Source organism: Rhopalosiphum maidis, chromosome 1 (genome assembly GCF_003676215.2).
Source record: "Rhopalosiphum maidis isolate BTI-1 chromosome 1, ASM367621v3, whole genome shotgun sequence".
Classification (NCBI taxonomy): Eukaryota; Metazoa; Arthropoda; class Insecta; order Hemiptera; family Aphididae; genus Rhopalosiphum; species Rhopalosiphum maidis.
Genome location: NC_040877.1, coordinates 45207041 through 45279129, shown reverse-complemented (window position 1 = coordinate 45279129; position 72089 = coordinate 45207041). Strand labels below are relative to the sequence as shown.

Genomic DNA, 72089 nt, shown 5'->3' with positions numbered 1-72089 from the left:
TTAAAAAATTTTCGGCGATCACTTGAATGTCAATTACAGATTGTCCATACTGAGGAGAATTTATTCAAACTTATATTAGAATGTTGTGGCAATTGTTCCTTATCAATTGTTAATTCTTGGGATAAAATAAAACAGTACATAAGTGAATTTGAAACTGATGAAATGTATGATTTTAAATTAAGAGAAACATTGTTACATAATTCTAAAAACTGTACTAACAAAGGTAATAAAATAATATTTTGTGTTATTATTTTATTAATTACTTTAATTATATTATAAGTTATATTTTAAGAAATATTATATTAAAATCTTTACAGATTTAAAAGCAATACCAAAAAAAACCATTAAATCAAAAGAATGCATGTTAAATACAGCAAAACATTGTTTCCTACGCGCATTGATATTAGAAACAGAAACTGAGAAAAAAATTACTCTGAATAAACGATTAGGCATTGTTTACTATCAATATACTACATTTTACATGAATGAAATAATAAGTAAGTTGTAGTATAATTTAAACTATGGATAATGTATAATTGATTTTTTTATTATATTGTTTAATATTATATTTTCATGTAGATGCCATAGAAACTAATACCCCTCTAACTCTTATAAAGTTAAAATGGCTTCAAAACCAATCAGAGCTTTATTTTAAATTGGGGAGTAATATATTTAAAAAACAAGATGATAAGATTAATTTTAATATGATACATCAAAACTTAGCAAGTTTCTACCAATACATAGTACTATGTTTAAAAAAATTTCAGATGCCCATCAAAGAATTAATTAAAGAAGATAATATAAATTCTAAGGTTGGTTTCCATAATTTAATGATTAAATTTTAACTGATAATATATGTATATTTATGTATTTATTTTTATATATATATATACAATTTAAGGTTATAAATATCTACACGAAACTTTTATTAGAGTTGGGTGACCGTGAGTCTGATTCAGAACTTTGGGATGAATTTAACTATGAATTATTTTCAATTCTGCACTGTATATCAAATCAAAACTATTCAATATTATCCAAAGTATGTAAGCAGTTTCTGGGTTTAAATAAAACATATTTCTAATCAACATTTTTTTTTTTTGACATTTAGAACAGTTCAAAAAGCCAACAAAAATGTATTAAATTATATGAGGAAGCTTTGAAATATTGTGATTTGAAAAATAATACAACCAGAAGAACTGAATATGAGTTTAAATCAGCATGTATTCACTTTAAGCTAGGATCATTGTTTGCTATTAATTTAGAGTATGTAGACAATATTTTTTTTAAAATATGTTAATAGTAATCGTGTCTTGTGACTTGTCATTACTTAAAATAAATTGTTATGTTTTTATTAGATGTTATGAATTAATTTTAATTACATTTATGTTTATTTAATAGCAAATATATTCACATGAAGTCTCCAAAGGTTGATTCTGTTTTACTTCAAATTGAGTCTTATTATAATACTTCATTTGAAACCTTTTTTAAATTAAACTTTCCATTGGATTGTCTTGAAGTTCTCTTAGAAATGATAAAACTAGATATACGCTTTATTGATGGTATGTATAATTGGTATATAATATGTTCAAGTATTATAATAATTAGTATCTATTTTCATTAATACTTATTTTTATTTTTATATTTATTATCTTATGACTTAGGTACATTGCATAATGTTAAATATGTCAAATCTATTATAAAAACATTGAAAAAATGTAATAATGTACTTGAAAAATTTTTTAAAAATAAGGATTCATTAAAAAATTTTTACATTGAAAATAAAATTGAGGACTTGGATATTCACAATAAATCAAATTATGAAAAGAGAATATTTAAAAATTTAATAGATCTAAACGAAAATGTTTGCAAGCTTTTGAAGTGTATGATTAAGTTAGCCATAACTAAAACGTACAAGTAAGTGAGCTTGTTATTGATTATGCAATTATTGTATGTGTACACTATACAATTGTTTTAACACATGTAAAGATACAGTGTTTAAAATCAAATTATTTTATAGCAAATCATAATTAATTTGTTCTTATAGATGGCTGGCTGATAATGAAGATGAACTGAAAAATATTTATCGTTTACTGTTAAGAAATAATATTTCTAAAAATAACTATTCACAACTTATGATAACTATAAATCAATTACTAGTTTTTTTGATAACGTGGGAATAGATTTATATGTAAATGCCATCGAGATAGCTTAATAATTTATTGGAGAGTATATTTAATAGATGTATCTGTATATCAAAAACAAATCACGCTTAAACATTTTTGATGGTAAAAAAAAATATTGGTGAACTTGTAAATATGTAAAAGAACCTAAGCTTTTCAATACACTTTAGATACTTCTAATGGTCTGATTGTAAAAATTAAAAATTATTCATGCTTATTAACAAGCCTACATGTTAGATTATAAAATAAATTTATTATCAATAATAATAAAAGTACAAACAAAATATAATATAATAATTTAACATCAGATAATGTAGTGAAAGGTGTTATAATTGCTAAAAACAATAATATTATTATCAAATATTTAAAATTAATATTGAATAAGTTTATTAATTACTTTTTTTTTTAGTTTATTTTTAAAAACAAAAGTAGTTAATATTTTATTAATATTATTATAAGAGTTTAAAAAAATACCAATCACCATTTGTAGTAGAACATTTATTTTCTTAAACATAAAAAAACTTAATTGTACACAGTTATTAAGTACATATTAATTTCTAACTATTACATTTATAATATCAAGATATTATAATTTTTTTATATTTTGCTGTGGGCATTTGGTTTTTTTTTTCAATTTAATAATTGTTAAAATTGGATACTTGAGATACTTAAATTACAAATTAAATTCTAGAATTTGAGAAAATAAATACATACAAACAACTTTATTTATTAAAAAAAAATAATAATAAAGCAGGATGCCTTAACTTAAGGTTACCTTTCTACACAACATTATTTTACATTTTTTCTTTTTTTGCTAGGAATATTTAAATTTAATAAATGATTTTTTTATATTTTTAATTTTTATAATCTTTTTAAAGTTTTATTTTAAAATGACATTTATATTTATATAGGTACTTATTTAAATAACTTATTTTAGCATTGCACATTCTAATATTTATGTGGCTATGATTGAAAGAGATAAATAAAACTATGCTCATGACTACGTGAATCAAGGTTTACATTTACAGTGTGACTATTTGAAAAAAAAATAGGAAAGCATTATCTGCTTAATAAAGACTAAAATATGTTATTTACACTATTAATTAGTCTAGTAATAACTAATTATTATTAAATAATAATACTTAAGCTTTTTAGATTAAAATTAAAAATTAAAATAGTTTTTTAAGCTTATCTATATATCTTGGTTTTATTTAAATTATTTACATTATAATTATATTCAGAATTAATGTTAAAATTGAACAAAAATTAATCAAATAATATTGTATTCCTGTGTAAATTATTATTGTGATTTATTTTCTTATCTCATAGTTATGAAAGTGATATCTAAAACCATAACATATTTTCATTGTCAGCATACAATATTGTTTATCTATCTCTTTGATAAGCACATTATTTTATCATTTTAATTTTAAATTGTTAGGCGTTTTATATTTAATATTAGGTACATATATTTACAATTGACAATCAGTTCTTTGCAGATAATCAATGCTTGGCTGAAATTATAATGACAAAATTAATGAAAAAATACAACTTTAATTTATGTATTAACCAAACATTATAAGTATTTTGCTAATATTGTTTTTTTTTATTTTGTATTCTAATAATAATAATAATTATTATTTTTTTTTCTATAATAATATTCTGAAAAATTATCGATGTATCAATATGTAATAACTTTAGTGACCAATAAATAAAAACACATAAAAACAATACAACACTTGTGTTATAACTTTTATTTCTGTTTTTGTAAAATATGTATATTTTTTTACCATAAGAATTATCCATCTTAGTATTTTAGGAACTTGATTAATAAAAGCAATATTGGAAATGTTACTAGACAATATTGCAAATACTCGTTTCTCTCTTATGTTTTTTGTTTGTACTCAATAAATGTATGATGATACGCAGGTACACAGATGATGCTTATTGTTACAATTTGCATTAGTGAAAACAGAATATTTAAAAATTAGAGATTTATAATTTTAAATTCTCATAGATAGTACTAAGAAAATATCAGAAGATTATCAAAAACATATATTGAGAACTCATAGGTTTTTATTTACCTTATACTGTTTGTGTATAAAGGGTGATTCTTTTATTATGAAACACTCATTATTTCAAAAAGTACATTTTTTACACTTTCAAGTTGTTAACAACGTTTTTATTAAAAAATTATATTTTTAAATAGTTTTTATCCTTATATTTTTTAAATTTTTACTTTTTTTATTTAATAAAAAAATGATTTCAAAAATAAGAATACTTTTTGAAACAATGAATATTTCTTGATAAAAGAATCACCCTGTATGTATTATTGACCATGATTCATGAGTATATTTAATTGATATAATTTTTTTGAATTGAAGTTTTCAAAAATAGAAAATGTCATCAGTGTGGCTCCTTTCCTTTCATGTTTTTAGGTAATTTTTCATGATTTTTGTTTGAAAATTACTTCAGTACATATCCATGAAAGACTATCTAATATAATTTAAATTTAATTACAGATATTGAGTTGCTCAATACAAGTATTGAGTATAGGTACCTACTATTATGTAATTTTGTATTACTACATTTTTCACCTGTCGAATGACCGTAACATTGTATACCTGAAACATAAGATATAACTACAGTTTAGAATTTTGTGACTATCAGACTTGCGATGCTAAGGAGATATGATAAATGTACGTAAATTAATTTTTGGGTAATTTACCGAGAAAAGTTAACGTAAATTTACTGAAATTCTGTTAATTTGGTAGATTTTGATAATTCTTGTATATCACCTTAGGGACACCTCCAGGAACTCTTAACTGCCTCTTTAATAAACTTATAATTATTGTAACGCTTATTTTTATTATTTACTGAATAGTAAGATGTTCATGGTACTATCCATTTAATGAATGACTTTATATAAATACCTTATTGTAGCGTATTATTGACTTTTATATTTATATTTTAAGTTATTTTATATATACATAAATATTAAAAATGTACCTATAACAATAACACCAAATTCAAAATAAATTCTAGTTTTTAGTTTTATTTGTATTTTTCTCTAGTTATACCTATATAAATAGTTACAATTATAATTTAATAATAAAAAAATGTATTAATAGCATATAATAGTTGTAGATATATATTATATATCATGGTAATACACTATCAGCAGTTGTAGGCATGTTGAACTTTTACGTTTTAAGTTCATATTATTAATTATTCCATTCTATTGATATGTTATGAATATTCACTTCGTTAAGGTGTCACATGCTAATTTTTTCGGTAAAAAAATATTTACCTGAAAAAAAATAATTGGTAAATTTACCGAGCTTACATCTCTAATATAAACCAAGTTTCATATCTTGGGTAAGGTTCAAACAAACAACCAACAATAGGAATAAATTAAAAATAGTTTCAAACCAAAATCCATTACACGATTTTGAAAAAAACAAAACAAATTTCACTAAATATCTATTTTATTTTATGGTACTTTGATGTTTGATATACATAATATCGGGGACCCTAGCCCTAATATTTTAAAGAGTCGAGGTCCCGGTGCAATCACCGCTTACACCGGCGGTTTATCCGACACTGCAGTTGCGTGATTCAGAGACAAAATAATTATTATGCTGATATACTTATTGCTCATCAATCATTCTACTCGTATTATATTATTATCTGTATACATACCAAAAATCTAAAACAACTATACATTTTTAACTAATTATACAAACCTCAATATTGTAATAAATAATATGTTAGTTCAGTTGTCTTCTATATTATAATTATTGTTGTTTTATATAACTGCTAATATTAATATTTTAATTAGTTTACGAGATTCTTCTAGGATTCATAAATGCGTATTATAAATAAAGTAAATTGTTTTTTATTCTGACTGTATAGGTACCTGTTTGGGCCCGATTACAAACGGAATACACGGATGAAATTATTGACTCACTCGTTGATTGGAGAATAGATCATATTTTATTTGTAGTAATGTGCAACAAATATATGTGTTCGTGCTGCATTGACGACGAAACACGACAAAAAGAACCAGGTGCTAGCGAAGCGATCACAACAACAGTATAGTATAATAATAATTACAAGGTATATAAAAAAGGGCGTTGGTCGTAGAGTAATAACAACAATAATAATAAATAATTAACAAGTGATATGAAAAAGTGAATGATAATAAAAATATGCGGCAAAAGACCGACCAATAATATATATACAAAAAGAATAAATAACAATAATATTATAATAGTTACATAATTATAAGGACAGAGTGGAGTATGGAGAGGAAAGAAGGTAATTAAGACAGTGTCATTGACGCGCAAATTAGCGTTCCGCGATGAGCAATTTGCTTGGCACGAACAGAAAATTACAGAATATTATATTATATGGCTTGAAAACAAAGTTTCATATTTATACAAAACGTCTAAAACATACAGCTTAGGTTTGCCCAATAATATGACTTACGTAAAATAGAAAACTGATAAGTTTAAACACCATTTGGATGCGTGTGTAAAACTGCTTAGTGCCAAGTACAAACTGTAATAGGTAGTGCAAAGTGGATAATCACTGGCGATACAAAAGGTGACGTGGGGGGTTAGATCCCCCATTGGCTTTTTGTTTTATTTTTATTTTTGCTTACATTATGCAGTATGCACTACAATATAATATTTTGTAATATTATGATCTATCGAGCTATTGAATTTTGACAATTTTGTCAATACTGAATACCATTATAATTTTATTTTATTTTATTTGTAGTAAAGTAGTGTTTATTTAGTCGAAATGGTCAATGACAAGTGACGACTATGATTATACTTTATTATAGCTTATTTTATTATTTATACAATAGAAACAATACTATATGTATAATATGTATGTAGACTCGACTAAAAGGGCTATGCTTCCACTGTGAGTCTGTGTTTAAAATTTCAAGAGATATATTATCGTTGTTATGAGAAATGACTAATGAGATCATTAGCACAACGGGTTTAGTTCACCGCATATACATAGCAGTCATAGTGCATAGTACGTACCTACCATTCATTTATCTGAAATCTAAAAAAGACATTTACGGGATTGTTGAAAATGTATTTGTATAGGAATGGCTGAATGGTCTAAAACTTATGCCAGTTTATAAAAATATTTAATTAGATACAGCAGAATTTTAGATTAACTAGCAAAAAAAAAAAAAGAAAACTAGATTTGTAGATTTGTTAATTTAATTATTATTTATTTTATTTATACATAATGATGTCAAATTTTCAAGGCTAGGCAAGTTAATGATTTTTTTTAACTCACATAAGTTAAGATACTGTGCATCAATAAGAAAAAGTTAAAAGTTAAAAGTTAATAAAATTTTTGATGAACTCAGTTAAGTTAAAAGTTAATACACATTTTTTTTTAACTTTTTATGTAGTTAAAAGAAGTTATTTTTTTTATTCGTTAGCATACTTTATTTCTTATCAACACACAACTAAATTATAGACTATAATGCTTATACTTCATACAACATACAGTATTTCTATATTTTCATCAGTGGCGTCATTTCAGTTTTCAATAGAAGGGGGCAAAGGTTTTCTAAAAGGTCAATCTAAAAGATAAGTATATAAAATCGAATTTAGAAATTAATATTATCTTAAGTTAGGTATTGTTATTTTTTATTTTGTATTGCTTGATAACAGGTTTTATTTGTTTATTGAACATTTCAGTAATTTTTTTTTTTGATTATTGGGCGACTTGCTGTAGCACCTAGGGACGGCCTGGCCCACCGGAGTACCGGGAAATTCCCGGTGGCCTGAATTATTGGGATTTGTCATTGACCTGACGGCTATATTACATTATTTTTTTGAATAATTAGTTAGTTTTAAATTTCTTTTTACTGAAAAAATATATTATTAATATTTGTAAACTACTATACTACAGTATAAAAATCCCGATTCAAACACCTGTAGCCCGTAAAGTAAATTATAATATTATAAGTTATTAGTGGTAGTTTTTAGACTACCTATTACTAATAGACAATAACTAGAATTGCTCATTTAATATGAGTATTTTGGATGCATAAAAGCATTATTATTATTATTATGTAGTTTCGTCGGAGAATTAATACGTTTTTAAAATAACTAGGTATTTTTAAAAATGTCGATTGCAGGCGAGTATGAAATAATAAATTGGGAGATTGATATAATGATGAGGATATTTGAAAGTTGACTGAGAAAATAAGTCAAGTTATGTTTTATAGTTGTAGAAACTGTACATTGTATTGATACAAATTATTGATAAAATACAATTTATCCAGTAACGCTTATCAAGTATTAACAGTTACTTATAAGTATTTATTGTGTCTTCCTGTTACCCAAGTTGCCTTTGAACCATCATTTTCTTCATTAAAGTATATAAAAAAACAGGTTAAGAAGTAAACTTTGTAATAAAAATGCTGAAGCGTTTAGTTAGTTAAAAAATAAATTTTGGTAAATATTGATAATGATCAAATATTTAATTTATTATTTATATTTAAAATATAAAATCAATTATAAAAACTTAATTTAATGTATATTATTTTTGGTTTGTCTATTAGCGTTTATAAAATATAATTTGTAATAAAAAAATTCAAGCATATAGTGGCTAATTGAACTTTTTGTTAAATTGTTTAAAGAGAATACATAATCATAGAGATAGGTGTAACTAGGCCTTCAGGCTTCAAATTGAATAGACATGAACAATCTCACCAAAATATTGATACTGATTGAATGTCATATTTTTTTTATATCCTCTTTCATATAACAATAACTAAAATATTAGATAAATAAATAATTATAAAATAAATTGGGTAGTGTTGGTGGGGAGGGGATAGAACATAAGCTTAGCCATCCCCTACCTCCACCACTAAAGTAACGCCTGTCAGGTAAACATTGATATGTGGCCTGGGTAATTAATTTTCCTGGCCTGAATTTATCTCCCAGGCCGTCCCTGGCCGCACCACCTATTTTTTTTTTTTTAAGAAATGTTTTGTTGATATCAAAATAAAAATGAAAACACGCGTCACGAAAAAAAATTAATATATATATAAGCGGTTACTGAAACTGAACTTAATTATCAATATAATAGTTTACTGTAAATTGTGATACACGACTGTCGCAAGTTAACTGAAGTTTGAGAACTGAGATCAAGGATAAATAAGAGTGTCAATCGATTGTTGTTTTTAGAATTTGTAGATTTTAAAAATAAAACTATACGGAATTATGATATTAATTATTATTATTGTTGTGCGTACAACAATATTGTGTTCCTAAATCATTTTTCTTCACAAAACACATATACACACCCACAGGCCCTGATTTATACAAGTGCAGATGGAGCACTTGCACTTGGCTTCCAATTTCTGGGGCCCCCGAGCTCTGTAAGTTGTAGAAAATTATTATTTTATAAATTAATTCTCCAAAAATGTATTTTCTAAAATGTAATACCAACTGTCAATGTTTAGACTTTAGTATATTCTTATCATTAAATTGTCAGTTGAATTTTAGTTATTTTTGTCATTCCATACCCCATCGCAGTGCTAATAAGTCACTACAAAATATTAAAATAATAACATTAGAAAATTGTTTGAGCATCAGAAATATTTGATACCTAATAACTAATTTAAATTCTTTTATGATAAAATGTAAATAGAAATTGGTAATTTTTATTTAATTTTAAATATATAGAATAAATTGTTAAATTAATAAGTTATTTTCCATTTATATAATTTTATGGAAGACTGAAATTAATTTATTTTAATTTAAATTAGAATCCTTAAGTATTTTTAATATTTTAATAAAGTATAACTTTGTTATGTTATTTAATTAGTATTGTCTTTTCATTGTCCTTAATTTACTAGACCAAGTAACTAAATTGAGTAACTAAATTGTGTTTATAGTACATGAAATAATGTACAAATATTTTATGAGTTTTAAGATAGGTATTTTGGTATTTAACACTTTTAACATATAAATATTTTTTTTTATTATTAACATTCCCCCCTCTCTATGTAGAATTTGTCTAGAAAATTTTTTTGACTTGAGGGCCACAAAAAAAATTGTGCACTTGGCCCTAATTTTTTTAAATCATGCCCTGTACACGCACACACAAAACATACATACACGTTCCGCATACGTCTAAATATAAATTTATTCCAACTATCAATTAATTAAAAATGTATCATTGGGACAAACATTTTTTAGCAGTTAAACTTTAAAATATTTTCTGAAAATACTATAAAAAATAATTGTTTTTTCACTAATAAAATATAATAATGGTTAAATGGCAAAAACTAGACACCGGCCCATTGGGCTGCTTTTAAAATCAGACAGGGGCAAATGCTCACCTTGCCCCCCTTCAAATGACGCCACTGATTTTCATATCTACTAATATATACTGGGTGTTCCTTTAAGCTTTAGAGTACAGAATAATTGGAAAAATAACATTTTTAACTAATAAATTCACTATAAAAATAATTTTTGACATGAAAACGACTGAAATAGTGAATTAAAAAAATAAATTAATTAACTTAACTTATTTCTTAAAATGAAAAATAAATTCATTAATTTCACGTTAATTAAAAAATAAATTTAGTAAGTTAATAATTAAGTTAATGAAAATCTAAACGTAACTAGTTAAGTTAATAAGTTGAAATTAACTTAACTTTTAACTTATTAACTCGTTAATGCCCAGCCTTGAGCATTTTATACACAGAAGTTTTGACTTTATGAATTATTGGAGTGGATAATCTTCCATATTGTGTTTAATGTGAATTTTGAATCAATTCAAATTATATTCATTGCTCCTCATTTGTTCTTATATTTTGCTACCCTCCTAAAAAATTTTAGGATTTTAGGGGATTTTTCAATTTTCCCCTTTCATTTAGCTTCTTTTTTTATGATCTCCCCTTTCAGAAATCATGTCTACGCCACTGTGGATAAACGTGGTATGCCAGGATAAGGCGTCTATGAATATCCGTTTGGGACAAATCACAGACAGATACAGTATAAATAAATAATGTCTATACCCATTTCATATTTTTATTAATACAAGGTATATTAGGACATTATACATGGGTAATACCTGTATTGTTTTCCCAATCAACGATAATACATCAATAAAGTTAGCTATATGTATATATATATTAAATAATAGCCAATAGATAATAATTAAACCGACTTCTATGAATAATAGATAGTAGGCAATTAAATTCAATATTTCAGTCTAAAAATATATATAATTAGGTACCTATGTGGAGGGTGATGCAGTGGGATTACGATAAATGCATAATCCGATATAAAACGAAGATTAACTATTGAGTAATGAGTTATTAATCACAATGACACCATTAACATAGGTAACATAAATGTGCTTAACGATAATACAATTAAATCTACCTAATAGTTATTAATTATTCATATTTTTGTAATATGCATAATATTTATATAATACCTATTTAAATCTAAAGATTCAACGGTCGTTGATCGACGGTCACTAATCAGTAAGAAATAAGTCCATTCATAATATAGGTACCACTCCTTCCTCCTCCACCGCCCACACCAACCGGAGGTCGCTAAAGGCGATATTTCATCCCTGGGATTTTGTTAATAGTATATAATAAGCATGCATAATATATAGCATCTCATAATTAATAAAACATTTTTGGAATTATAATGTGATAATATGATTTAGCATAATTTAACTATACCTAAATGGCAAAATCGCGAAAATTTTCAAGGAATTTTGAAGTTGAAAATTCATAACATTTTTGTGATTTATACCTAAGGTTAAAAAAACCAATACAAGGTTCTCCATAACTTTTTCTTCAAAAAACTATAAAAAAAATTTTAACGTCAATATATTATGTAGAAAAAATTGTATAAGTGTATGAAATTTAATTTTTTACAAAACCGCGTAAAACAATGATAAATTACAATTTAAATATAGATTATTGTTATTTATTAATAATATTATATATCTTAGACTGAAAAACCATTTTTTTCATATACAATGATATCTGTTATTGCATTCAAATTTAACACATCCATTATAGTGATCTATGACTTTTTTAATCGGATACGTTACATCGAAGTTCAAAATATTCTTCATGCACAGCTGAACGAGATTTTTTAGCACTAAAACGATTGGAAACTAATTTTAGGTTTTAGATTCAATTATCCAAAGTGATTTAAAATAAAAATATTACCAGGAACTTATTCTGCTGTATAGTAGGATTTGAATGAACCTCGTCATTGAATAAGTTTCTAAAAAATAATAATTTTTATTAGAATATTAACAAAAATCTGTTGTAGATAAAATTGATTTTTTATTTTGCTATACCTAATTTAAAAACGTAGTTAATACTTACAATTTCAACCAAATGTTTAACGTTAACTATGTACACTTAAATTTACAAACATACCTCTGAAATATAAATTTTTACGAAATCACGTAAAATAACGATTTATTCGTTATTTTAGGTATTTGTTATTATTCAAAAAGTTTAAGTTGTAGAAACCTGAAACATTTACAAAATTATTAAATTAGTACTTTTTAATCTTGTATCGTGATGATACATAATTTTAAAGTATAAAATAGCATGTATCATGATACATTTTTTAGAAGTATCTTGTATCTTTTTGTCAAAGGAAATCAAGATTTTATTTATAAAAATTATATTAAAATAACTATAGAAAAAATTGATTTCAGGTATATAAGTTACTAAAGTACATTTTTTAAAAGATTTGTAAAATCAAAAAATAATTTAAGTTTGGAGAAATTGAAAAAACGAAAAAAAAATTAAAAAATTAATTTATAATTCCTTGAGGACCGAACCAATGATCATCAATTTTATTAATTATTAGTTACGTCGCAACGCCTCATCCATTGAGCCATGTATCGTTTTCGGATAAAATACGGTTCTGATGAAATATTTTCTGCTAAAATACGGTTCAGATAAAATACTGTTCGGGTAAAATATTTTTCGACTAAAATATTGTTTGGATAAATTAGTTTTCATTTTGAATATACCCCTCAAACTCGTACAATACAAAACTCTTCTACAACCATTCTGGGTGTACGGGGTAATAATTTTGGGTTCTGCTAAAAAGTCAAATAAGAGAACTATCCAAGCCTTCCAGAATATCTGCTGTCGTAGTGTCGTACAATAACTGGAGCATCCTGGTCCTAGGGATATCTCCAACAATGCAATAAACTCTGACTTAAAAATCAGCTCTGTCAACGAAACCGCCACTATATACTAAAAAACGTTTCAATGCTAAACTGCAATAAAATTCCAACCAGCTCATCGGGGACCTTGCCATACCACCACTACCCGGAAATCCAACTAGACGACTCAAACGAAACTAGTGCCGTGACTGTATAAATTTTTAATTATATAAATATATGTAAAGCCACTAGGTGTCTCTAATGTGAAATTTCCTATCATATTACCTTTAGTTCTTAGTGTCTGATTTTTTAACATAATTATTACTTATTGTACACCTGTATAGATTGTAATACTTTAAAATATCTAGTTATATATTTTTCTTATCAAATATGGTTCTGAAAAAATACTTTTTTTTAAATATATTTTTCGAATTAAAATATTTTCGGACATTTTACGTGCTTCGCCTCAAGCACAATAGCCCTATCTCGCCTATGTAAACATATTAGCGACGAGTCTCTCATTAAGATGCGCTATCTGCGCACGCGTCAGTACACTCGTCGCATATTTATTTGCGTTACCACTCATGAATTCCCATGGAAAAGGGAATAAAATAAAATAAAAGAAAATAAATGTGAATTTTTTTTATACAGACTCGTCGTTTAGTATGTGATTTAAGTATCAGTCCATCCATAATATAGTTATAATATGATCTAAGCCCTAAGGTCATACGCATGTGAGTCATTGAATGTAATTGAAATTCAACATTAATGTAATAGTGTCCGTTCTGAATGTTCTGAAACTTTGTCAACAATCAAAATTCAATCAGTGGAATGATATGGAAGCACCATCAGGTACCTAACACAAATCTGATATAGTTCCTATAAATCACTACAATGACATAAATTAAAACATTTAAAACGCTATCCCACATCATTTTTAGTTAAAATACACGATTTATTACCGATTGTTACTATATGATACTAAGAGCAGTACTAGTAAATCATTATCTTTTACTCTATAGATATATGTGGATATTGTAGTCGTCAACTAATCGTTGAATAGTGATGTTGTAATCGTGGCGTAATAAAATAAGATGTTGCAAATATTTTCAGTGTTTATATATTGAAAATATTACAGTTTTTAATTGTAATTTATTCTAAGTGTTTTACTACCTACAAGAAAATAAAAGTTAATCTAAATGATTGATTCGTTATGTCGATTGACGTGAAGGTGCTCGTGCTGACTGGTAAATCACCTCTATCAGAGTCATCTCCAGGGCCTCCTTATATAGTCAGATTCCCCTCGTTCCACTTCTGTCCTTTCTGGTCAAATAATATGTGTCATTTGTGTTGACACATTATTAGGTATACAATTTTGGATTCACACAGACGTGTGATGACCTAAATAGATTGTAGCAGCATGACACCGCCTATGTATCTAGATCATTCAAGGTGTACATAGCTGTATACTACTGTATAGTTTCTGGGACAGACAAATCTGATCTAAAGTTTATCAAGAAATTACAATTCTTATATTATAGATCTGGTATATTTTTAAAATTCTGGACTTGTTAGGCCTATCTCTGCTTTTATGTTGTTGTTTAACCTTTACTTTTTCTTTCTATGTTCTTGAAACTAGTTATGGTATATCTGAGCATGTAGTAGACTATAATATTATGTTTTGTTACGCCTACTGTATTGTTGTTATTATTATTATTATCATTCTTAGATGTCAAAGCATAACCAATATGTATTACTATATATATATATATAGTAATATTGTAGATATGTATATATATCTACAATCAAAACATTTTAACAAGTTCTGGTGTTTTAAAATGAAAAACGATTATGATTATAAACTGAAGAATAAAAATATCTGAAAATATCCAATCATATCAAGTTGTCAGCTTACATTTTATAAAAATTTGTTTTTTTTTTAATTTTTATTTATAACAAACACTCATTCTTAACGTTTACAACAACTGCTTGGTTTACTGATATAGAATCTAACAGTTTCTATTATAAAAATAAACCCTTAGAACTCGTAATTGATTTCTATTTTAACAATAGTATGCTTAAAATAAATGTTTCGAGTCATAATTTATTATTATTTAAGAGGAAACTATTTAACATCAATAATTTACAGTCAAAACTACTATAAATAAGTAGTACTTTTCTTATGTACTTATGGCAAATGTAATGTTAATGTATGCAAAATTGTATGTGCCTAATTATATATTATAATGTTATTGAATGATAGAAAAACGTATGAACACAATTTGTATGGACTAGTTTTGGTAGCTATGTAGTATACTTTTCTTGATTAATAAATCTACAATAGTTTTATTCTTTATAGGGCACAAATAGAGTTTTAATTTACATAAGTTAAAAGAATATCGAAATTCATGAAAAATATTTTTATAAATATAAAATTAATATAATTTTTAGTGTTATGAAATACTTAACCATAAAGTTTTAAAGTTTTAAAATTCATGATACAGAATCATGTAAGATCCAAAATACTAATACAAAAAATTAATAAATATAAAAAGATTTAGGCTTTAGATCTGTGCCTATGTTACCTTAAAATTATATGTGTTAATAATTTAAAACCAGATTTATAATGATTATTATGTAAATAATTCTATTCAATGGTCAATGAATATATTAAGAGGATGCCATACCCACATGTGTTGTCTCTGTCTTGCAAGTTTGTAAATACATAGCAAGTTTAAGTTCAGTAGATCATATTTAGCTTCATTAGTTTAAAAATTAGAGTGAATCGACCTATTATGAAACTTGATGGTAAGAACATTATCTGTGTTCGTATGTTGGCTTTTTACAATTTTTCAAATTTTTAGCAAGTTAAGCGTATATAATATAACGCAAATTAAAAATGCTCATAACTCACTTAAAAACAGAATAATCTGCCATGTTACATACTTTTAAGATGGAGACAACACATGCAGGTATGGCTTTCTCGTAAATGTTATAAATTAATATATTTAAAATATTTAGATTATAATCAAGATACACAAGAGCAGTCTTTACTTGGTTCTTCAAACCAACGTATGGAACAGTTTGAATCAGGTAAATTACCTATTTAAGTTTCCATTTTAGAATAGATTTTTATGATAAAAAAACAAATCTTTCAATTACTTAAAAGTTTTAATTACAGATGTTATTAGTAATATTTTTATTTTTTTTATTTTATGTGACATTAGATTTCACCATGAAATATTTAAATCAAGAAAAATAATTTTGAATCATATTACTTAGATGAATTTGATATCAAATATTTATTCTATTAAAAAGAGAAATTTTCAGGCAAACATTTAAAATGGTTGTCTCTAGTTTTTAAATTATTCATAATTATAAATATAATGTTTAATTTTTAATACATTGTTATAGGTCACTTATATTGATGTGGCATTGAAAGAGCAATTCACATTTAATTTTTTTTTTCAATGTCCAATTTACCTAATATGCTGATTGTGTATTTCTCCATATTAGTGATATCTAAATCAGTAATTAAAAATGAGACCTAGTTTTTCATAATACAATTTAAAAAATTGTGAAAACAAATTTAAAATTAAATTACTTTTCATCAATTCGATGTTTTAAGATTTTAGGAAATTCTTAATTTGTATAAATATTATAATTATGTATTTATTTTCTTGCTTAAGAGGGTGTCATACCCGCATGTGTTGTCTCTGTCTTACAAGTACGTACCATAGCAAATTTACGCTCAGTAGATTACGTTTAGCTCTGTTAGTTTAAAAAATAGAGTGAATCGACCTATTATGAAACTTGATGGTAAGAATATTATTTGTATTTGTCTGTTGGTTTTTTACGATAGTTCAATTTTTAAGCAAGTTTGCGTATATAACATAGCGTAAATTAAAACTGCCCATACCTCACTTAAAAACTAAATAATTGTAAAAAACCAACATTTAAACACAGATAATTTTCTTACCATCAAGTTTCATAATAGGTCGATTCACTCTAATTTTTAAACTAACTGAGCTAAACGTTGTCTACTGAGTATAAATTTGCTATGTTGCGCACTTAGCCAGAGACAACACATCCAAGTGTTGGGGCCTCTTAAATTCTATGAATAAACATATTCTATGGCTAGAAATATTAAAATTTGTTATTTGTATGTAACAAATAAATCTTCTAATTTAACAACTAATCTAACTGAAATTTTATACCTATTTTTTTAATTTACATTATATCAGTATGTAACATCCTCATATTTAAATAGTTTGACTAATTTCTTTTACTACATAAAATATTTTAACAGTTTTTAAAATTGTGTTATTAATCTGTTAATTAGATAGTGTAAGACAACATATTTGTCAAGAGGAGGTGGCTCTCGAAAAGCTGAAGTACATTTTTCGTAGATGTAAAACCTTGCTCGAAAAATCCAAAGACCATAGACTTGATAGGGAAGCAAATTTGATGCTCTATAATGAGTTTAAGACACCATTATGTACTCCAAACCAGGTGCGGGCATCTTCCTTAAACACCCTTAAAGAACATCCATTAATGTGGGCAACATATATTAGAGGTAATAACGATGACTCTTCAAGCAAGTACGAAACACTACCAATGAAACAACCAGGAACACTTAAGCCTAGCTTATCTAGGGTGACTAAATATCCAGAACAAAAAAAAAAGTTACGCTCTAAGATGTTAGCGTCTAGCCGAAAGATGTCAACTGAAAAGTTTATGGACGAATTTTATCAATTTATGTTAACAAAATTATAGAAGAAAAAATAATTCCATTATCGGTGAATCTCACACCATTAGAAATAAACAGATAAAATTAATAATCTTATTTTATGATTACTATTATATTATATTTTCATTAATCAACAATCGTAAAAATGGATACCTTTTTTTTTAGATAGGTTATATCAAAGTTATTTCAATATTAGTAAGTTTTATCCAAAATTGTGAATTTTATTACAATATATATTTTAAACACCATACTTGGTTTATGTTAATTTGATAGAATAGTTTCAAAAATAAAAAGTATTTAATTTTAAATACAATTTATAGTGTCAAATATTTCTGTTAAATTAACTTGTGCTAGTTTGGGTTATATTCTTATATTTAATCAAATATATCAATACCGAGTATAAATATATTTCATTATAAATCTGCATTAAAAATAAATACAATATTCATGCATACATATTATATTTATATTATATTTGTGTGTATTTATTATTTTAACTGAAATAAATATTATGGGATTATTAAAATGTGTTCTCTCTGCTAATAATTAGCATCTTAAGGCTATTGGATACCAGCCAATTTTTCCTTTAAAAACTACTTATTTAATTTAAATCAGTCCGGTCATTGTATTGAAGCAATAAGGTTTCTGAAAATGTCAGACTACATTTTTTAATTTAGACTTTAAAATTCCACAAATTTGATTTAAATTTTTTGTATAATATTAAATCTTGTAGAAATGTTTGACAAATATTATTAAATAAAACTGAATAAGTGGCACAACCGATCTTAAGTATACCTCATGCTGAACTGAAATTATTTTTCAGAAGTGCTATCGCTTTAATACAACAAGGATCAGATTGATTAAAATAAAATCAATAGTTTTTGATGGAAAAATTGTAAGAATTCTGAACAGTGGCTGTTTTAACCGATATCTGCATATACAATCGAAAGTCACTTTAGCTTGTTTTTTAACAATAAGTTATGCGTTCTCCAATAATGCGATGTCTGATTTTATACACAAATAGGTACATTATTATTATAATTGAAAATAATATTATTGTGCATGAATTAAACATTATAAAATATAATTCTATGGTCAACGTTATTTGTCAATTAAACAACAATAATAATAAAAAAATGTATCTTATCATTCTATAAAACAATTAAGAACTAAAAAAATTTAATACTTATAGGTTATAAATTATAGGTGATGTTTATTGTTCATAATTGTTGTCAAGAATGTGGAATGTTATGTTGATTTTTGTAGCAATTGCTCTAAGTATACATTATTCCATAAAAACTTATGAGTTATGAGTGTTATGACAAATCTCTCAAGACCAAAATTCATATTATGTGGATTAAAGGAGTTTTCCTTTCTTTATCCCTCTCCTTACATACTTACAAATTCATACCACTTCCACACTTATGACATTGGGCGTTTACATTGTTTGTCAAATTAATCTTTTGCCAATATATTGAATGTATACATTGTATGTATAAATGAGTAAATAAAATTATGTCTGAATCCATAATTTTAGGAATTAAGCATTTTTATCGAAAGCCATAAAGATTAAGTGTTAACCAAAGAAAAGAGATTATAAGCTGCTTATCTATTAAAGTCAAAAATCCGTGTAAAAACAAATCGGCCGCTGGTAAACCACATCCTAATTGTGGTAAGCAATGTTTACCTAGTATCTTAAACGATTTAAACCAAGAAAAAAAACATCAACAAATAAAAAAGTGCTGACTACTTAGAACTACATACCTACACAATATGGGACAAGAATAGGTTAGGTTAGGTTTGATGAATTTGGAAAACGATAATTAAAAAATGTATTTCAAAATTAATTTTTAGATATTAAATACTTAATCAATGACATAATAAAAATATTGTGTTTGAGCAATAATATATTCATCAAGGCTGGGCAAGTTAACTAATTAGTTTAACTCGTAAAGTTAAGTTAATACAGAAAAATGTGAGTTAAGTTTTGAGTTAAAAGTTACTTTTTTTATTTAACTTGTTAAAAGTTAATTTGAAAAAAAGTAACTTACTTTAGTTAAAAATGAGTTAGTTTTCTTTTATAAAAAATAAATAAATAATAAATAATAAATAATTTTTTATATTAAAATTAATTACATGAAAGGTCACAGGAAACAATACGAATAAAATTTTATGAACAAATAATAATTGTTAATGACACAACAAATTTATTGCTTAATAGTTAATATATTAAAATCATTCTGTTTTCTCGTTAAGTTAGAAGTTACTTATGAAAATAAAAGTAACTCGTTAAGTAACTTAGTTAAAAGTAACTTAACTTTAACTTTTTAACTCGTTAATACCCAGTCTTGATATTTATACATTTATAAAATGATTGAACATTTGAACTACTTTAGATTTTCTGAATGACTACTTATTTGTCTTATTTGTCCTCTTGTTTTTTGTTTTTAATTATAAAACAAGTTAGTTTATACTGTTTATAGCTAGGTAATTAAAATTAAAATGTATAATTTCATGTATATAATCATGCCATTTATCCAAGTTCATAAATAAATAGAATTGTGTAAATCTATAAAGTTGTTTATAATTTTTAACAATAAAATATTTTATATTATTGACTTAGTTTAATATTGTAATTTGATTTTTAATTGAATTGTTCTAGTTAACCACTGAGTACTAATAAAGTTTGTATATCCTAAAAATTTGCATACCACTAGTTTACTTATTTTAACTAACAAGTTAAAATTCAAAATATGCTGTAGTATTATGTATAAATTGTTATAGAAAAATATTAAAAAATATTTTACAGGTACAAGACAACAAAGTAAATAATTACTCCTTATCTTTCATTTATTTAAATAAGATTTACAAGCATAACCCTACTAAATTAATAGCAATAGTATACATTTTAAGTAATTATAATATGTTATAACTAGGGCACGGATTTAAAAAATTAAAACAAAAAGACTATTACTGTAAAATTACAAATCTTAAGTGTAAAATACTAAGTAATTGACATTATTATTTTAAAAACAGAACTTTAATGGATAAACTGTAATCATAATACTGGGGATAATGTCAAATTGTATTTAAAGAAATTGGGTAAAATAATTTGTATTAATTATTAGACGAGTAGAATTTCTACTTAATTACCTACTTTCCAATTATGTTCCGTGACCTAGTATTGAAAATATTTATATAGATTAATTATGGATTAGGACTACAAATTACAATACATTAATATTATAAAAACTATTCTATAAACTAATTTAAACATAGAATACTATTATAAATAGATAGATGATAAGTTAATTACAATAATTATTTTTTATTAAGACTAGATGCTGGATTTTTTAATCTATGGAAACATTCATTACTTATTAAATATGTACTATATGTCTACATTTTTGCAAACAAATTAATTTCTATAATATTCGAGTAATAATAAGTTACTGAACTACCTACTTCATAATAACACGATTAACTTTTTTAGATTATTAAAAATTTACATTATTGAATCCACTATCAGCAAAGGAGTGATTTAAATGTACTTTGATAGATACGTTTGTGAATATATTGTCCACAAGAATGTTGTATATTTATGCAGAATTATATAAAAATTGATTAATAATTCATTAAAATGTAATGGTCCCATCATAGGCCGCTAAATCGTAGTAAGAGATTAATTACTCATTATTGATTAATGAAAGAATTATAATGACAGAATAATATGACTGTCTGTCTATCTATTAATGAATGTTATCACTCCTTTACAAATTACTAACAATAAAATTAAATATTACTGAATGCACTCACTTATATTATGGTTTATAATAATTATACTAATTTACTTGTAAAATTAATTTTAAATTGGATTATTATAACTTATATTATAATTTATTTTGTTTAAGCATGCAATCAATAATTATGGCAAAACTAATTCTACAAAAAAATAACTTTCAACAAGTTATAAATAATAAAACTAATTAATGTCTGTGATATAATGATAAATGTAGATTATTCTGTTTTGATTATTTAATATCTTAATGAAAATACTAGTTAGTAAGTATTAAAATTTAAAATGTATATATTAATATATTTGGATATACACACATACGCATACACAAAAAAAAATTTAACATTATTTTTATATACTTATAATAGTTGTTAGTTAATAATTAATTTTTTATAGCATAGTTAAATATTTTTAAAATTAGATGAATGTAAATATAATATAATATCAAGTTTGTTAGTTTCATTTTTCAAACAATAATATTATGTATTGTCTAATGAGGTCGAGAGATAACATAATTATTACACTATAGACTGACTTTATACATACAAAATTAATGTGATTTTTTAATTGATTTGGCTTTGGTATACAAATTATGTATTTTCATATTATCCTTTACAACAAACACTTTTTATGGTCCTTTGGAGTATAACATTATACTGTTTTGTAATATTATAGATAAGGAAAAAAGTATGTTTTTATGATACTTAGTCTATATTGACATAATTTTAGTAAATATATTTATAGTATGTTATTTTGATATTATAAAATAAGTTTAATTTATTTTGTTTTTTATTTCTTAATTAAGGTCTGTTATAACTAACAATTGTTGTACAAATATTACCATCTATTGAATTCATATTTGTAAAACAAAAATTGTTAAAAAATATTCTTACATTTAAAAGTATTATAAAGTTCATAGAATATTTGAGGGAATTGGTTTTTATAATCATCAAAATATATTAGCAAAAATCTTTTCAAATCATAAAATCTATTTATGTTCTTGTAATAATTAATGTTAAAATACCAATGAACAATTTGTAGTTATTTATATTAAACCTACAAATCATAATATTAAGCATTGTACAGTATAATATTTAAATTGTGTATGCATAATTCATGATTTATTACAATAGCACACACACTAAATAATATTAGGTACTTTAAAATTGTCAAGTGAACAAGATTTATTGACTTAAAGTTGATAAATTTTTAATGAAGTCTTCTGGTGTAAGAATGTGTGATGAACCTGTCCAAAACAAATTAAATAAATATAATACAATACAAAATCATAAATAAAACAATTCATATAATTACCTATAATAACCTCCCAGTTTTTGACATTACTAGTTACTTCATATGCACATCTCATCTCAGAAAAACTGATTCCTCCTATCACAAAAATTATTATTCTTGGCACATTTTTTATAAGTTGTTGTCCTTTGCCTTTATCCTTATGCCAGTGTCCGTAACGTGCACTAGAAACAAAAAAAAAATTATTGCAGAGTACTGAGTAGGTAATATGTTATGTTAATAATTATACAGTGATTTATTGATTGCGTAAACATTTTTAGTATAACTTATTACATTGGATATAATTACTTCACGATTCAAATTAGTTCATGTAAATAGCAACATGTCAATTAAGAATAATATATTGTGTGTTTGTTTTTATAAACAATGTCATACTGGCTTGGATTATGTATGTATAAGTATATCAAATGTTTATGTAGCCAATTTTAATTTATATTCTATCACTATTTTATCTAAATATTTTAAAAGAATGGGATAACAGAAAAAATAATTATTATTTTTCCCATCTTTTGGTTTTTTTTAATATAAATATTTATTTTAACATGGTAAAAATGTTTACTTTTTTAAAGATTTTAGTTAACTGTCCACTTGTATAATGGTTGTTTTTAATATTAATGAATTCTATTTTAAAAATATTTTGTTACAATTACCAAAAATGGACATCAGTAATTATAACATACAGCATGTATAAAATATTAAATTTCAATTAGATTACGTTAAGGAATGTCTATTACCAGAAATCTGTAATTTTTGTTGGAACTGCATATTGTAAAAAATGTTATATAAATTTAAGACATATTGAAATAACGAATAAAAAATAATTAATTAGTTACACACACTCTTTTGATCTAAATAATATCTATATATCATAATTTTGATGTTTATATATTATACATTTTTCTCTCTCTAATTTGTATGAGTTAGTTTTTTTTTTTGTATTTTGATTGCACATGTTTCATTAGTTGTTTTCTTTTTCGTTGTATTTTTTAGTTAATGTATAGTCTAGGTTATTTTATTTATCACCTCCTATGAAAAGCTATAAAAGAAGTTGTAAATTATTAATTTTATATTGTTATTACTATGCAATACTAAATAATGTACAGTTTCTCCTTTCAAAGGTTATATTAATAACTTGACTACATTAATGAATTAATTATTAAAATTTTATATTGAATAAATACATTTATAAAATTAATTATTTTATATTTTAATTTTAGAAGAACATAATCCTGCAAATAAAAAATTATTATTGGAATGCTAGTATTATTATAGTACTGATAATATTACTTTAGATAGGTACAGGCACAGATACAAGGGGGGGCTATGGGGGCTGAAATCTTTTCCTTATGCCTTAGGTACCTACTTAAAATATTTCAAAACTTAAAACTTAATGCCTATGCTTTTATGTGCTTGAAGTGAATTTGTGTATTTAGCCTCACCCTTTATTTAATTTATAGATCATAGCCTGGATAGGTACACTACAGAAACTTGAACACATAAATCACAATTTTAAACTTTTCTGCGAGTTACATTAGTTACAATATTATATACTATTGTAAATACCTACAAATATGTTTTTATATGTTATAAATGTTATGATATATTAATATTTGCATAGGAATGGGTGAATTTAAGTGATCCATTTTATTTAAATAAAATTAATCACAAAGTGGATTTATATTTTAATAATATATTATGTTGCATTACTAATTATTTAAAAAATGTAAATTATTTATAGTTAAATATATTTTTAATTTGCTGATTATACAATAGTATTTGAAAATGAATTTATAGAGATTATAATTGAGGTTTCTAAAAAAAATTTGTAGCTTATTAATAAGAGGAGTTTAAAATTAATATTTAATGTAGAAGTAAAAAATTTTGATTTAACTATTTAGGTATTATATTATACAGGGTGTTTTCTAAAATGAATAAGGTAGGATATGCATTCTCACTGTGATAGCGCTAGGAAGATTTTTTTGAAACTTTTTTTCTATCTTCAAAATCTGAGTTTATTAAAATTGTTTTTAAATATAAAAATAAACACCAGTAGTATTTTTTGCAAAATGCTCATGCAAATTGAGGCGTCACATCATTTTTGTGCGTTTTTCATGCTTGAATCATATATTAAAGATAATTTTCTAAAAATAATTTGAATAAACCCAGATTTTGAAGATAAAAATATTTTCATTTGGCCAGCGAGTATGCATATACTAGAGACACCATCCATTTCAGAAAAATCCTGTATACTTCATTTCTTTTTATACAAGTAATAATTAATAAAAATATACCTTTAAATTAATTGCATGATAAGATTTTTAACAATTTATTTTACTAATTTTTGATACAGTAAATTAATTTTTTTTTTACAGTATTTAGTATACTTAGTATGTTTTTACACATATTGTTAAAAATATAAATATTTTATAATTATTAATTATAGAACTAATATCTATTAGTATTCATTATAAAAAAAAATTAATATAAGCAATTATTATAAACTTAAAATTTGATAGTGATCATGTAATTAGTGTAGATGAAATAAATCATGATTTTAAAATCTTATTGATGATTATGGTAACAAGTCATAATATTATAAGAAAGGAGATAAGTCACATTTTTATTTATTTTAAGTGTGAAAGGGATTACGCCATTAAAACAATTAATACAAAAAATTTAAATACTTAATAAATATTTTTAAAAGTAATTAAAATTATAAAAATACATAAATGAAAACAAAATTTAAATTGTTGCATTTTAAAATATATTGTAATATTTTTTATACCTCTTGAAAAATTACTGGTATTTATTTTTCCCTCTTTACGAAAAACCCCTGCCAATTATTTAATTTGAATAGGTTACAACAATTAGATGTGCCGCAAGAAAGAATTTAAAATACCAAGAAATAAATAAGATTATAATAAAAATAGTAGGTATTTAATATACACCTAGATGGTGCATAGTATCCAGATGAAGTAGCTCTGCCTGCTAGAAAAGGAAAATGTTTAGCATCCAATTTGTCTTCGATACAATCTTCTATTAAATCCTTGACCACTGGTGTCCAACGAGACATCTGATATGTTTCTTCAGAAATACGCTCTTTACGTGGAATTTGATAATATTTTTTTCTGTTACCCTAAAGAGAAATAAAATAAATAAATTAAATTTGCTAAATCTGAATAATATAAATTTAATTTTATAATATTTACATCTACAATAGAGTTGATACCGAGCAAATTCAAATTGACAATTGTTTGTTTGTCAATTGGTGACAGTTGGGCATGTTGTATCAGTTTGTTAAGATTGTCTTCTGATATTCCATTTTTTGACAAAATATACAATATAATTATCCTTATTTTATCGTTGCTAGACACATTCGAGTCTAACAATATGGGCACAATACATTTCATATGATCTTTGATCTTCTCGCCCTCGGTATCAGTACCCATAGCAAGATCTTGTTCTACTTTACAAAGTCTGTCTACATTACCTCGAAAAGATTTCATGCAATCTTCAGCTAGATGTAAATGAGTTGAATACTTGCTCAATTCTTTTTGATATTGAGGCATTTTCTTGATCATATCAGATAAATCGCTCATAGAAAAGGTACCTTCATCAACAGTAGACATGCGTTTAGAATCTGAGAATTTCTTCAATTGTTGTGTTACATTCCTGAACAGAAAATGTTTTAAAAGAAGTCATTGGTGTTAATACACTTATTAATAACTAGAATGTTTATTGAATTTAGATCAGTGGCCTGCAACTCTAGGCCCGTGCGGTTATTAAAGACAGCCTATTTTAAATTATAGAACAAAAAAATTTATTTTTTTTTACAGTTTTATTATTTTAAAATTCTAGACAATATTTTTTGTCATAGTAAAGAATTTAAGAATATATTTTTATTTTTGTCTGGCCCATGAACTCTTTAATTTGTGAATGTAGCCCGAGAGTTCAAAAAAGTTGTCTGGTTTAGATGATACTACTCAAATGCCACATAGTTTTTCAATAATAACATCTAAATTCCCATTTTTTAAATATAATTTTAGAGAATATAGATAAAGATTATATATTATGAGCTAAACATATTCAGTTTGATTTATATTAATATGAAGATAATAAGAAAGCATGAGTATGATTGAGAAAGATACAAGATAATTCGATTAAAATTATATAATTTTGAACTGGAAAAAATATAATGAACAAAAAATAAACACAAGGTTTATGAAGATAATATTATGTTAAAAATTATGCTTTATCTGAATATTATTTACCAAATGACTGCAAATTATAAAGAATATTAATTACAACTAATTTAATGTATTATAACAATGATAAAACCACAAATATACCCATATAAAGTAAAGAAGATAAAAAATGGAAAACATAATAAGTGGTATACACAAAATTATTATGAATGGTAATCAAAATCAAACAGGTAGTGAATTATACAATATACAGTCAATTCTATTGAATATAAATATACCTAAAAACTATAAGAAATATATTATTTTATAGCTGCTGAAAAAAGAATAGAAAATAATAATTTTGATAATGGAAAACTTAGTATTTTTCATTTTTGTAAATTAATTGATAATCTAAACACTATTACTACTTCAAAACGTGATGATAGACAAAAAAATAAAAAAACACACATCATTGTAAAATCAATTCATTCATCACTCCGTTCAGAATCCAAAATGAGATTATATTTTGAAGTATAAAGGACTAAAAGAAAGACTGAAATTTCAGTTTGTTTTATTCAAATTATTTTTTAATAAAAAAAATATCTGAATCACAAATTAAATGGTACGATGAAATAAAAATAAAAACTTATAAAAAAACCTATTCCAATAAATAAAATCCTTATTTAACACGGGAAATATTTATAACTAAAGTAATTTTAGGTACAAATCCTATACATTTAATAATTTATAGATTCCAACAATAAAGTTTGTTAAACATTTTTAGAATGAAGTTCCAAGAATAAAAATTTAAAAATGATTTTACATAGTAAAGAAAGGATAATTGAATAACTCATTGAACATAATTTTGAAATTATGGAAAATGAAATTAAAAATATAAACCAAATGATGAAGTATTTTTGTTAGATTTTCTTATCTTCACAAGTAAACAGATTGTTTTGAAAAACTTAATAAAACAATTTTACCTTCTGAAATAAAAGTGTTATAATTATCTTACAGATAAAAAGGTAACAGAAAAATAAATATACAAATTTACAAAAAAGTTGGAAAATATTTAATATAAAAAAATCTTCATAAAATCACTAGTTTCTATAATAACATAGATGTTTTGAAAGCTAAAAATTATTTTGTAAAGAATTATTTTAAATTGATGAATAAAAGTGTTTATAGATGGACAATGATGAGTTTTCAAAATTATGTTGATATAAGATTATATTCTAATAAAACACATGAAAAAAAATGAAATGCAAAACCAAAAAGTTTTAACTGGCCCCCAAAAGACAGTAAGTAATCGAATAACATACAACTACAATTTGATAAAATATTAGCAGAAAAAAATTAATTTCATATTTCTCATTAATAAAGAATTATTATTTATAAATCATTATAAAAATTAATAGTAAGTATATTTTAAGTAAATTATAAGAATTATAAAATATCTATAAAAGTATATAATATTATTCTATAAATTTAAAAATTATGTACTTATAAACTGTTGGCCTGTTAAGAGCTTTCAATATTTTACATAGCCATTGAATAAAAAAAATTGGAGGCTCCTAGTAAAGTGTATACTACACACATATACAGTATACTAGAAGAATTTACTATTTTCTTAAAAATATTGTGTACCAATTAAAAATTCTAAATTTATTTATGTTAATACATAATTCTAAACATCTGAGATTCGCTTCAAATCACTGTGTGAGCATAATCATGTCACTCAATTGTTACACTACCGAGAAAAAGTAATAATCTAATAACCAAGTTGAGATTGAAAACTTACTTGGATACAACAGCAATATGCTGATGTCTATGTTCCACCCAGAGTTCATCATTTTCATCCAATAACACTTCCTTAATAAGAGAAGATCCAGTATTGGGTTCATATCTTTCGAAATAAAATTAATTAAAACTAAGAATAAATGTATGTATGTATAATCTTACTTATAAACATCATTTTCTATTGGCAAAAGGTCATGAGCCATAGCTTGAAATGTAAGCTCATGCAAAACTGGAGATGTACAATCGAATCCTCTGTCTAATATAATTAACTGTGAACGCACTTTTTCTGGACCTTCACCCATTGTTGGTTCATCAGCTTTATAAGCATCTAACTTTTGTTGTACAATTTGAGCCAATTCAGCATTGCGTTCAAAGTCACTTCTGTATCGTAGAGCCGGATATTCCCCTAATGTAGCACAAACAGTAGCTATTTGTTCTGCAATACGCTCCATGTTTGGGATGCGACTGCTTACTAGTAATGGATTATAGAAACATTGAAATGTTTCACGGGAGTCTAAAGAAAACACCTAAAAGTAAAAGTATATATTAATAAAATCAATATAGACAAAATAGTTGTATGTCAAATATTGGAAAAATTAATTAATTAACATGTTGTATGATGTATGTGGTCTTGATATTTTATTGATGTTAAATACCTGACTTTCATAAGGTAGAAACGCGATGTTTATCTCTTTGAGAGTTTTAATTTTTTTGGCAGCAATTGAATTGCACAGTTCATTGAAAAGTTCTTCTTGACACACTTTTGTTAAAATGAAGCATTTAAAATATAATACTATATTAGTACATAAACCATAAATAGCATATTATTGGTATTTGGTGTACAAATATTATATTATAGTGTTACTGATGTTAGTATGCTATGTTAGTAAATTAATAGGTTTTTTTAAAGTTTGCTGCATAATAATATAATTCATTTTATTTTAAAAGTAAATATCAAGCATCCAAATTGAACAACTTGAAACTTATTATGTACAAGAGGTAATCCATAATCCATATAATAAAGAAAATCATTAGATTTACCAAATAAACAAACTTAAATACAATCAACTCTAACTATAGAAAGATAATTCACTTTACTGTAAACCATAAATCATAATTCTAATTTAAGAGATAAAGCCATAAAAGCATTTAAGTTAATGTATTAAGGTATTTTATTATTTGTTCTAAGTAATAATAATAAAAAAAAGTAAATCAACTGATAATTATTATTTCAGATATCAAAGACTGAAATATTGGATACAACTTAATAATATAACATTGACCATATACTATTATACAGGTAACTGTACAACTTTTTAATAGTATAACTTTGTTAACATTATTTTAATAAAAAATTGAAACATTTACATGCATTGCAAGAGTAATATTGAAATCAGTCGTTAGTCGAGTTGTTAAATAATGTACATACATAAAAGACAATATTCTGCAAACATTGATTTATCGTTAAGAAATTTCTATAAATCAATTTAAAAAATACAACTATTTATTATTTGTCAGTCAACTAGTATACCACTAATCATTATAAAATTAAAGAGGAGAACTAATAAGCACATTAAAATCCATTTATAAGACTAATTAATGGTAACAACTTTCTAACTTATGATAATTATAAGAACAATAGAATTAACATACCTACTTTATATTAATACTTTTAAAATTAATGCCAAAATTGTATTTAATATTGAGTATAATTTGTAAGTGATCTTGTACTTTATAGTAGATACATTGAGATGTAGGTATAACTATAGGTATTTTAAATGATGATCAGTAATAGAAATTTGTAATAGATGTATCTAAAATCCCTTAAATGACCTTGTCTCAAACTGTAAAAAAATGTTATTTAATAAATAACACAGACATAATATACTTCAGTAACAATCATGAATACTATAAGAATTGTATATCTACATAAATAGAGATATGAATAATAATATTTTACCCTCAGTGAAGAATACGTGAGCATTTTTGTACATTGGTTTCCCCGGACTAGAGAAGTCTCTGATGAGTGTGCCAATGGACTTTTCACATGGAGTGATAAAATAAACTGCGTCCATTGTGGGCAACGGCTCACGGTTCTTGTTTAGATCTTCGACAACTAAAACAAGCAACAAGAAAAATAAATGTCAACAATTATACTTTCTGCACAAAAAGTATCGATACTGAGAACGACACTCACGGGTGACCCGTTCGTCTGCCATGTCGTGCATATTGCAACATGAAGATATTATTCTCATCGCCAACTGATCGACCACCAGCACCCGCCAGATCGGTTTTTCCACTGTACCTTTTTTTACATCTTTCTGTTTGATCATTTCGTCCATAATCTCTGCAAAATAACAATTAATATTATAGGTAAAAGTCTAAATATTCTTATACACTACAATTTATGCTGAGTGGCAGCCACTGTCATACACAGACACGATAACTTACTCTGTCCAACAATCGCTTTCAGTGCCATTTTTTTTTCTAGCGTATCGACGAATTTAATTGTTTGAGTATTGGTGAACTGCTAAGGCAGTAAAAACGAATAAAAGTCAGAAAATTTTGAACGGGTTCGAAGTTTGTACTAATATAGTTTGGGAACAACGGGTACTCACTAAACAACAACAACGCCGTTACTCAGCTTCTCAGCTACTGATTGCTGGTGCAGTCGTACAGTGGCTGAGTGGCGCTACTATCAACTATTGAGTATCAACATTCAGGGTACGGAGATAAAATCCTGGTTGGACCTTCACGCAGTGTGACCGACGATGATGGAGTAAAAGTTACCTCGCCCCGCGTAAGTCGTAGTCTCGTCCACGGATATGATTGTAAAGATTTTTCATAAATTATACTAATTATACGTAATTATAGGTACCTAGTCGTACTACAAATAAATCTCATCTTTCATGGCTTATTTTGATTTTGTATATTATAAGTGCATACTGTACAACAATTAAAAATTATTGATCTTAAATTAGAGATAGCAATTACAGCAGTAGGTACAGTGGCGTAGTCAGAAATCTTCTAAGCCTTAGAATCTAAGGGAAGGGTCCATCAGATGTAACACCAAAATAATACATTTTTTATATTTTTGTATATTATAAGTACCTATATTTAATATATTAATTAACACAATAAATAGATAAAAAAGTCAGAATAATTTAACTAATTTAAAAATGTATACTATAGTAATATAGACAGTACTGTATAGTATATTAAATTACTAACTGTATACAATTTAAGTATTATCTATTATTTAGACAAGTCTTGTATAATTGTATAATTCTCCTAACAGAACATAATTTGTTATAAAAACTAATGTTATTTTGGAACGACTGTACTTAAGCAAACGCGTGATTTTTTCGATTTTTTTTTTAAGCACGCATTTTAACGAGTTAAAATAGTGGTGAAAAAGGAATTCGCGCAAATCATTATTTTGGAAGTTATGTCCTTCTGAAGTTTGTGATTTTATGTTTTTATGCATGTGCACGACGCTGTACTTTACTGTCGCGCACCGCGTTTATAATTAATTTTTCAATTTTTTTTTTTTTTAATAAATCGAAGACCAATTAGAAATGTAAGTACATTATACAAGGTAACTATAAACACTAGATAACGTATTCTGTGAGTAATGAGTAATAACATTAAGCTTATATTTATATTAAATTATGTAAATAGGCAAACCGAAAATATCAGGTAGACAATAAAATATTAAAAATAAAATTGTAATTATCGAAAACATTCGGTGATCATGTATATCTCCAGTACTCTCGCTTTCAAATGATTTTATTTAGGTTTTACAGTGAAAAACCTACTAACAGTTAAATGTCAAGTATATAGTGTGGCTTCCTTCGCCTCTACAGGACTACAGGTCTCGGTCGCCTGACTTGGTCCTGTGGACCTCGAGTTGGTAGGGGGCTCGCCTCCTAAACTCTCCGGGCTGAAAATCCAACCTAGGGGAGGAGTTTGGCGGCTCCTTCAGGGTCTTGGGGGAAGCATACCTGTCCTTCGGACAATCAGTAACCTAACAGGTACTCCTAATAACCTACCAGTAAAAGAAGAAAAGTAGGTAATTATCCCTAACAATCACCACTATAGCCCCGATTACAGCTGTTGTAAACCTGGGCAGTCAATCATTTTATGATTGCACCATCATTCATAATTATTAAAAATCGAAAAAATCGCTTAATAACTATACTACAGTTATACTATTATTTCCTCCACAGTTAAGTACATTTTCTTCTTTATTTATTTTTGTTAAATCCAAGATATTTAGCCCTTCTTGGAATATTGATATAATTTAGTGTTCGGAACGTTTACTAAAAAAATGAATTCGTTCACGTTCTCGTTCTTTGAAAAAATAAACATGTTCAAGTATTCATTGGATTGTTTATTTATTTTATTTTTTTAAGAATCATTTACTTACATTCAAAATAAAAAAAACCATAAACATATACGATTCAACCCAAAAATAAAAACATAATTTAGACTTTAGAGCATATCTATACAATTTATAAAGTGTCTGAATTATATTTTTAATTTTTGATACATTATTTGAGTTACATTTTGATAAGGATTTAAAAATGATAAAATTAAGCAAATACTAGGGCCCTGGCGTCCTGGCCTCTCGCTCCACCTAAATACGCCAATGAGAAAAACATTAATAACATTTCAAACCTATGTAGGTATAATATTAGGTAATTATATTATAGTATTGAAGATAATAGTATAAATACGTACTTATTTTATATATGTTACGGGCAAAGTGGGGTAGTCGGGCATTGTGCACAGTGCCCATAAGTTTTGGGTAAAGTAATAAGTTTGTAATAATTGTTTACTATGACCGGTCATTCTATAACAATGTCTGGACAATTTGGATTGACCGACATTATTTTGGTCAATTTAAAAATTTATTTTATAATATATGTAGAATTGTTAATACGCAATGACGAGGTGCACCATTAGGTGTACATTCGACACCTATTATACAGCTGTATGTTATAGACTCCCTCTATATATTATCATTTATCATAAGTACAAAAGTTATAGGTAATGAAGAAATATTTGAAATTATGAATAAAATTAATTTAAATATAGAATAAAAAGGGCGTAATTGAATGATATACGAGATAAATTTGAAGCATAAAAATATTACTAAGGAAACTATAATGTTATGTCTAAGTTTGTGTATTACATGTCAAAAAAAAAGGAAGCACTACTAAAAAGGTTTAGTTGTACTTGTACGACTAATCCTCTCCTTAGAAATAAATTTGCGTTGCCAGGTCAACTTGATCAACATGTAAGATCAGCCTGATATAAATTTTAGTTAAAAACCTAACCTTAGTAAAAGCGTCAAACAAAAATGTTTTAAATGTAAAGCAACAGGTAAAATGTGTAACTCTAAGTGCCACACTAGCAAGCCGTGCTCAAATAATACATATGTAAATATACTCGTAGCTACTTTTCAGTGTTACCTATTAAACTAAAAAAATAAATTAGGATTACTATAATATATAGTAATATCATGTTAGTAATATTTATCTAATCGATATAATATAATAAATAAATAATTAGGTAAATATTTATTTTATAATAGATATAGTCTTATACATGGCAGCATACCTACATTACCCTTCATGCATTTGGTCATTGTACATAATGTTCGAGCAACGTGTTTTATTTTCACTTTAACCAGTAAAATTGGGCATTGTGGACTACCCCAATTTGCCTGTAAATATCAATAATTTATGTAACGCATTTTAAATAAAGAAACTTTTTTCTATTTTTTTTTTTTTTGTACTTATTCAATTTATTTGAATTACCTAAAATGGCTAAAATATTAACTATATAAATAATAACATATATTTTATACTTATATCATATTTAAATAACATAACATATTTATTTAGCTTAGATTTCATAAATTTTTCAATAAATCCAAAACAAAATTTTTATTGATAATTACAAGATTATGTTAATTTATATTTTCTATTACTATTCTCGTGTAAAACAACTCGTAAACAATATTTTAAAAATTTAAAAATTTTCGATTTTGATTCGCATTTTGTCGTAATACATTTAAAGCTACTCAATATTTTTATCAATATTTTTTAAATAAAACTAAAAATATTAAATGCCATTAAAAAGCTTAAAATTAGTTATTATATGTTTAACTGTATAGAAAATTATAATTTTAATAATGGTGAAATCTTTCAATTTTCTGTCATTAATAATTTTTTGGTTTACAACAATATACAAAAACTCAGAATGAGATTATGTCTTTTTACGTTTGAAATGTAAATATCTATTGTCAATATTTGTAATTTAATTGCTCATAAAATATATCTATAAACAGCACAAAAGAGCCTTACTATACTTGAAGTCATGCAGTTCCGTAACTAGACTACTTAAAGCCTGGGTGCAAACCAAAATCTAAAGACCCTGTGTGGCCATATTTTATATTTTTTTGAGGCCCTGCAATATAGTATGAGCCATGAGGCCTTTGGTCCGTGTGTGATGCACACTCTGCACACCCGGTTTTTACAGAACTGAAGTCATGTCATGTATATCTAGTAAATGTTCATAAAAATGATGTTATATATTTCAAGATTATTTTTGAATGACAACAAATGAATAAAATTGATTTTGTGTAAGAAATTCTGAAAAATAGTAAATTAGTGAAAATTTATTTCTATTTGGCCTCCTTAAAGTACTAACATTAGTACATTGCAATATAATAATTATATCCAAATATCCAATTTGCCATCAAAAATAGCATTCAAAGTTGAAAACATCAGCATTTTTTTTCTTATAAATCTTTTTAACTATTTAAGTTTGGTAATCCCACCCGGTAACAAAAAATCTGGGTCTTACTTTGTTTTATAAAAATATTGTTTGTTTGAATTTTTTCTTGAAGTCCTTCATATTTTCTTTTTAATATTTTTGTTTAAACCAAGTTGTACTATACAAGTTCAAATTAAGGAAGACATATAATTTTCATATAAAAACCAAGTTTTCTTCATTAAGACTAACTTGGGACAAAAAATATATTCTTTAATAGATTCCTTGCATTTTTTTACACGAGTAAAACATTTTGCATTTGTTTTCAAAATAATTTACACTAATATTAGAAAAATAAATTGGGAAAAACAATTAAATTATAAATTTATATATTTCACTTATATAATCTTTTTATAGTTGAAAACAAAACAGTATTTATACAAATTAGGCACTTAGATAATTCATAATTTCATAAAAAAAAAATCAATAGGTACGTAACTAAATATAATCAAGCCAACCATAAATTATAAATACAAAGGCGTAACCATGGGGGACTTGGGCGGGCTTCAGCAGTTCAGTCCCCCCCCCCAGAATTTTTGAGTAAATATATGTGCTTACTGCTTGTAAGTTATGACTTATTAACATAATAGTATTAACTTTATTTTTGACTACAATATAAAAAAATTAATTTTTCATATAGATAAATAATCATTCAAGTCAGTTGTTAACACCAATAGAAAAAAAATATAATAATCTAATAATTAAAAACAATTTGTTATAAAAAATTTTTTTTTGGAATCTAGACCTCCTCTAACTTAAAAGAATTAGTCATGCCTATGCATATGTGCTTCAAATTAAACATTGGTACAAAAAAATATTTATTAATAGTAATTAATTATTATAGTATTGGCATTTTAGACTAATTTGTCTATCTGTGTAAATCTACTAAGTTTTATCTTTGTGTAACGTGGACCACCTTGCCCCAACTTACACATATGTCACTAAAATTTAAATAAACTTAATAAATATTAGACTTATAAAAGTTATAATTATTGTTATGAATAATAAAAATTGTATAAATATTAAACTTATTTGTATTTGTCACATTACTAAAAAATAATACTTTTTCTTGTATCTATGTACTATGTACAATACAATTGAGGTAGGCATGTCAAATGCTTACCAAACTACAAATTTTATTATTCATATTATTAAATATATTTACTAGTAATTTTTGATCTTCAATTTAAATTGATTTTGAAAACATTTTTCGAAAAAAAATATTAAATATAATGCAATAACGCCATTATTTGATAACAAGCCGTTATGGCACAAAAATTAAAAATATATGATTATAAGCAATTATTACAATCACTTAATATTAAACAAAATACTAATACAATTTTCACTTTACATAAAATCTAATACCTAAGATTAAAAAAATTATTTAAAATAATGAGCAAATAAATAATAATGAATTAATTGAATTTAAAATTTAGTAATTACAATTCAATTAAAAAATGAATTATTTAAGTGAGTTAAGTCTCAATTTCTAATTATTTAGTTTTGATCCTGACGTCGAAAGTCGAAAGCTGTTTTGTAGAAGAAAATGTTAAAGTCGATCGCTATCCATAAGTAATCCATAATCATCGGGGAAGTTCAATTTACACGCATCAAAACCGACTGCGTCGGATAGCGGCCGATGTGGGAGGTGCACGGATGAAATTGTATTTCTATTATATATTATGTCACATACTCGTTTCTTTTTTGAATGAATAAAAATACTAAAAATGATAATTGGGTGTCTAGCTATCAGTCTTTAACCGATGCAAGTCGACACCTGTGCCTGACACTTCCTGACGTCGAAAGTCTGGTGCTGTTTTGTAGGAGAAAAAGTTAGTTGAATTAGGTACATGTTAAAACTTAAATTAAGTTAGTAAAGTCATTAAAACGATGATGTGCGTGTAGCAAGTGAAATCAAAATTTGTGTAAACTCGAACTTCGAATAGTATAAAGTTCCTATACAAAGACCTGTTAGATTATTTAACATATCGTACATATTATAATATTATGATATTTGATAGTTGATTGTGAATGCATTTACAGTGCTGAATTTCGAGCACTTAAATCGTTTCTGAGCCGTAACGAATTTTGCGTCACTGTTTCTCTTATGCAATTCGTATAATTGTGTGTAATGAAACACGGATATTCTTAATAATTGTCTTTTTAATGCATATGTCAACAATTATCGATTTATGTGCATTATTACATAGATACATATTTCAAAATATGACTAATGTATTATATTGATATATTATTTGAACGTACCAAATTCATTTAAAGATTTAAATATTAATTCTCAAACATGATCTGTATAATTTAAATCGCGACCACTACAAATACAAACGGCGAAAAAACTGTACACGTGCGGCTTTCAAAAGACGCACATTACGCGAACATGAAAAGAACGGATTGAAAAAACTCTTGAAAAGTCCAGTTAAAATCCTGTGAAAAGTGGAAAATATTCGAAAAATCACGCTAATAGAAATAATAATAAATAATTAATATAATCGATCGCGCTGCGCATAATGCACATATACTTTATATGACATAGAGCTTTTTTCTATGCGACCGCCGACCGCTGCGCATTTTTTTTATAATAAACGAACTATTTTTCACGTTTTATATTATGTAAGAAGAAGAAGAAGAATAAAAAAAGAAGAAGATATAGACTTCTAGGTACATACATTCAGTTAAAATCACGATTTAAGATAGATCTTAATCGCTGTATATTTTACCACACCACCACGGATGAACAAAACTTAAATTATTCAGGGACCTTGGTGTGAAATTTATGCTCACAACATAGAGTACCTAATATGTATAATATACATCGAGATATAATATAATAATTTATAATGATAATAGATATATTACTCTATGGATCACAACTTTACGCGTCAAATACAGATGCATAGGCACTAGCATAATTACTTAGCAGTCGAATGGTTTCTGTCCAACCTTTATTATTGAAAAACGAAATGTTCAGTTCAGAGGGCGATGGTAAAGATATTTTGTTTCATTCTGTAAAATATGTAGTAAAATAAATTTCTTTCCAATATACCTATGATTTTTTTCTTAATAAAACTTCTTCCATCAATAATTAATATTTTATAAGTAGGCATAAAATTATTATTTAGTTAGATTAAGATATATTATACATTATACATATTAGTTATCGGTATGTGTTTTTTACCTATGTGTTATGCTTTATATTTATAGTAATTCTAATCAGTGGCGTAATTTGGTGAGGGGGGGGGGTAACTTGGGCATTTGCCCTAGTCTAACATTTACATCAACCTTAAGTCGGCACATTTAAAAATTATAAGAAATCTTATTTTTAATTACTAAAGGCCATTGTTATAAATTATAATATTGAATATTGATATTTTATAAGTAAAGATTTATTATTCATTTTTTTGTTGTATTTTTTAAAGAAGTAAATTATATTATTAATCTAGATGTTTAGTATTTACATTATATGATTGTAAATATTTGTAAATCTGCAGTATTAAAAGGTATCTATTACCTATTTATTATTTATTTACACACTACTCAATTATTCTATATTTTACTTTCTAGTTCTAATATATATTTGACAAAATTGTTTGTATTTAATACTCCAAAATCCTGTGTGTGACGTTCATATACTTGAAAATTTACCCCCTCTCACCAACTATGGCACTATTCTATGTGAACTGCATGGAAAAAATGTTGAGTCGGCAAATCAGTTAGTAGTTGCCCTAGTCAAACAAAAACTAAAATGACGCCACTGATTTTAATGTTTTATATTTTTGTAAAATGTAGGTACATGTACATATCATGAACTAAGATATCTTAGTTCATAGTAGGTACATACAACATAAACATTATAATAGCCAATAGGTACCTATTATATTTGACTAGTAGGTACATCAATTGTCATTTGTCGGTATTCATATTCAACATCAATAGATAGGTACTGAGTTTCCTATAGGATTAGGTACTATTAAAATCTGTGGTAAAATACTTAAATTGACCTAATAGGTTTCAAATAAAAAACGCTTGCCAAGTGCCCAAGTCAGAGATCGGCATGTAAACTTTCTTGATTTTCAATTTTTAGAAATGTATTAATTGTGTGCAATATGTATGTTGTATGTATAATATATTTTATTTTCATTTTCATTTAGTGAGATAGATTTCTGAAACTGGAGAGAGGATTTTTTGTTTGGAGTCTTGTTGGTCTCACATTGGCTAGGAAAAGTGCAGTGAAGATTTTCAGAACTTTATCTTTTATAATTAATTCACTACAGAGCTTCAAAATAATTAAAACACATTTTATTGGGCGTTTTTTTATGTTTTTCAGCTTTATAGCTTTGTAGTTAGTTAACTGAAAGTTATTGAAGATAAAGTTCTAAAAATCTTCACAGCACTTCTCCTAGCCAATGTGAATCTAACAAGACCCAAAATAACAAAATCCGTTCTCCAGTTTCGGTAATCTACTATGCTAAATGAAAATCTAGCAAAAAATAACTATTTTTTTAACTGTAAAAAATTAAATAATTTTTTTTGAAAATTTTTAATCTCACATTTTGTATTTACTTGATAATCTCTTTTTAATAAGCTATCAACCAACTTTTAGGTATTATAGTTTTGGAGAAAAATTAAAAAATAGAAATTTTGGGACTGTTCATGCTGACGTTTTTGTGGATTCAAATCCAAGCGGAATACCGCTTGGGTGTAATATCGGATCTCTCTCATTAATATTTTATGTTAAAACTAGTTTAATATTACTACCTAATCATTATAACTGAGTTATATTTTTATAATTTTCCTATTTAACAAAAATTCTTAGTTTTAAAAATTCAGACTTTTATAATTTCAATTACCATACTTGATTAAAAATCAAGAAAGTAAAAACATTCTTATCAATAAAATCAATCATCTTTAATATCCACCAATAATTTAAATGTTGGTCCTATAAAAGTATATTTTCTAGGTTGTGTATAATATGAAAAAAACAAATTATTGTTTAGGTAGTGTGCTATTGAAGATAAAAATATCACATACTTATTTATAATAGCTATGACAATTACAACTAAAACCTTATTACCTAATTAAATAATATTCTTTATACATAATTGTCATAATATTTCTATAGTTATAATTCAATTATTAATTTCATTATTTCAGATTCTGAACGGAGTAATGAATGTATTTATTTTACAACGATGTGTGTTTATTTTTTTATTTTTTTTTCTATTATTTTTTAATTAGCCAATAGAGGAATGTCGAATAGTTTTCTATTAATTTCATCTCAACCAGAATATATATTTCTGAAAGGAGCTGATTTCAAACAACGTGGACGTTATGAATTGTCATTTACAGAAATTGGTACATCATGTTTGATTGGTGGTACAATTGGTGGTTTACGTGGAATATACTGTGGTATAAAAATTATATCAATGGAAAATCAAACTAGTACATACAATAGAACACAGTAATATTTATCAATATTATACTTTATAGCGTATTATTGATTTATATTTGGAAGTAATATTTTAATATGAATTTTCAGGATCTTAAATAGTGTTTTAAAAAATGGAGCACGTCTGTCTAATACATTTGGAACATTATCTGTATACTATTGTATGTTTGGTATCGTATTAGAAAAGACCTGGGGATGTGAAGACAAGCTTAATACTATTGTAGCAGGAACAAGCACTGGACTTTTATACAAAGCATCAAGTTAGTGATTAAATAAATATTATAAGTACGTATAATATAGAAATGAAATTACTTAAATTAGTCTTTGATTGAAACATATATTTAGTTTTGATCATTTTTAATTTTTATTATTACATTTTGAATTAACTTTTCTTAAAATTGGTTCAATTTTTTTTTTCAAAGTAAATTCATATTTCATAATTTTTGATTATAAATCAGCTATGACGTTCCAATAATAGATTAATAATAATTATACAATTATTATTTTTATTTAGCATAATCTACGGGGCCTTAATTTACTATATATATTTGTATAAATAACAAATATATTTACTTACGTTTTATTATTTATTTCATAACTATTAAATGTAAATTTATATTTAATTTTTTAGGTGGTCTTCGAAATTGTGGAATTAGTGGCTTGATTGGATTTAGTCTTGCTACAGCATACACTTTAGTTACATCAAAAAATAAAATTAAAGAAATAGAATGAAACATATTTCATTTCTAAAAGTGTTTACCAAAATAAATCATAATAGCTTTTTAGACATACAGTATATTAAGTTATTTGGAGTATCGTCCTGATGAAATTTATTGAATTATAATAATTAAAAAAATATTTGCATGTGTATAACATAGATATTTTAATAACTACAATTTGAGTTTATTAATTGAATTGGTTTTCAATATAAGTAATTTCTGTTGTCGTTCTGAATAATTTATCAAATCCTCTAGTTTAAATAAAAATTTGGCAAAAATAAATTTTTCTTGATGTTGAAAAATATAAAATGTAATTCATTTATCTTAGTTTATTATAAAACCATAGCCTGGGGTGCCTGGCCTGTCCCTGCAATTCAAAAGGCGCCAGTCAACCGAGTTTTAAATTTAGTGGTTTACAACTACTACTTATTTAGAAAAAAAATGATATGCATTGTTTATTTTGTTTTTAATAATATATTGCATTATTAAATTGATGTCTCCATCCATTTATAATTCTTATCGCAAATTACGATAATAATATGTGGGTAACTGCTTAAGTGACAATTGATACAATTTTAAATTTATGGGAAATTCGAATCATTTTTTTTTTTACTATTGAAGGCAAATAATTACCGTAGGCATGGCACAGAGTGGTGACGACCAAACCCGTTTTCGGAATAACCTATAGTCCAGGGGTGACAATCTTTTTAAAAACCACGTGCCAAAAATTACCTTTTTTTTAGAACGTGCCATGAAAAATATTATATATATTATATTATTCAATATTCTGAAAAAAATTATTGTAATTTTATTGAATGATTATTATATTAATATAAAAAAGGTTAGTCTAGGTACATAAAATTATAACAGTATTACTTTGTTAATTATTTATTTTCTTTCTTGATGTAATTTAAAATAACCTATTATATATGGTAAAAATATTTTAATTTATATCCCTGCGAGTATAGTCTATTAAGACAAACGGTAGTACCTTACCATGCCATTACGGTTGACATAATCTCATCTATATTATTAGATATTGTTGTATTATTTTTCATCAAATTTTTCTTTAAAGACATTTCATAATTGTCTACCATATTTTGTGGTTAAACCAATGATCAGTTGTGGATGCGAAAGAAGTTTTTCAAAAATGTCAATAGTAAAAACAAAATTAAGAAGCACAATTAAACAAGAAAGGCTCAATGCTTTATTATTTTTATTTATAGAGCAAGAATATGCGAGTAATATCAATGTTGAAAGTGTGATTGATGATTTTAAAAATGTTCCTACAAAAAGAAGACTTTTTCTTTGATATATTCCCTATGCGTGTTAGGTATATTACTATTAATATTATGTGTCGTTCAATGCTATCCTTGTTATTTAACACATTAGGCATATATACATACTATTTAAAGAATTTTGTAATTCTATACGCTTACACATCATATATTTTATTTATCATCAATATTATCTATTTTTCAGAGCCACATTTAAGATTTTGGCGCCCAGTACAAATTAAATCGTACACCGCCCCTCCATCTAGGGCGTATTTTAGGGAGATATGTTTGATTATTTGCCCCTCCTCTCATGAAAATATAAAATATACTCTTTAATATAATTACTTTCAAATTTTATAAAACAGGAATAATTTATTGAAACAAAAAAATTATTTAATTTAACATCTCATAATAATAATAATAATAATAATAATAATAAAATAACTTTAGTACCTACTAAATATATATCATATATTATTATGTGTATCTATAAACTAATTCTATGTTATATGTGTATTTAAAAATATACCTAATAGATTTATACATATAAAGATATAATTAGATATAATTAACGAAAAATATCTAAAATATTTGAAACAAAATTAGAAGTCAATAGAAATTATTTCTAGGGAAAACGCAGTTGTTGCCATCACTTAAAAATAAATTAAAAACAGTGCTCCACAGTCCACATAGAGCCAACCATTTACCTATACATTTTAATTTTCTAATTAAAATACTGTTCCTATTACTATTTCCATAAAATACTGTAACGCGCTCAGCGCGTGATTAACGTATTTTTCTATTATTGTGTTTCGTCTCGAATGTGTTAAATGTTTAAAAGGTTTTAAAAGATTAAATTATTTGTTTTACTTTCCATCATGGTTATTAGAATTTATTTAACATTTTGTACCTCTTTACTATTGCTCTTAAAAACTATAGCTGCCCGGTACAATTGTACCCGTTGTACCCCCCTAAATGCGGCCCTGCTAGTTTTATTATGTGGTGTAATCCAGGCCTATATACAAATTAATAATATTTCTCGAGTTAAATTTAAAGGTAAGTATATTATTAATTGTAAACTGATAATACAGACTTTTTTTTAGAACTATATAAATATTGCCCCCCTCTTCACACAAACAGAAATTACCTTTTTCGAAATTTTCATTTTGTATAAAGCCAGTTCTATTTTTTTTTTTTAGTAAGTAACTAGTTTTTTATTGTCAATAATTAAATTAATTTTTTTTATTTTATAAATAAATTTATATTAATAACCTTTAATAATATATTTGATTGAACTTAAATTTATTAATTATTATCCTGACATTTCGATACCTGCGTTTCTAAATCTGCACATCAAGACATCAAGCTGATCAATGAACTAGCTATTTTATTAATCAACGACAACAAATAAAATTTACGATGAATACGTGAAACGAATACTCATTTGATTAAATGTAAAATTATGATTTGTAATGATGGTCGATGGTATAGGTACTTATAGTATAACGATATAGACTATATAGTAATGTGTTTTTACTCTTTACATGTAAGTTAATATCGCAGTCTATTATTGTATTACGTATATTAGGTATATAGTATTTTAAGTAATTATAATTATTTGTCTCCGCTACAGAATAACTATAACATTATAATATTTTTATTATTATCTAAAATAATTATTCTTATGCAGAGAGAGGTACCTATCAATATTTATTTTACACCACTCCATCACGCCATTGACCTATATATATATATATATATATATCTGACTGGTACGTTTAACGCACAACACCCTCATCATCTATTTTGTAATTTATTTTATCGTATTGTATTGTATTGTAAATATTATATGCAGTAGGTACATACATTTTTTATAAATATTCTTATATATTATAGCTAGTATAACTAATCGTGTTTAACTTCAAACTTGTGAAATAGCACAAACTACTTTTAAACCTTACTTTAGTGAGATCAAATCATTACATTTTTTTTGATATTGTAGAAGCTAATAAATTGCTATGTACTTTTTCTTAAAACGATTTTACGGTGTATGCGAGTTGCCGTTGTCATCAAAAGCTTTGATTGAGTGAAGTACAGAGGAACACAGTCATATAATTTTGTTTTTTATGGTGCACAATTATACAACTATATACAACTGTAAAAATGTATAAAAAGGTACAATTGATTAAATTTGAGTTTAAGTGTCTGGTGTTCGGGTGTTCCGGAGTTAATTGATCTTTAATCCGGACTTGGTTATCACCTTATCGGTTTCAATGGCCTGCTTTATTAATATTCAAATAAATATAAATAATAAATAAATTTATTTTTTATTTTTATAAATCATAATCATTACATCGAAATATAAGACTCTATAAATATATGCAACAATCACAAAGGTAATAATAATAATTTTTTTTTATTATTAGAAATAAGCCTTGGCAACATGGCCATTAGCTGAGATTTATAATATGACATTATAATTATATTTCAATCGTGGACTAATCATCGAATAATTTATTAATTTTAAGAAATACCTATTATCATATTTATTTATGTTGGCTGGGTACAGCTTTATTTTCTGTCGCCAATTCCACGTACGACCACGCACACTGCTATTATTATTAAATAACAGGAATTGTTTTTAATGTTACTCCTAGCAACTGAAAATTATTTATTTTTTATATTTTTTCCCTCGTTGATACACTTTTTTTATCATAACATTTTAAAACATTATATAATACATAAAAAAAATCTATAGCAGAGAAATTTATAGTTGTTTTATTGTTTATATATTATACTTATATTGTTCAATATCTTGTAAAATTATAAAAGGTACGGCCAGTCAACGCACCGACACAATTGTAAGTAAATAAATAATTTTTTTACTATAATTATTAATTTGTTGGACCAGAAGAGTAAAATTTTTCCATCAGTAATTTATTTGTATTTCCTTATCCATTGTAAGCTTAGTTGTTACGTTATAACATTTTATTATCAGAAACTCTTGTTTGTATTTTTTTTAGTACCTATACACACTATACATAATATATACATGATACATAGACAGGGACGGATTGGGTCATCGGGAAATCGGAAAATTACCGATGGGCCGCGTGCTAATTAGTGCTGATATAACGTCCTCTTAACTAAAATAAAAATGACAAGCCAGATCATTCTTAGATCACTTTTATTTATTCAAAAAACAATTGTTTCTCAATCATGGTTGACCATTAAGATAAATGGAATCACTTTTGTTTTTATAAAATAATTTAGTGAAGAAATAGTGAAATACCATATTATAAGCACCCTATTTAAATATTTATTATATGAAATTTAAAAAAAAAAGTTTGTGTGCGGTTTAGATTTTTTAGTAAACTATTTACGTTTTGCATAATAAATAATACTATTGTGTTATCGCATGGGGTACAAAAATCTACTGGAAAATTTAATTCATGATAGTGGTATGATTGTACAATAATTTGTATATGCCTTATACTATTAAATATCTACAGCAGGGGCGATGAAACGGTCGATCGCGGATAATTTCAAAGTCGATCATGTTATACAATTTATTTTAGTAATTAGTAATTAATTTAAAATACTTGTTGTATGTTTATATACACTTTATGCAAGCATGTTTCTTAGTTATTATAATTATTCAATAACAAAACAATTTTCGATGGAAGTCGATCCTCAAAGGTAAAATATATTTTTAATAGATCGTGACCAAAAAAAATTTGGCCACCCCTGCTATACAGTATACACATATATTTTTTTTTTTATGAACATCACATGTTAGTTGAGCCATTGATTTAAATCGAAATCGTGTCATTGTTCACTGCAAGCCTTCCGAACAGGAAATTTTGTAAATCTAATATACTACAAGTCGACTTTATACACACACGAGTGTAAGTAATTGATAAACGAGTGTCGTGTACGCTGAGGGAAACCCATTCAATATATATTTTCAATCAATGTAAATTGATCCGATCCATTGCAATGCCGAAACTGTGGGGATGATATTATATACGAATTCGCCAGTAAAATCAGTGGGTAAGATAGGTATCCATATTATTATCATTTGACCTATAATCTGTAATATAATAATGATTATTATACATTTAGATGACATTCACGACGTTTACATTACGATAAATTGATTTTTCTTTTTTTTTTAGGTAATTTTTGGACAGAACATTGAACAAAAAACCGAGTTTAATTTGCAACATATCGATGGGAGGAAATTATTGCACTTGATAAACTAGGTACCTATTTGATTGTTGATAATTCAATATTCGCATTTATTTTATTATAATAAAATAGGTATACGTGCGGGGAGCATTATGAAAATGTTACTACGGTTCAAAATCAAAACAAATAAATTGACAACATACACCGTCTCACCAACCATTCAAAATATGCACATCGAAATTAATTTAACAAATGTAGTTAATAACACAATTTATTATTGTTATGTTTTTTTTTTAACGTAAAGGTTGTAGTGTGTCATGTGTGATCTACAATGAATATCATATTGATTATGAAATATGTGTGTTAATTTTTTTTCTTTTGTCTATTTATAAAATATGTTATTATTATTTATACTTAATAATACTATTATATCATATAAAATATAAAGACTTATTTGAAAATTTCTTTTACAATATCAAAAGTTACATGTTTTAATATTTATTTAAACAATACGTTTTGTTTTATTTTTTAACTATGTAAATCGAAGGAGTATTATGAATATATAATTATATATTGTAATATAAGTATAATACAAAGGTGTATATGAAAACATAATCAACAGTTAACAATAAAAGTTCGTTTTTTTTATTAAGTTAATACAGAAATAATGATACAATAATTAGGATTAGATTTTACATTTTACATATATAATATAATGGTCAGGGGGCAGGCCCAACACTCTTCATGAATCCATCACTGCAGCAGTATACTGACTAATGGTCACTACGTCGATCCATTAGCGAGGACGCCAACGATTTAGTTCACGGTCGCGTAACACGTAGTTACGTCGTATCGTCGTTGTTGGCCGCCAAATACGGCGTCTGGAGAGTGGTGAAAACTAGTGATGTGAGTCTTGTAAATTTACTATGTAAAATTTTACCGGTAAAGTAAATTTACAAAAAAAAATTTACAATTTACAATTTTTTTTACCACTCAAACAGTTGAGTGACCACTTTATTTGTATGTTTTTGTATTTTTTATCAAGATATTAGGATTATAATACAAATCAGGATTTTTTTAAATGATATGACAGTTACGTTATACCACGAATTAATTGAAATAGATCAAAATTATTTTTATTTTATATTTTAGTATTTTACTATAATTAATAATTATTATTTATTATTTTTGATAAAGCGATTAAATACTAATACTTTATTTTATATTTATTATCTTGTCTTCTTTACATAATATTGTGAAAAAATTCAAAAGATACACTATAAATTGAATTTTAATAAAAATTTACCAATTTCTACTTTGGCAACTCGTCCACGTCAACATTAAAGAAATGCAACTATAAATAATAAATAATAATCTAGGTACTTAATACTTATCTTTATTTATAATTTTCACGCTAAACAATTTTAGTTTACGTAAGTACGAGAAACTCAGAAACAGTGGGTAACAACTATTTTTGCAAAAAAATATTTTATTAATTGGAATTGGATCTATAACCTTTATTTAGTCCGTACGACCTGTAGATAAAAGGAAAAAAACCATAGAAAAAATAAGAAAAATGTTATGGTAAAAAAAGAAAACATTTTCCAATATAATATTTGACGTGGTTTACAGCAGTCACATGTATTGTATTAGGCGTTGTAGCTACTGCGATGATATAAAAATTAAAAATTCCCAGAAGTTTTTTTTAATCGGGATAAACAAACAAGAAAAAATGACCAAACAGGAACTTTTAATTTTATAATAAATAATAATTATTGACGAAAAGTATACTTGAACATTTTAATTAATTTTAAATGTTTATAACATTTTTAATAAATGCACAATAATAATTTTGTTGTTATATTATTTTTTATTTTTTTCATACCATTTTTTTTTTTTTTAAATGAATAATAATAATTTTGTTTCTATACATAGTTATATTTAGTCACGCGTTGAACTAAAATTGGTTTTCATACTTCTGAAAATAAGTATTTATTTGAATATAGTATTATAATGAGAAATATTTTATTGGTTATTCTCCATACTTATTTACAAATATATTTATTTTCCATTTTTTCCTGTTTATATGAGAATTGAAAGTGCTGCAGTAATAATTTTTCGTTTTTTCTCTACTATTATCGCAAGTGTAATATAAGAATTTATTTTTACGGTTTTCAGTCGGTAAATTATTCTAATGAAAAAAAAATATATTATATATAATATAGTTTTATATTACGCTTATTATATTAAAACCTTTAATACACTAATACATTTATTTAACATACAAAGACTGGATTAATAAATTATATATTATGGTATTTATACTTTAGCTGTTATGTATATGTGTACTCACATATAATATATATATAATTGGATGATATATTTTTTTTTAATAGTAGAATATACTTTTCGTGAGTTTTTCGGATTGATGTAAAATATATGTATTCACATATAATTATCTATGTACCTATATTGTATATTGTACTTTTATGGTATTTGATTGTATGTTAAACCGTTGTCGTATTTATTACCTTTTATGTTAATTAACCAAAATAATATATAACGGGACAATATTTTATGAACAAGTTAAAAAGTTGCACAATTTAAATTGTACGTTAGAACTGTGTGTTAAAATAAAATGTGTTATAGCTTTTAATATAAGCGTAGTATTGTAGTATACAATTGTTTTAATGAAAACGTGATATATTATCTTATCTTGTGGAAACGGATATTGGTGGAAACGGGTATCGCCCCTAATCAATAATCATTTTGATTTTTTTCTACCCATTACACAGTTAAACAAGTAGTTATTATCTATCATCAATGATGATTCATCAGAACTCAAAAGTATTTGTAAATGTTCATACAAATTAATAAAAACTATTATGAAAAATCATGTATTCAATTTTCAAATCAAGGTAAAAAAAAAAAAATACAAGTTTCTAACTATAAAATAATTTGATAATTTTTGCGATTTTTATGAGTTTCGTCAAAATACTAGCTTTAAACGTTCATAAAAAAATGTTGTGACTTAAGCTTTTCGATATCCTTTAATTGAAATACTAATAACTTATGATTAGATTTTTATTAATTTTTCAAGTACCTATATTTACCCAGCTAATAAACTTTGATAAACATTTATAACAAAAAAACGAAAATAAATTGTTCCTGGCTATAAATATATCAAAAATAGTCAAAATACATTAAAAATGTTATCGTAAATAGAAATGATAACGATGTACCTTTACACTCTTATCTTTAAATTAATTAATTGTACATAATTAAAAATAATAATTATTTTTATTATAAATATTTTTAAAACATGTATAACTTAATTAGTGGTAGGTAGAAGTGACACAATATAATATAAAAAAATCCATTATATAATATTTTAAAAATGTAATTTTATTAGAAAAAAAAAATAGTCTGATTTTTTATCTCAACTTCAATGATTAAGTAAGAATGTACATATTCACCAACCACAGAGCTTCGAGGATTACGCAGCACCTCACGTTGAGAAATTGTAGTGTATCAGAATTATTTAATTGTCTATCAAACAAGTAGAAAACTAAATATGCTCCTGGGAATGAACACTAAAAATAAAAAATAAAATATTATTTGAATAAAATTTAATAATTTACACATTTAAAATATATTTTGATCAACTTATAATTAAATGTTATTACTTATAAATAGGGTTTAGAAGTTGATGATCTAAAAAAGATTAAATAATTATGTAATAATGTGAAAAAGGTGGGCAAGTGGGTATCGCTCTGCTAAATAGTAGAGATGGGAAGAGAAGGTCACTATAATGGATGTGTTAAATTTGAATGCAATGACAGATTGATGCCTATCATTGTATACGAAAAACGATTCTGAACGGAGATGATTTGTCAGTCTATGATAATTAGTAGAATATATTATATTATTACCTATATTTAAATTGTAATACATATTGTTATTTTACGTGATTTCGTAAAAAATTAAATTTCACACGCTCACAAAATGTTTTCTATATTGACGCTGGAGTTCTTTTTTACTTTTTTACTTATTCACTACAACAGGACAACGACGACTGTAATCGGTGAAATAAAATCTGATAGGTCTTAAGTAAGTTATCAGAATAATGGTCGACAAGAAACTATAAAAAGTGAACTAATGTGAAATCAGTAAAAATGACTAAAAATGTCAAAAAATAACTTAAAAAGTTAATAAACACAAAAAAATGCAAAAAAATTACAAAATAAAAATTAGTTGTTCAGATTCACATGCTAATGAAACAAATATTTGGCCAGGAGAGAATCGTCTAAAAAGTTACAAAAAAAAATTCAGCATCAACTTCCGAGCCCTATATATTAGTATATTATAATATAGTACCAGGGCCGGATCTTAACTTTTTATCACCCGGGTAAAATGAAAAATATACGACCATTTCAGGAAATTTTAAGGAAATGACTAGAATTAGTATTTTTTTTTTTTTTTGTATGAAAAATCAAGCACATAGTGTGAGCTTCAACTATTTATAAAGCTGTTTGCATTATACCAGATCAATAAATTATTTACCACAAATTATTTGAACGATTTTAGCTTAAAAATCAAAACATTTTAATTTTTAACTTATCAAGTAATACTTTTGGTGTATTTAATGCATGTAATAAAGTTACTTTACTTTTCAAATAGAAAAGTGACTACGTTACTTTCTCGTTACAATTTTTTTTTTTATTTCTTAGCAATTATCATTCTGCCAAACAATAATATAACTATAAATACACCTACAGTAAAAAAAAGTACGAAAATAGTACGTACCCACAGTTAATACATAAGTACATATCAATATTAATTACTTATAACTATTAAAAAATATGTATTAATATAGAACTTAATTAAATTAGAACTTTTACATTTCAAAAATAACTGTCAAATGACAATAATAATTTATAATGATGCAATGTAAATATTTTGATTTATTATTTATCAGTAAATACTAAGTACTTACCAGAAAAATAATGTTTTTATAATATAATCTAATATAAGTTATAATTATTGCAATAACTAATAAGTATTTTAAAAATGAAGAGTTTTTGTACAATACTAAATTCTAATATAAAAAATAAATAACAATAGATAAAAAAAGTAAAAAAAATTGTATTTACTGCATTTATGTAAATACTAGTTAAGTGTTAATAGTAATAGTAAGTGGTAATAGGTTTAGGTATAGCCGTAGGTGCATGCTAAAGACATTCATGGAAATGTTCCATGCAGGACGTAGGTACATATTTAGAGGAATCAAATTAAATAATAAATATTAAATTGGTATAACTAATATAGTAATACCTGCATTATAGACATAATTTTAAAAGTATTTTTTAAACTCACAATACTGGAATGGGTGCTAAATAATTTGAAACTGTAACGCGCTATACTATAGAAATTACTTATCAAAAGTAATTTCCATTACATTTTCGTTACTTGGAAATATTTCTAATGAAATTACATAACGCAATACAAATTAAGTAGCGCTGTTACAGTAACGCGTTACTTCCGTTACGTTACTACTCAACACTACAAAACATGTATAACCAAATAAAACATACAAGACAAAAAATAAAATAAAAATTCAAAAAAAAAGGTGCCCTGCAGGCTGTGATGTAATAAAGTTCCATAACAAACACTAGATATTCACAAATGTTTTTAACAAATAATAATTGACAACATGCAGATTAATACAACTAGTAATATTGTTAATTTTGGTTGTAGTAATCTGGGTACTAATGACTGAGCACTGACGACTTTTAAATGTTGCATTATCAAAATTAAAATGGAATTTAACATAAATGTATAAAATAAACTGATTTTATAAACTAATACAGGCTATATTATTAATACAACGCATTAACACGGACACACGAATCGACGAAGCACGTACATTGATAATAAAATAAAATTCAACGATATTTTAATTTCGTTTTAAATTGCCCGTCGGCCGTCGTGTATAGCTATAGCTAGTGGCGACTTCTATATAAGACAATGAATCTTGAATTCGACACGCGAGGGAATACGCCCTGTATAGCACCGGCCTTATTTGAACAATTTATATTTTATTATTAGATCGGCAGCGACGGCCAGTCCCGCCGGCAGTCGCGGACTGGTATTTCCACTGCAATGCGTACCTATTTGTCCATTTTCAGGGCCAGATTTAAGACTAGGCTTCCTAGGCTATAGCCTAGGGGCGCCACGACTTGGGGGGCGCTAAGCCGTGGATGGTGAAATTTTTTTTTTTTGTAGATACTATATAATATAAATACTATCTACAAATTTAATTTACCATCTACGAGAATTTATATGGTTGAACTTAAATATTAGTAATGAATAATGTTAATTATTATAAATTAGTTCGCTGTTGTTAATATATATTATGTTACGAGCAATGTGGAATACTGGGCAATGTATGCATTGCCTGGTCAATGTGGTCCTGCCCGGGAAAGGTAAATCACGAATTTTTTTTAACCAACTAATATTGTTTTTTATTATTATTATAAATTATAATTATTACCTATTTATAGTATTGATTTTTTTTTTAAAACAATGATTATTAATTTTATTTTATCATAATATTACAAATATTTTTAATTTAAACCATTATACATTTTTGTATAACAATAAAATTGGTAAATTAATAAGGAGGGGGACTCTCAGCTTTTATTGAATAAATGATGTTTCAAGGAGTAGGGGCGTTTGTTTTTTATTAGCCTGGGGGCGCCTTTGAAGTAAATCCGGCCCTGTTCATTTTAAAACAATGTTGTTACTTGTTAAAATTAAAAATTAAATAATATTATTTTATTCACATACCCATTATTACACATTTCTTTTAAAATATTATTTTGTAGTTATGAATTTTATTTCAAAATTAATTTTGAATTTTAAATTTTAAAATTTAAAACCTTTAAAATACGCCCACGTAAATTATACGTCAGGGGATAAATCCCCGACTTCCCTCCCTTAGATCCCTTAGGCCCTATATAGTACCTATATTAGCTATATAATATTTAAATCTATAAATTTAATTTGTTGTTAACTAAAAAAAAACAAATGGTCAAGTTAAGTAAAAGTCAAGCTTCTTCAATTTTACTTGAACCCCCCCACACATACATTTTCTGAGCACGCCCCTGCTATTATTTCTATTTTTCAAAAAACATTAATATTAATATTTATTAGTTATGTTTAAAAAAGCAAATATTTTATCAAAAATCAAGTGAGAAAATTAACACCTAGTTATAAATTATAATGAATAGTTCTAAAATTATACTTTCTTGGAATTATTTTTGTACCTAGGTGGCTAGGTATTTAATATCTATATTAATACAATTAATATTTATTTTAGATTAATAACAGAAATAGGTAATATAAAATATTTGTATTTTGAAGAAATGTATTAACCTTATCCAATAATATAATCATGTTACATGTCCAAACATTGAGGAAATCTGAAATTGTGGTTATCGATTAACACAGTTTAAATATGCTTATTTTAGTATTTAATGATATATTTTTCTATACACCTATACTGTTTACTTACATAATAGTTTTCCTCGTAGTACCTCATCAAATACACTAAAGGCATATGTCTGTTAACGTAAAATGTTTGAATTGTATAATTCGAATCACGAATATGTACTGTAACCATATCATTTATAATCTACAATAAACAGAAAATTAAAAATATATAAGTATTTACCATTAATTAAAATTTTTGTACATTACACTAAGAATATTTAATTAATTTAATCTTTAGTGCATACGTCGCATCCACTTAATTTTATTGTATATTTCATGAAATGTTCTTGAACCACCTACGATATCATGTAAGTCACTCCTAAGTTCATGAAATGGACATAATACCTATATTTTATTCATTTCAATGGCGTATTTATGGGAAAGAGAATTTACATCCCCTCTCCAAGAGAATGTTAATGATATAATAGCTGTAGACCGTAGTTGGTTTAATTTCTAAATCATAATAGAAAAAAAAAATATTTTGACATTTAATTGAAGAATTTATTCAATTTCATTAATTTATTTTTTTATAAAATTATTTATCTATAAACTTCTAATAAAACTAGTGTAAGATAATATTGGTATTTTACTACGCAAGTCGAAGTCTAATTACTTTACTCATATATTTATAAATATATTCATAAAAAAAAAACGATCTATTATTAATTTTCGAGACCGCATTCACAGTTGGATTTTTATCATTATTATTATTTATTCTATCCACTGTGTTTCTTGATTATCCAATTTTACTTGTGTATTATATCATTTTTGAGGAATGCTTATGACACGTGCTGTACCGTATTTATATAAGTTTTTAGTTTCTTATATTTTGTAGTAAGACAACTGATGATTGAATGAAAAAAATTTGATTCTTATTTTAAATCAAATGAAGTCAAAGTCAGTTTACTATGAATTATTTCTATTTAAATTATTTGATACTATTTATTAAAATGGTATATTAAAATTGTATAATTAATAAATTATAATTATTAAACATTAAACCATCAAAAATTATTACACCATTATAATTTTATTGAATTTAAAACGTTGGTAATAGTTTTTAAAATGTTCAATTTATTACATTATTTTTACACACATTATAAAAATGTAATATGTTTTAGTCAATACATACAGAGTGTTTCTGAAATGAATAAAATCACTAACATGAGCGTATTCACTGAAGTTATTTAGACTAATTAATCTATATATTTCGTTGAATGTTATAACAGTAATCTTTTTTCTATTTTCTATCAAGAAAGCATACGTTGTATTTCGTTTTGTTGATTTTTCAACAAAACTTTTGAAGAATTTTTATATTTTACAAGTGTATTTAAGTGCATTTTATTCTACAAGCGGAAGTTAGGTTATTTAGCTCGCTATAAAATAAATATTAAATAATATTTTAATATATTCTGTTAAATTAGAAATGATTAACATTCGAAATTCCAAAAACAGTATCAATATAGTGACTAGTAGTACTATTTTATGACATTTTAAATATAGGTTGCCATTTGAAAATTAAAAGTTGATAGTAATTTCACTATTAAATATAATGGTGAAAAAAATAAAAATATCATATAGTTTTAGAAAAGCATAAAACTTAAAATTTTGAAAAAAAATTGTAAAAAGTCAGCACTTTTTGAAATAATGAGTGTTTAATGGTAAAATAATTACTCTGTATTGTATATCCCTATAGTTATTAAGTAGATCAAATTAAAAAATAGTTTTATCAAATATTCTTTTGCTTCTAAAATCTTAACAACGTTTAAGTAATACGCATAAAGTGATAAATATTTTTTAAAATAGATTACATATTTTATTTTTATAATAAATAACTGATCACATAAAAATCATAAAAATTGCTTTCCAGTGTTTGAATGCATCTCTATAAAAGTTAGAAAATTTAAAATAGGTAGTGTGTTCGTAATTGATTCTTAGTTATAGCTTAGCTATTAATAAGTAATTTAAATACAATTAATGTTCTAATCAGTGGTGTAGTGGAGGGTATACGCGGTTATACAGCGTATACCCAAAACGCTAAAATTCTTAAATGCGTATAGGAAAAAAAATAAAACAAATACGCGGGTATATGTTCGTAGCCTTTTGGATGATAACCACAATTTATTATAATAACATACAATTAAATTGAACATTTCTAATTATTTTTTTTTTATTCTCACAACTCCAAAAGAATTGGTGTACCAGAATAATTAATTATGATTAATTATAAAATGAAAAGAAATAGGAAAATATAAAATTGTCCAAACGTCAAAACAAATATTAAAAATTAAATTAATATTACGAGTTATTATGACGACGGCAATATGGTATATATAAAACACGAGGAAAATGAAGTACAACAATTGGGCCGTAGATTTTTATTAAATACATCTATACTAGTACAAGGAATGAGAAATTGTATTCATAATAATATAATTAATGAAGAAATACAGGAAATAAATATACTTATAAAAACATTGCTAGTTACTACAGCAGAATGTGAATGGGGATTTAGTATAATGTTTAAGGAACAAAATATGTTCAGATCTATAAGATCTAAATTGACAATAAAAAATATAACAAATTAACAAATCTTATGTTTATCATATAAATAAACCACCTCTTAGTATATGGAACCCAACCAAATATGTTGGAAGCATATCGGCCGATGATAACCGTTCAAGGAAAGTGGAGCCATTAGAAAATTTTATAAATTATAAATAACAAATAAATACAATTGCTATAATGGAATTATATATTATTATGGATTTAAATATAATTATAATAATAAATAAATTTAAGTTAATTAATATACGAGGGGTGTGGGGAACAGAGCCCCCCACGTATTACACATTTCTCAATTTAGGTGTATACCCAAAAAAATATTTACGACTACACCAACACCACTGGTTCTAATACTTCTATCCGTGTGTTTTAAACAAAAATTCAGATGAAATGTTTAAAGTTTAAATAATTTATAGTTTTTATTATTTTCCACGAGTAAAGCAAAATGATTTGTCTTTCTATACAAAAACAATATAAAATAAAATTTTGATATTTACTGTTAAATTAGTATCTACTGACACTCGATATGATTACAATATCAATAAAGTGAATCAATAATTATTACATAATGTAAACTTCAAATCAAAGTATAAAAACAATAAGCTTGTGAAGTAATATTATAATGCTTGGGTATCTTTATCTTTGTAGAAAATACATTATTTATTTAGTTAGTTATTTTTTAATATACGCATAAAGGTTTTTACATTTAAACATTTATAACATCAAAGTCATATAATTTACAAACAAATAATAAGTATGAAATTGAGGTATAAATTGAAAATAGTTATTAAAAAGATCAAATTAAAACTAGGCGAGTAAGTGGGTACCAATCTCAATACAAGAATTGCTTTCAAATTCTAATTAGCTGTATTGGATGTTAAATTTGAATTCAATGATTCGTACATTACGAGTAGTCTCTATATCACTATAAACTATAATCAAGGCCGTACCTAGAGAGGGGGTTCAGCCTTCAATAAAAAGTTGAGGTTTTTCTAGACTACTCGTATCAACTAATATTAACCCGAATAATAAACGTTTGTTTAAATTTATTATTCCGGTGTTTGATCATCCAAATAAATCCAGCACCCGTAACTCGAAACCCAAATAAATGATTTGGATGCAAAGCCTTGGACTTTTAAGTCTTCACAAATTACAAATTGTATCAAAATAATAAATATCTTTATCTTATAGTAATATATAGTATGGTTGTATTTTTTATTATTTTTTTTTTTTATTATTCTAATATCAATTCCTTATTAGAAACTTTGGAAACGGATTTCAAGCTTTTAAATTGTACATATAATATATGTTTAACTGTTTACTGCAAAACAATTGGAACATTTTTATGACTAATAATATTATTCTAAATCACTTAAAAAAATAATTTGGCTTTACATTATTTAGAACTAAAATGTTATTCAATTTATACGTTTATCATTATTTGAAATTAAATCGTTTGACATTTTTAAGTAATAATTAAAAATTAGTGGTATAAAATATAAATAAATATTAATATATACTTTTAATAATAAATAAATTCGACATTGTAAAATTCTTGAACTGTTTTTTACGATAAAAATAATTAATAACAACATTTGTTTATAAAGTTGTGTATTTAAATGTAGCAGCTAAACTAAAATTATATTAAATTATATTTAAATAATATTATTCACATATTTTTTTTATTATTTAAAATATAAATAAAAAAATGTATGTCGTTTTATAGTCGTAAAGATAGGCTAAATAATAATATCTCATAAAAACATACAATATCCTATGCGCTACATATCAAACGTTGTTAATAAAGAAAAAATAAAAAAAATAAAAAAAAAATAAATTTTTGATTTGTTTTTTTTTTTATTTACTATTTGTTTAGTTAATTCGGTTCTTTTAAACGGGTACTCTGCAGTACCTTATGAAGAGTTAAGCCACCGTACGACCGTATAAAAAGGATTTTCACGTTAAAACAGAATTTTTAAATTACCCAATGTCAATAAAATCTATGTTTATTTCATGAACCTAAGTTTGGCTTTGGCTTACATGATATGGTAGTAGTTTGTGAACAAATATCCATTTTATGAAAAATACGATTACACTAAGTGGATTTGCGAATTTGAACAAAAATAAAAATCTAAAATACACATAATCAGAGGGGCACTATGAATAATTATAGGTACATATACCTTTATTATACTATATTATAAATAATTATTGTTCTTCTATAAAGAAACCAGTACGGCTAAAAAATATCTATAGGTTTATTAAGTTTAAAATAGGTGTACTCACGTTCAATAATTGATGAGTCATTTTGTTCAAAATGAACGAAAACTATTACTGTTTAGCAAAATAAAATGATGATGGATCGATGGACGGTAAAACTAAATGACTGCACGATGGTCGCGATGTGTATAATAATAATTATAACAACAGTTGACGACGAGCTCTCAATCCTCACTGAATTTCTGACCATTAGAGACTTGAGGAATTCGTTTAAGGTAATTATGACGACAAAGCGCGCTGCGAGTAGCGATCACGGAAGAAATAATTTACTAAAGCATATATCATGGACGAATAATAATAATAATAATAATAATAATAATAATAATTAATTCTATCGGAGAATGCGCGTTATTTCAAATAATGTATTTTAAATAGGACAGAATATAATATTAGTAGCAGTGCTAATAGTATAGGTACCTATAATTAAATATTATAGGTATATATCCTAATATCCTATAGTTTAAATCGGTGTTTCACTGTTTCTCAAGAGTGTGTCGTGAAAATGTTAACTATTTTTGTTTAGATCTATAGAAATAATAATAATAAAGCGAAAATTCAAACATGCAATTTAATAGTTATCGGTGTGGTACCAATATTTCTTAAAATTGGCAAAACGTTGTGTTAGGGAGTTTAGATACATTAGAGTAATGTATCTGAAGTCAACAATAACAACAGACATAAACATTGTAATGCTTTTAAGAAGTACATAATACCTAATAAGCAATAGCTGTAGCAAAAATATCGAGATTTGTCAACTAAAATCCAATTCAATAAATATCCATTAAAGGAGGATAAAAAATGGTTTGAAGTACTTATTAGAACTTAGAAGTGATTAAACAATATACATACATATATATATATATATAACTAAAGCGCAAGGAACCGACCACGTAGATACCGAAAATGATGTCACAAAATCATATTATACAAATACCAGGGCTTAGCACCTCTGTGTTTATCCTTCTTGAATGCAATCAAACACAGTGACGTTTAATGATTGAATGCAATTATCTGCTTTCACTGCAGATAACAATAGAAATGGCTTATCTGTACATCATGAAATCAATGGTTAGAACTAAACCTGTATATTTTCCTATGCTAGAAAGTTAAAAAATAATATTAAAGTAAAAATACACGATTTTTAGTTATCTTTTCTTTTACGAACTCATTTTATTACTCTACGATTTTTTCTGCGTAGCACTCTAATATTTTTAATGATAACACTTTGTAATTTGTATCCTGTATAAAGTTATTCCCCTGTAGTTCTTTATTTTTTATTTTTATTTCCTTCTTTAGGATATCAGGCAGATACCTAAATGTTTTGATCCAACTCTTTAGAAGCTTTTCTTCTTCTTGTATTTCATAAGCAAATACTGAAATACAGTTAGCCCTCAACATTTTTATTTTTAAAGATGCGTATCATTGCTTGATTCATCTGAGTTTCAAACTATAACTTCTTTATTTACGACAAAGTCTAATTTCATTATCGTTATAATCTTCACAGCTAACTATAAATTTCAAATGTAAGTACATGACTTCATGAAAAAAGAAATATAAATAATAAGTATAAATTTAATGAAAAAAATATTATTATTTGTATAAATAGAAAAAATAGAAATATGTATAATACATATACTTTGTATTTTTTTAAATTTATTTACATATATTACTTTACACTCAATAATTTTACTGAACATTGTTCTACAAATCATACTTAATTATGAAAAATCCAAGTGAAAAACTGAGCCCTAAGGTAAAATCAAACTGTATTAATGTATAATTTGAAAAAAATTGTCTAATTTAATTATCTTATTTAGATTACAGACTTCAGTAATTTAGTTTATCATCAGTTAAAAATTAGTGATTATAATAAATGGTGCTACTCAAAAATTCTGTTAGAAGTTGGCTTATAAAAGATATAAGTATAATAATATTATAAATTAATGTTAACACATTTTTAATTTGGTTTAGTTTTATAATTCAATCATATTATTTATTTTCTAGGCACTCAGTATTATTCAAAAATATTTTAGAAATTCTTCTCACATGATCTATTATTGTGAACATCTTTCCAGTAAAAACTGAGGTAAAACATTCATCTATTTTTCATCAAAATGTTTATGAATTGTTACTTTTATTTTTAGATTTAAGTACCTAATTGTAATATTGTGGTAGATATAACTGTTTTAAGTGAAACATAGCTGAAATAAGTAATTGCAATTTATTGGAATTAATAATTAAAATAATTCAAGACATATTTACTATTATAAGAATTTATAGATTGCCTAATGATAATTATTGAATTATTTTTAAAAGATTTAGAATCATATCTTATTAAAATTAATAATTTAAATAAATATATAATATGCAGTAATATAAATATAGATCATTATCAATAATTCTGTAACCTCGAAGGAATATGTAAATACTTTGTGTTTGAACTAATTTAATTTTTTGTATTAATAACTCTTCAACAAATTTTCAATAATTCCAAGACAGCATGACATGTATTGATCATGTATTTACTAAAAATATGTTATGTTAGTTCTACTTCTAAATTTCTAATGTTATTAATTGTAATATTACTGATCATTATGTAACAGAAATTGTCATTAATAATAATTGTAAAATAAGTAATAATAATAAAGATTTACCTACTTGAGATAAAAATAAAAATGTATCATTAATCTTAACCATTTAAATATGCTTATAAATATAGGTAGCTTAAATGAGTATTTTATTGATATAGATATTAATAAATCATTTAATAAATTAAAAGCAAACATTTTGAAACTTATTAAGATTTCATTTGACATAATATACATGGTAATAATATTAAAAATAATGAATACAAAGACTATGTTACATAAAATATAATTGTTTCTTATTGAAAAATAAATCAATCAGCTTGTAAGTTAAAAAAGAAGATCTTTCAATCAAAATAAAATATAATCAATAAAATAATTTTATTAATTAATAAAAAGATTCAAAGTATTAAATTATCAAAATCAAATAATTAATGCAGGTAATGATTCTAAAAGACCCAACAATTATAAAAAAATTTACTTAGTTTTATCAGACAATATTTTATTAAATTAATAAATTAATTATAAATTAAATCTTATACAAATAAAATACCTATTTTCAAATAATAATTATTGATATATTTATTGAATCCTTACTTAATTTTTTATAGTAGGTATACACTATATCATCAGTTTTACAAGCAAATTATTTATTTTTTTTTTTTGTGAAATGTTTTGATTTTCATCTAGGTCTTAGGACGTCAATACTACTGGGATTCTAAAAAATTAATATAAAAAATAATAATATATTTAAATACAAATAATTAACTAATTTATTTATATACAGTAACTTTATACTATTTAATAATTATCAAATTAATTTCAAGTTGTTTTTTCATTTTTAACAGAAATTAATTGTTTTTGTTTTGATTTCTTTGAAGAAGAATCAGAGAATTAGTATCTGGTTTAAATATTTAAGTTAGAAGTACAATGAGTTCCGCTTAATGTGATCACTGGCTTATAGAATCAACCATTTATTGGAATCAAAATTGAAAATCCCAAATCAGATCTTATGTTACTAATGTTAAATTAACCTTTTATTAGAATCACCAGGTACTCGATAATTGAATCGTGTTTAAGGACATTATTATAGTTTTAATGGTATTTCAAACTTTCACTATAAAAAAGCAAGAACAGTTTTGAAAAAGTTAAAAGGATCTTTTAAAAAATATGGTGATAACGATATTTTTCAGTCGTTGCAAAAGTTATAGGTACAATGTACATACATTTTTATTTATTTAATTTTAAATAATTAAAAATCATGTATATATTATATTAATTGAATATGGATTTTAATTTTAGGCTAATATGAAATTGAAATTAGTAGATTTTCAAGTACAATCAATATTAGATAGTTTCTTTGCCTTATTTTAATTTAATTTTAAACATACGTATAAATATAAACTAATCAATAAAGAAAAATGTTTATGAAATCAATGGATTAATAGAATCAAAATGACCTGAACCAATGTAATCACATTAAGCGGAACTCACTATAATATTTATGGAATATTATTATGTGAAATATTTATTTGGATTAATAATTAATAATTATTTGTATTTAAATATTTTTAGTAATTTCTTTTAAACCTTTTTTAATTTTATTTGTGTTTTTTATTATTTAACAATACATTTTCTGTTCAATTTTTTCCAAATAGACATTTGAATATGATAATATCACAAAAGGTTCTTAATGTTCTTATCTATATAGTAATAATTATTATCAATGTTTATCATGTTTAGCAAAATTAATAAGATATATCTATTTGTATCCAATTATATAACTAATATAAAAATATTACTCGAAACATAATTAAGAGAAGTTGAATGAAAACAAATTATAATAAACTACAAAATTGAAGTTGAATGTAGAAAATACGTACGACTTAGAAAATACACGGATGGTTACATAACTATGTATCATGTATGTAAGTATTTATATTGTAGTTTTATATTTACTTTTACTTTGTTGGTAAACAGGTACCTTTAGTCGTCTAGTTTTTAACAGAAGTTTTGATTGATAAAAGATGTACAATCGTTAAATTTTTATATTTATGATTGTATTGGACAGAACTGTTTTTGTACCTATAGTGGAAAAAAATGTTGGAAATTTTGACAAAAAAAAATTCAACCATTTTACGACATGATATTGTTTTTATACATAATCTATTATGTAGACACCCAGACAACTGGTTTATAGATTCGCTATTCACTATCGATGAAACAGCTTATTGTCTTATCACTTAGGTTCCTATCCAGTACACGATTACACGATATCATTTTCTAAATTCTGCTGATGAAGGGATGATCAGACGTCGAACATAATTATTTCCAGCTATAGCTATATACACGGGTATTTTATCAACTTGATTCTGCGCATGTGTTCACGTAACGCGATCTGCTTGTTAATATTGTCGCGAAACGCAGACAGCCTTACATAATAATTAAATAATAATATAGTAATTAGTTGTAATAAAAATATGCCTGCGTCGACTACACGATATTTCATCCAAGTCGAGATCGGTTCAGAGTATTTAACCTTGATTCTAGCTACGTGTTGTGATTTTTAATTTGTCTATATTGTCAATTTTCATCGAATCATTGACCACAGCGCCATGCGGCATCAGCAGATACTATTGGAGACTGTGTAGTGTTCGTGCTGTGTGTGGTATGCCTTCAGCAACCAGTCAGTAGACACGTGTACACTATTCTTTAGCCACGTCATCGCCGTGGTTTGGAAACTAAGAAAATAATAAAGTAAGCAATTTCTTCTATCGACTATCGTTGGACTTATTTTTAAAAAAACGTGCAAGTCCCAATACACCAAAGGATCATCATATCCTGCAAATCACAATGGCCGCGATTTGTTCAATTCCAAATTGCGAAAAGAAGTCTCCAGAAGTAAAGTTATTCAAGTGAGTATACCTATATAGCAAGTATCCCTACATTATCACAGTGTATTATATTCAATATTGTATATTATTCAATTACGTAAACAGGTATAAATTAATGTTTATAAATAAATTAAAAAATATTATGTTTTGTCTTAACAAATATACGATCAATACATTAGGTAACTCAAATAAATTATTAGTATTTAAATTAAAATAATTATCTTTTTAAAAATATTGTATTTGCGTGAGTTGTATAGTGAGGTATGCAATCTCCTTCAATACTATCTAGATTTGTGAACGATTATTTTTTTTATCCTACATCTATTGATCACAGGCACGTATACAAGGGGGTGGTTCACCCCCCCCCCCGAAATAATTTCGAGTAACGAGAAAAAAATTGTTTTATTATGTTGCGGCACAATCTGTATTGCTATATTTTATTTTGTAACCCCTCCCCCCACTCGAAATTTTTTTTGTTTACGTGCCTGATTGATCAGATTGGTCACTCTTGTTCGATAAAAAAAATGGATCAACATCTATATTTATGTAAGAACTTAGCATATTTATCAAATTGACAAAAATTCTTACATATTTATTTTAAATTTTTTTTTTAACTAAAACTAATGGAGACGCTCACTCACTTATTTTCAGATGAGATATTATACCTTTATTTTATTTCATGAACTCTCTTACCGCGGTTTTCAAAGCATATGAAACCTAATATAATAATATAGTAATATGTCCTATGATATTTAGGAATACTATTTACTCTTTTTAAATTAACTTGGTGATTTTTATGCATTCTTTTTTACTAAATAAACTTTTTACTACTCGTGGAATCTTCAGCTTGATTCCACTAATTAATTCTATATTTTTGCTTAATTTTTATTCACTATTTTAATATTCTTCAATATAATATATAATTTTTCTAAATGTGATTATTTATGATAACATTTTTTCCGAATTGGCAATAGTTTATTTAACCATGAACGATCTAACAATGATTTTGTTACCTATACAATGTTCTGTTACGAAGATAAATTAATAATTAGATTTTTTTTATGAAACTAACATTTTTATTTACTTAAACAACTATCACTTCTATTGACTTCCAAAGGCATTAACTTACCGATGATATTCATATTGACATTGTGGTTCGTTTAAAATTGAATTTGTGATATTATTTATATATGTACACTTTTGAATAGATTTTTCTTAATTTATAACATTCTTTTACATTTTGCTTGATAGGAACGAGTATCATAATTTCTTCTACTCCGGTGAAATTGATTCATAGCTGATATTTTTATTTATTTCTAACTATGACCAATATTCTTTGATTGATTTCGTGTCCAAGGCTTTTTAACAAACTTTTTGAAAAGTTATTGATAATTTAGATCTAAAATTAGTTTATTGCGAAGAGTGTAGTATAAAAAGTACTAAATTGACAATAACTTGTTAATTATTTTAAAGTACCCAGTGATAAGTTCATGTCCTAACTCGCCCTGACAACGGCACTGTTTGAACTATTTAAAATTAAAACGGTCACTCCCCTCCAAACGCCACAGAGAAAATTTTTTTCTCTAACCTTGGGACTTAGGATAGATGCTTAATCAAAAACTATTCTAAATATTCACGTATACCTTTCATCACTGCGTTCCATGAAATACTCTGATTTAGTTGTTGTCACCCAATTACTCGATTCTCGATTGTGCACAATTATTAGGATCATATTTTTAATTTTTCACCTAATCATGCTTACATTTCTGAGTAAAAATGTTTCCCGTATGCCATAGTAAACTCAAAACACGATAAATTTAACGAAAAATGATATTAAACCAGTTATTTTTCAAAATTATTTCTATCCCAAGACATTAAGAAATTAAGACAACAATAATTGATTGAAAATACAATAATTTATTTACGAGTATATCTTTTATTACGTATATATAAAGTTATGTATAATTCATTTATTTTGATATTACTGTAGGATCCCTACATCTCAATATTTAAGGAGAGCGTGGTTGCTGTCGATAAAACAATATCATCCTAATTATTGCATGTTGGAAAACAAATTTGAACGATATGTATGCAGTGAACACTTCAAAGACCAAGACTTTATACTTCCAAAAAAGGAATTTTTAAAAAACTCCGCAATTCCAACGATTTTTATGGGCGGAAGTTACATTTATGTTGACATTTGTAAGTTAAACAAATTTTGATTCCTCATAGTCCATTTTATAATTATTGCATAGTTTTAATGTTAAATATTCTCATGTTTTTGACTGTTTAGATGGTTTATTTTGTCCATCAACTAATGCATCCGAACCAGACATGATTGCAATAGATGATAATAATAATAGCAATACACCATCGCAGCAAACAAGGTTAATATTTTATGTCTAAAATAAATATTCTATTCTTAATACTATTTTAATAATTTGGTTTGTATGTACATTTTAGGAAAAGAAGTCGTCATGACGATTGACAATTATGTTGTAATGCAGAAAATTCAGAGAAATAAGATACGTACGAGTATATGAGTATTCTTATTGCGAACATATCTAAATATTAAAATGTATATTAAAAATTAATTTATAAATATTAAAAATATTTTTTTTATCCTAATATTCCAACTATTAATTGCTGTTTTGATTTGCCTAAGTATAAATGTTCATTTAAAAGAAATTTTTATTTAATTTCGAGTACATATGGATTTATAATACCTAGATTGATTAATTTTCATGGATTTTTTTTTTTTAATGTTATACCTTATAGTAAAATAGTGTATACTATAGAAATCAAGAGATAATATAATATTTGAGTAAATTGATTTGTGTATTTTTTACAGTGGAAATCATACCTAATTAATATTGTGTTCAAGTAAGTTGAAAGTACATATTTATGAGTCATGGTTAATTCCTGTTGTAAGACAACAACGTGATTTAGGATATCACAGTTAAAAATTAATTAATTATTTTTTATTATTATTATTATTATTTATAATTATTAAATTACTTCTTTATTATGTCTATATTACATCGCACTATTTACACCAGAAATAAAATATGACTTATCTCATTAATGTAATTGTTGAAATTTTAACAATAAGTTTGAACGAATTCATGAGTTCATGTTTATTAAATATGTATTAGAAAATATCTAATTGAAGCTTGAAAAAAAAAATCTTTTATATTTAATTAATATAGTGTACTAACTACTAACTATAGTGAACTTCACGTATTTTTATATATTCGTATTAGCATCACTAGATTAGGTACCATAAAAAAGAATAATAATTGATATATATGAAATCTTAATTTTGTTGTACCTACGGTGATATGGTATAGTTCAACGCCTAAACAATAACAGTTTAAACGATTTCAAATCATATGGAAGAATACGATCTTTTAGATTCAATTTTTTATTTATAAGTACTGTTTAAGTACGTTTTTAAATTTATAATGAAATTAAAAAAGGTAAGCTAGTGAGTAACTATTGTGGATGTGTTAAATTGGAATTCAATGATATATCATTGTATACGAAAAAATTGAGACGACAAATAAGTGGATTAGGTACCCGTAACTTTGAATTTTTCGTATAGATTCTAAAAAGTGAATATAAAAACATTACATAATACAATAATATAATAATTTTATATTAAGAATTATGTTTATAATAGAAAAAAATTGGTATACAAACTGTAAGTCGAACATCTACAGTCTTGTCATAGAATATAATAGAAGCGACAGTCAAACAACTGATCGATTTGTTTTCATTTTGCCGGAGACTCGGCATGACGTTGGTAGCGAAGACTCGGCATCATCATAGAACATATTTTTACGTGTTTAAAATGACGTTACGGTTACAACAAAATGCCGAGCATACAGCAAAATGTCAAGGTCAAATGAAATATTTTTTCATTGAATAATGGGATTTTGATAGCTGTTGCTTCTATATTATGTTACACGGTAATACAAACGGCCGAACAATTTTACGAACAGCGTGCGTACGCGCGCCTGTTGTGTGTTTGTGTGTGTGTGTGCATGTGTCGCGTACGTTTTCGCGACGTGCCAACGTTTATGTATATAGAAGTATGATGATATTATATTAAATTTTATTTTTTACGAATTATAGTTTTTAATTTGTCAATTATTAATAATTATTTTTGTCTCGATCATAACATTATTTCTTAATGATTTACGTAGACGGGTAGACGTGTTCATTGACGCAACAAGGTCTAAAATATTAGGGAGGCTACAGCCTTACGAATAAATAACTTACTTAATTTACTTACTTTTATGCATACCAAAAAACACTGCGGATAGTCTGGGTTATTTTCATTTTCAATAATAATAACTGTACGATTTAATACTTTTTTTTGTGTATTAAAAATACCTACTAAATAAGTTTTTTTTTATCCATTTCTAATCACAAAAATAAAACACTACAATAGTGCAGTAGTGCAGTACACAACCGTACTTACTCTACCGTACTTACAGTTTGTAGTCAAAGTGCCCATCACTAGTTATTGTTATCGTCGCTATCCGCCTGCACACCAACACAATTTGCGAAGAATCCCGAAATACCGATCGTCGATCGACAATTTATTTATTTATAGTTGGAAATACTCGGAATTGGAATATTAAACGGTGACCGCCGCAATGCAGCTGGTCGTTACCGAATACTCAAATAATATTTATTAGATAAAAATATTATTATTAAATTACATATTGCAAAATAAACTTTTATATTTATATATTTTACTTTTGAATAATATTGTTATTATAATTTATAATAGTTCTCTACGTGATATTACATAGGATGTATCTTATGCTTACATTATTATTAAATCTTAAATAGCCAGAAATATTAGAGAGGGGGCTAAAATACTTTTCAATCCAGTAAAAAATAATATTACAGATGGTACACCTGGTACAAATAATATTTGTACAAATACAACAGTCAACAAGTGGTATAATTTTAACTGAAGATATTTTAGATATTTTGAATTAATTATTGACAAGAATACGATTGGTTTGGCTTCAAAGTGTTGTAATTAGTTCAATTCCTAGAAATAATGTTGATGACAATTTAATAGCTAATTTATATCTGTACTATATACCAGCATTTTTCCCCGTAACATGAAATATCGTTCGAAGCCACTGTGAATGTATGTCAAAATCTAATACAACACATGATATTTTTAACATACCTCTAATTTCAAATGTACTTTCAAGTCTCTGACCCTTTTTGTAAAATGAAAACAGAGTATTTATGATTGAAAATTTTAGATGAAATAGGTTTATTAATTAAACCAAGTCAAATTGTAATGGCAAATACATTGAACAGTCAAATTGAAAACAGTGTTGTATTAGAATTCAAAGAAGTAAAAATAACTTTAATTCCACTAAGACAATTTAAGACAATTAGAAAAAATCAAATTTTTTTAACATGTTACATGTTGATTCATTATAATCATATAAAGGTTCTATAATTTATAGCATTAAATAATAAATCTGGATTATGGAAAGAAAGTTAAAATTAATTAATGGTAAAAAGTAAAAAAATATTTACTCTTTTTGTCTATTTTGATAACTTAGGTAAATGGTCTGTTAGATTTCTATTAAGTTTTTCAAAACTCGTAAAATTTTCTGCTATATATTTATAATTAGCTTGTTTACCATCCGAATAGACTTATTCTATAGACCATATTTTTTTAGATTTTCTTATCAATAATTTGCTTTACACTTGAATCAAAGAATATTGCGTACCTACATGAAATGATTCAATTTAATTTTTAGTAACTGAAAAATTCAGTGTAGACATAAAGCATGATATGCTGCAGGAAGGTGTTTGTAAATTTAAAATTCTTTTGATTTAGAACCAAATGATTTTTATTTCAATTACATTTTTATTGAAATATTAAACAATTGAATCACAGCATTACTAAAGTATGATTAATTGGATATCCGTATTAGGCCAACACTATTATCTTATCCAGGGCCGTCCTTAGGGCAGGGCAAGCGGGGCCCTCGCCCCGGGCGCCGCGCCTTCGCCACAATTGGAAAGGCCCCGCTTCATAGATACAATAAAAAAAATCAAGTTGATGAAAAGTAGAAAAGTTAATTTTTAATACACCTATTACTATATTTTATATTTATTGCCTTATTTTTCCAATATTATTATTTATTATATTAAGTTTGATTATATTATGACATGTTACGTTATTAATTTATTTACTTATTCACATTGTTGTAGGACAGTTGGTGCAAGGTACTATATTTGTTAAGACTATTTGCGCACATTTGAGTTTCAAATTTGGGAAGGTATATAGGGTAATTCTCTTATTATTAAACATTCGTTATTTTGTCAAGTATTGACTTTTCAAAATATTTTGATTCATGCTTTACTCAAACTGTATGAATTTTTTTATTTTTGTCACCCTTTTATATAATAGGTAAACCACTATCAACTTT

The 72089-nt window shown here is 25.3% G+C and overlaps 5 protein-coding genes across 5 annotated transcripts in view; 4 read left to right on the top strand and 1 right to left on the bottom strand.

Moving 5' to 3' along the window:
- Positions 1-1674, top strand: part of LOC113550029 (erythroid differentiation-related factor 1-like) — a 6965-nt gene extending 5291 nt beyond the window's left edge. The window contains exons 13-19 of the mRNA XM_026951621.1: positions 1-223; positions 318-497; positions 580-812; positions 902-1039; positions 1109-1263; positions 1399-1572; positions 1662-1674. The exon at positions 1-223 is cut by the window's left edge and continues 13 nt beyond it. Coding sequence (XP_026807422.1) covers positions 1-223; positions 318-497; positions 580-812; positions 902-1039; positions 1109-1263; positions 1399-1572; positions 1662-1674 — 1116 coding nt within the window. The remainder of the gene's footprint in view (positions 224-317; positions 498-579; positions 813-901; positions 1040-1108; positions 1264-1398; positions 1573-1661) is intronic.
- Positions 1675-14098: 12424 nt separating this feature from the next.
- Positions 14099-18289, top strand: LOC113550499. Its single transcript, XM_026952372.1, has 3 exons — positions 14099-14246; positions 16416-16487; positions 17737-18289. Exons 1-3 carry the CDS (start codon positions 14231-14233, stop codon positions 18168-18170), a joined length of 522 nt encoding a protein of 173 aa, XP_026808173.1. The 5' UTR covers positions 14099-14230; the 3' UTR covers positions 18171-18289.
- Positions 18290-23083: 4794 nt separating this feature from the next.
- Positions 23084-31823, bottom strand: LOC113550491 (protein ROP-like). The gene is made up of 10 exons (XM_026952364.1): positions 31687-31823; positions 31433-31582; positions 31196-31351; positions 29892-29995; positions 29398-29762; positions 29237-29341; positions 26461-26923; positions 26200-26387; positions 23255-23415; positions 23084-23186 (listed from the first exon to the last, which is right to left on the bottom strand). The coding sequence occupies exons 1-10, from the start codon at positions 31712-31714 to the stop codon at positions 23125-23127; spliced, it is 1782 nt and encodes a 593-aa protein (XP_026808165.1). The 5' UTR covers positions 31715-31823; the 3' UTR covers positions 23084-23124.
- A 9699-nt stretch (positions 31824-41522) lies between these two features.
- Positions 41523-42277, top strand: LOC113550506 (mitochondrial import inner membrane translocase subunit Tim23-like). Its single transcript, XM_026952383.1, has 3 exons — positions 41523-41557; positions 41636-41805; positions 42177-42277. The coding sequence occupies exons 1-3, from the start codon at positions 41523-41525 to the stop codon at positions 42275-42277; spliced, it is 306 nt and encodes a 101-aa protein (XP_026808184.1).
- A 23292-nt stretch (positions 42278-65569) lies between these two features.
- On the top strand, positions 65570-68098 carry LOC113550033. The gene is made up of 4 exons (XM_026951630.1): positions 65570-65631; positions 67601-67812; positions 67904-67997; positions 68074-68098. Exons 1-4 carry the CDS (start codon positions 65570-65572, stop codon positions 68096-68098), a joined length of 393 nt encoding a protein of 130 aa, XP_026807431.1.
- The last annotated feature ends 3991 nt before the right edge of the window (positions 68099-72089 follow it).

Bases quoted from the DNA above. Each gene is read 5' to 3' on its own strand.
- LOC113550499 (XM_026952372.1), top strand. The intron at 16,488-17,736 runs GTAAATTACCTA...TCTGTTAATTAG, and splicing joins TATGGAACAGTTTGAATCAG to ATAGTGTAAGACAACATATT.
- LOC113550491 (XM_026952364.1), bottom strand. From the start codon at position 31,714: ATGGCACTGAAAGCGATTGTTGGACAGA. The intron at 31,352-31,432 runs GTGAGTGTCGTT...TGCTTGTTTTAG, and splicing joins GGCAGACGAACGGGTCACCC to TTGTCGAAGATCTAAACAAG. The intron at 26,388-26,460 runs GTAAATATTATA...ATTTCTCTTTAG, and splicing joins GTATCAACTCTATTGTAGAT to GGTAACAGAAAAAAATATTA.
- LOC113550506 (XM_026952383.1), top strand. From the start codon at position 41,523: ATGGAAAATCAAACTAGTACATACAATAGAACACA. The intron at 41,558-41,635 runs GTAATATTTATC...ATGAATTTTCAG, and splicing joins AGTACATACAATAGAACACA to GATCTTAAATAGTGTTTTAA. The intron at 41,806-42,176 runs GTTAGTGATTAA...TTAATTTTTTAG, and splicing joins ACTTTTATACAAAGCATCAA to GTGGTCTTCGAAATTGTGGA.
- LOC113550033 (XM_026951630.1), top strand. From the start codon at position 65,570: ATGGCCGCGATTTGTTCAATTCCAAATTGCGAAAAGAAGTCTCCAGAA. The intron at 65,632-67,600 runs GTGAGTATACCT...ATATTACTGTAG, and splicing joins CCAGAAGTAAAGTTATTCAA to GATCCCTACATCTCAATATT. The intron at 67,813-67,903 runs GTAAGTTAAACA...TTGACTGTTTAG, and splicing joins TTACATTTATGTTGACATTT to ATGGTTTATTTTGTCCATCA.